A 72,089-nucleotide genomic window follows, 5' to 3' on the forward strand; every position below is an offset into this window, starting at 1 on the left:
CACGTGCAAGGCCACTAAAGCTGACTGGTTCCATGCCCTGGACATTGGGATACTTCAAGCTTGCTACAATTTTGATTAGAGATTCAGGTAATCTCTTTGTCTCTTTCCCTAGCAGAACCAGAGGAAAGGGTATATCATCCAGAATCATCACTGGATGGGTCGTGATGGCTTATAAGGCTAAAGGCTTGGTTCCTATGGAAGCAGTGACAACACACTCAGCAGTGTGCAGTCCTTGTGAGCTCCCTGTAGCAGGGTGCCAAGAATAATTTTAGGGAGACAATGTGGCCCTCAATTTAAACAGTTTTGGTTCACTGTGGTGGGAAACTAGCTTCTTTATCCTGTTAATTTGACTGAAACCTTATTTTTCTACAGCCCACCCTTGCTTTTTTTTGCTAGTGATTCCCGAATGTATGTTGCCATGGATTCAGTCAGGAAAATTGAAACTTTCCAATCAATTATTTACTGTTTTGTTCATTTCCTTATAGACTCCATGGCAGTATACTCCCAGTGACATGAGTAGGCTAGTTATGGAACACGGTCTCTATCTTTTGATGGGAATGGGGTAGGGGTGAGGGTACCCAAATGTATGCTGCCATTGAGTCTATCAGGAAAGGAAAATTGCAAAGCATTTGATAGGAAGTTTTCTGTTATACTACAACTTGAAAAAGTTAAATGTCTACTTTATTTAGTTATTTGTTTTAAAGAACTATCCTGAGCATTCTATAAAAAAAGGTGCATCTCTCATTGCAATCATTACCACCTCACCAGTGTTGCCCCCTACAGACTCACCAGCTCCTTCTAACCTGTACCTAAAAGTATACAGTAATGATGTAGAGAATAGTTATAATATTATTACATTTTTAATGCTTTTAAATAATGTGGATTTCTTTTAGTCATGGTTTTTAATGCATGAAGAGTTTGGACAATACATTAGTACAAGTTAAACATGAAGAGTTTGGACATTACATAAGCACAGTTAAACATATACACGCATCAATGGCCTAGGAACTCAGGCTTGTCATATATTATCAACTACTTTGTCACTGTACACATTAGTCTAGATTTAATTATTTAATGATCAATTATGACTGATTGATATTACAGAATAATTTATTTTTTAAGGATTTAAATTATTGCTAGGGAGAGATGTAGCTGTGCACTTGCATAACACTGTCCTATTATGAAGATACTTTCATGGACATGATTAAGAATGCTTACATCTACATTATTGTGTTGAAAATTATATCTGTTGGTATTGTATTTGTTGGTGTTGTTTTTTTGCTACGGTTTATGGCAGAGCAACAAAGCGTCCTGGACCTTTTGTACTTTAGGAGCTTTACCCTCCTATTACCTTTACGTTGTTGCCTGTGAGACAATTTGTCTTTGTCATAATAATAGTAAGTGATAATTAATAATGTGACAATCATATATGAGAGATGGAGCAGATGTTTTTATCCAGGGGATACCCATGGAGTAGACTATTAAGAAATAATTATCTCTTTAATTTATCCCTAATCCATCATATTATACACATAAAAGCTTTTCTTTTGTGTTCCAAGATAATCCCTATTAAGGTATATGCTATTTAAAAAAAACAAAAAAAAAAAAACAATGGTCGCTCTTAAGGAGTAAGTACCCCGGATCCCTTGATTTTGATTTTCACCATTACCCTTATGTAGAAGTAGCTGGACCAGATACAACAGGGCAGGGGTGTCAAACGCAATTTCATCAGGGGTTATATCAGCATTATGTTTGCCCTCAAAGGGCCAGATGTATTTGTAGGACTAGATTTCCAGAGCACCCCACCTCCCCTTAAATTAGATGTCAAGAGCCCCCACCATCAGAATGTCAAGAGTCCCCCACCCTCCCTTACAGTGCATCCCCTTACCTTCTGCTACTGCAAAGCTGGGAAGCAGAAAGTGCAGGGTCTGGAGGAGGACCAGAGGAGGGCTGGAGTCTGCTGAATGTTGATATTAGGGGAGGAGGAGACTAGGGGGTGCTTTGGCTTCACAGAGAGGCACTGAATCTGTAGGAGGAATTCAGCTGTTAGGACCTGGGCTTGAACGTGGGACCTCTGGTGTGTCTGGTGGTGACTCTGCTTGCTGAGCCGCCTGGAATGCTGTACAGCTCCTTGGATAGTTCCTTGAATGATCTTGTCTTGAATCTTGTTTGCCTTGAACCTTGAACCCTTTGCTCCTCCCATGAACTTCCTGATTTAAGCCATGTCCCTGCACTTCCTGGTTGCCAGAACATTGTGCCTTCACCAGACAATATCTTGCTCCTGTCTCTCTTGCTGCCAACCGTATCTTTGAAACTATTTGTTACCGACATTTATCTTGTCCGCAGACTACGCGTCTGCTAAATCCCAACCTGCAACTATTTGTTACCCCGATTCGTTCCCCCGATTACGCTTCTGCTTGATCCCTACCTGTTATATCTGCTTCCGGACCCCGGCTTGCTCACCTCTTGGTGGGGCTATCCAGTTAGTGCTTAGACCCTGCACCTTAGGTGAACCTGTGTCATCAGCCAGGGTGACCTGCGTGAATATCTGCTCTGCTGCTTTAGCTACTAGCCTCTGAGCCTCCAGACCGTGCGAGGCCCACATGAAATGGCCTGAAGGGCCGGATTCGGCCCATGGGCCTTGTGTTTGACACATGTGCAATAGGGTAATTAGAGTGGATTACCAATAAGTTCAAACACCTATAACTACTTCCTTGGCAATTTAAAATAAAAGTTCCTTCTTGTGTTTACATTTTTATTCACTGATTAAGGGGACTTCTTGAACTCATCCAAATAAGGGATATACTGTAATACTAAAATCAATGGGTATTATACCTAACAACTTTTATATGTAATATATATATCCTGAAATTCCAGTGTATGGAGATGACACAAATTGCAAAAGAAAGAAAGAATTGCGCCAGCACAAATAATCAAAATCTACTAGGGTGTTGGAAGGCAACATGGTCCGATGTAATTTTTCTGGATATTCTACATATCTGTTTCCTATTCCCAAAGATCAGCCAGGCTGCCATGGTTTTAAAGGAGAAAAATATTCACACTCTCTGTAGAACTGACATATGACCCCCAAGTTGGGATGTAATCAATTAAGCCTCTAAATTTACATGACACTTCCGGCTCCAATCTGTCTATGAGAATGCTTGATTAACCACTCTGCAAACAAGCTTCAAAGAGAGCTGTGACTGCCAAAATAATTGGTGACAAAGATCAAAGACCAACAAGCTACTGGAAAAGATATAGGCAATACTGCCCCCAGAGGCCAATTACGACAGGGCGGTCAGTAATATAAACTGTTGGAATGCCCCAGGAACACTCTGATTCGTCCAAAACTGAGTTGGGCTGGCAATGAAAGGGGGTTTGAATGAGGTTTGACTGAGGTAAAAAGGGCTGTTTTAAACAGAGAGCTCTCTTTTAACATCTGGAGACCAGCCATTGAGTCTATTCTAGAGGATGTGATAAGTATCTTTGATGATTGTTGTTATATGTTGTAGATATCTGCTGTTTAGTATTTTCCTATTTTCTTGGGAAATAACAATGTAATGCAATGTAATGTAACATTGTTTACTAAGCAGATGTTTTTATCTGACTCTTATAGACTAGCTAATTATAGGAATATACAAATAAATACATATATGCAATAGTTATAGTTTATATTAATAATATTGCCTAATTTACTTCACAGGGTTAGGCAGACTCAACTACTTTTACTACTTTAAACCTAGGAACAATTTCTTGGATGCCATATACACCTGGCCAATAAAACTTTGGTATGTTACTTTGACAGAAAATCTTCCCCTGACACTATCTCATACTTTTTTTATATTTACTGTATCTGCCGACACAACAGGTTAAACTGGTTACATTTTTTCAAACAAGGTTTCTCAAATGATAAATGACACTGATCCTGGTGGCTGGCAAAATTATTTGGACATATTTGATACCCTTCCATTGTTAGTCCTGGCACCTAGGGTCATATTTATAAAGCAGTGCATGAGCAAATGATTAATTTTATGTCTGGTGTTCTTTCATTTACCTATTGGGTCACTCCACTGTTGGTAAAATGTTTGCCTGCTTGTTCATTGGACCAGTATTGTTTGTGACACCCCAGAAAATGTGTTTATTCAATGGAAAATCTAGGTCTCGGTAATATTTGTTATATTTATAATACGGCAACTGCTATAGCTACGAGAGTCATTCCTCTGTTTGGAAATTGGAGAACATTTTCATGTAAATGAAAAGGAGTATTTAAAAAAAAATCTGTTTACAGATATTTCCACGTTGCACTCATTTAGCCTGGATTTTCTTGCTCTTAAAGTGGAATTAAAGCTTAACACAAATTATTCTTAAAAATGTCCCTTCTTTCCGTCTCCTACCTATCATGCCTACCCTGTGTAAAAAAGGTCTTTATACTTACCTTTTTTTAAGTTCTCTCTGGTCACTTGAGCTCACAGTTCTGGTTCCCACTGTGTCAGTGTGTGGCAAGTGCAGGGGAGAGGAGGGAGTGATGACAATGGCTGAGCCATAGGAGCCTTTGGGTGATATCAACGCTCCCAGAATTCCTAGCCGTTGCTGAGTGCTACAGCTGGAGATCATGTGACCAGATCAGACTGAGTTATATATACAGATGTAGTTTACACATGGTAGGTAGGATAGGTAGGAGGAAGGGGGAGAAAACATTTGTAAGAATAATGAGTGTTAGACTTAAATTCCACTTTAAATTTGATGCTTAATCTGCATATATTTTTCTTTCTTTGATCACCCTTCCCATCCACATGCTACTAATTATTTTTAAACAAAACCTTTCTGTTTTCATTATATTGGAGCAGATAAGCCGTCACTCTGCTGTCTCCCACCAGCCCATGTACAACTGGCTCCTAGTGCTGCCCCTCCCACTCACAGAACTGCTGTACAGGGGATCAGGGAGGGAATGAAATCAAGATACATTCAGGTACTACACTAAATTATAAAACATTTAGTTATTTTTTTATTGAATACATAAGTACATTTAGTTAAAGTTTGTTTTTCAAACACTTTTTAGCCAAGAGGTAGATACATTTTTCAATTTTATCTTGCGTTAGCAAAGTGATGGCCAGGCAGGAGTGGGGAAATTGTGCTAATTTCTTTCCTGCGACCCATGGTTGCTTCATGTATGGCCGGCCCTACTCAGCTTGTCTTATCAGCTTATGCAGAGATAAGATATCCATCCACTTCCTAAAACTCTTGGTGACTCTATGTGTGAGATCTCAACCCAATATGCCCTAGCCCTGTTCCTATCTTGGAGTTTTGTGTGCTCCAATGCAGCTCATCCTGTTCATTCTCCTCCATTTGCAGAGACCCTTCGTAAACAAACAGCATCATGAAGGCCAAGGAACACACCAAAAAGGACAGGCATAAAGTTGTGGAGACGTTTAAAGCGGGATTTGGTTATAAAAAAATATCCCAAGCTTTGAACAGCTCACAGAGTACTGTTCAATAAATCATCCGAAAATGGAAAGAGTATGGCACAACTGCAAACCTACCAAGACATGGCCGTCCCCCTAAACTTACAGGCCAGGCAAGAAGAGCATTAATCAGAGAAGCAGCCAAGAGGCCCATGGTAACTCTGGAGGAGCTGCAGAGATCCACAGCTTAGGTGGGAGAACCTGTCCACAGGACAACTATTAGTCGTGCACTCCACAAATGTTGCCTTTATGGAATAGTGGCAAGAAGAAAGCCATTGTTTAAAAAAGCCATAAAAAGTCACATTTGCAGTTTGTGAGAAACCATGTGGAGGACACAGCAAACATGTGGAAGAAGGTGCTCTGGTCAGATGAGACCAAAATTGAGCTTTTTGGCCTAAAAGCAAACATTATGTGTGGTGAAAATCTAACCCTGCACATCATCCTGAACACACCATCCCACAGTGAAACATGGTGGAGGCAGCATCATGTTGTGGGATGCTTTTCTTCAGCAGGGACAGGCCAAATACAGGGCAATCTTAAAAGAAAACCTGTTAGAGTATGCGAAAGACTTGAGACTGTGGAGGAGGTTCATCATCCAGCAGGACAACGACCCCAAACATACAGCCAAAGCTACAATGGAATGGTTTAGCATATTCATGTTTTAGAATGGCCCAGTCAAAGTCCAGACCTAAATCCAATTGAGAATCTGTGGAAAGACTTGAAAATTGCTGTTCAAAGACACTCTCCATCCAATCTGACAGAGCTTGAGCTTTTTTGCAAAGAAGAATGGGCAAAAATGTCACTCTCTAGATGTACAAAGCTGGTACAGACATCCCAAAAAAGACTTGCAGCTGTAATTGCAGCAAAAGATGGTTCTACAAAGTATTGACTGAATACAAATTCACACCACACTTTTCACATATTTATTTGTAAAAAAAAAACATGTATCATTTTCCTTCCACTTCACAATTGTGTGCTGCTTTGTGTTGGTCTATCACATAAAATCCCAATAAAATACATAAAGTTTTTGATTGTAATATGAAAAAAGGTGGAAAATGTCAAGGGGTATAAATAGTTTTTCAAGGCACTGTACTTTATTTAATTTCACCAAATAAAATGTGTTTAGTGGCTTTAAATTGTTACTTCCTCAGTTCAAGTTGATACCATTTGTGTAGAAATTGTGGCAATGATGTCATCTAGGTGCTATTTCTGTTGCAGAGATTTATTGTTATAAATGAAACAGTTCTTGATTTTATTGTTGAAAAAAACATTGTGCCGCTCTTCCAGTTGACCCTGTTGTTTTGTTTAAAGACTACAACATAACACACCGGTAGGAGGTGGCAGCCCATGACTCCAAAGACAGAACACAGGATGGCTACTATTTGCACAGCGTAGAGGTACGCACCCGTGGAGTTCACGTAGACAGGGATGAAGACAATCCACACAAACATGTAAACAAGCATGCTGAATGTGACACTTCGAGCCTCATTGTATCTCTCTGGCAATTGTCTCCCCTTGTAAGCAAGAAGGAAGCAAACCAAGGCAAGCAACCAAGTGTAGCCCAACATGATGCCAAAGGCTACATAAGATCCTTCATCACAATACTGGGTGATCAGCTGAGGTATGGTGTTATCGGATTTAGAAGAGGGACCTTTCAGAATGAGCCACACTACACAAATACCAACCTGAACACCAGTTAATACAGCTACAACAATGATCGAGCGCTGACAAGTGAAGTTACCTATCCATTTGCTCTTTTTGGCTGACTCAAATGCCATGAAGATCAAAACTGATTTAATTAGTATGCAGTTGACAGCAATGGTGGAACTGATGCCATACAGCGGCTGTCTAATCTGGCAGAGTAGGTGATTTGGTTTTCCAATGAAAAGCCCAATGCTGACAGAGCTGATAATTAGAGAAACAATCAGGAGGTAGGCATAGAGGCCGCCTGCTGCTTTTACAGTGGTATTGTTGGCATTTTTAACAAAAAGGAATCCTATCAGGAGCAGGACTGCAATTCCCAAGGAAGTAAAAGTCACCAATGTTATGGCGAATGGGTCCCTCCACTTTAGATATTGAATCGTCCTATTTTCACACCGTGAGCTTCCATTGGCTGACCACTGATGATAAGGACACGTTAAGCATTGAACCATGTCTGGAAAACAAATAATACAAATATTTGTAATGTGTAGTTCAAAATGAATCATGAGAAAAGTGAAATGTAGAGAAATTATAGATGTGTGGCAATGTAGTAATAAAATGCCACATGTTCCCACCTAATCCTATTTACGGTAAACCCCAACCATTCCAACCCAATTTTCCCCTTCTGCTACCTGTGGCATGAGCTGTGCAGAACACAAAACTGTCACTTTGCATATTGAAAGGAATTGTATGAACTGATTTTCCACAAGAGGGAGATCTGACAGTTCAGACATGAGTCAGAAAACTTCCATTATACCTACCCGGCATGGGGGAATAAGTGTCATTCGCACATGCAATGCATTCATAGCAGCAGGTGATAATTGAATGTTTCTTGTAATATCCAGGCTTACATGTTGCTGTACAGTTAGAAAAGGGGACCTGCAGGATAAAAAAAAATCCAATCGTTAAAAACTTAAGAATAACATGATACATTTGTGCTAAAACTGCACAGCATATGGACATCATTAGACCCTGGCACCTGTGATATATGACACATGTATCTTGCTTGTGCCCTGGGTCTAACAACACCTAGTCAGAATGAAGACAGTAATTGGGGAAGTGATCTCCTGTCCAATGGCACCTTAGGTGTTCCAGCCCTAATGTCACTTTGCAGAGCTGACAGCCAGTGGCTTGAGCACAGTAGAACCTCTCACAGTGATCTGTTTAGCTGAACTCCCACCAATGAGCAATATAATGGTCACTCTTTTCAAAGCTAATGCTAAACATACTCCTGACCACTGCACTCTCCATGCTGTGCTGTAAATTACATACTGCTGACCATTACACCAGGTAAGCTGAGCTGTACAATATGTAGCACCCTGCTCCCAATGACTGGGGCGCTCTTCTAGATTTGTTGCATTCCATTGAAATTAGCCTCTATTCTGGCTATGGTTGTGCTTGATAGGATTTTCCCCTGTTGCCTGTAGGTGACGTTACCACCTCAGGCCCATGTTGAAACACAAGCGAACCATGGTGTATCGGCTTAAAGGCTCTTTTAATGTAAGGCTGGAAGTTCGGAACTTAAATCCTGTGGCAGAGGATCCCTAACTATCCATCTTCCGCTCTCAGACGGTCTGTGGCAGAGACTGTTCTCATACTGTTCGTGTGTCATTCCGGCTGCTAGGCCATGTGAGAGGGGTCTATCCGGGTGAGCAATACCCACTCAATAGAGAGTGGTGAATACGGGAACTTTAGATACTTTTTGTGCATTCTGTACCGTGTAACTGAACCTTCCCCTTCTCTTTATACTCTCCACCTTCTTCACAAGTTTTATGAAACAAAAATAAAACCTAACAGTTGAAGGTTTTACATCTTGTGTGGACATTGCAATTTCTATAGAATTTTTTCCCCTGACATCGAATGTAGAGTTAACGTGCAAAACCCAAATCTAAATCAGCAGCTCCTACGGGGTAGTGCTACAAATACATTCTCCTGACTGATCCACTCCATATGCTGTGCAGTTCATTACATACTTCTTCCCGCAGCACTCTGTAAGCTGTGATTTACATTGTGTATTACTGACTACTCATTGTGTTTAGTGATGAGCATTGGGTTCGGTTTGGCAGGGATTCGCTGGACTTCAAAGAAGTTCGGATGCTGAACCCCACAAAAATCAATAGGAGCCCAATCTATCAAATATGAATGTCAATTTTCTAGGCTAAAAGGCAAGGGGATGATAAAAAAATAGCACTGGGGTGGGCACTATCATGGGGAACATGTATCATTGTGAAAAAAATAAAATAAAAAAATTCCATGCAGCCTGGAGCAATAATTTTTTAGCACTGACATTAACCCCTTGCCGACCGCCTAACACACATATACGTCGGCAGAATGGCTTGTGTGGGCAAAGCAACATACCCGTATGTTGCTTTGAAAATCCCACTGTGTGGGCGTGCACCCAAAGCGAGCTCCTTGACCGCGCTCGCGGGACCCATGGACTTGAAGTCTGCCGGTGTCCCGCGATCGTGTCACGTAGCGGCAGAATGGGGAGATGCCTTTGTAAGCAAGGCATTTCACTGCTCTGCCTAGTGACAGGACACTGATCTACTGCTCCCTGTGATTGGGAACAGTGATCAATGTCGTGTGATTGGTAGCCCAGCCCCCACACAGTTAGAATCACTCCCTAGGACACACTTAACCCCTTCCTTGCCCCCTAGTGGTTAACCCCTTCCCTGCCAGTGTCATTTACACAGTAATCAGTGCATTTTGTATAGCACTGTTCGCTGTATAAATGACAATGGTCCCAAAATAGTGTCAAAAGTGTCTGATGTGTCCGCCATAATGTCGCAGTCACAATAAAACTCGCTGATCGGTGCCATTACTAATAAAAAAAAAAATAATAAAAATGCCATAAAACTATCCCCTATTTTGTAGACGCTCTGACTTTTTGGGCAAACCAATCTATATACGCTTATTGCGATTTTTTACAAAAAATATGTGGAAGAATACATATCAGCCTAAACTGAGAAAGAAATTATTTTTTTATCTATTTTTTGGGGATATTTATTACAGCAAAAAGTAAAAAATATAGCTTTTTTTTTTAATTGACGCTCTTTTTTTTGTTTATAGCACAAAAAATAAAAACCGCAGAGGTGATCAAATACCACCAAAAGAAAGCTCTATTTGTGGGAAAAAAGGACTTTAATTGTGTTTGGGTACCAGATTGAATGACCGCACAATTGTCAGTTAAAGCGTTGCGGTGTCGAATCGCAAAAAGTGCTCTGGTCAGGAAGGGGGTAAATTCTTTCGAGGCTGAAGTGGTTAACAAATAAAAAAAAGAGTTTTACGTTGACAAAAAAAAAAAAATGAGCCCCCCCTAAAAATACATAACAGACTTTTAATATAAGCAATCCACTGGCTGGCCAGAAGAGGGGATTTCAACAGAGGGGTGGTGTCTTGCCCTGGCAAAGCACCTTGTTCCCATGTTGACGAGGACAAGGGCCTCTTCCCCACAACCCTTATCCAGTGGTTGTGGGGGTCTGCAGTTGGAGGGATTATCATAATCCAGAAGCCCCTTTAATAATAATGGTGCCCCCACACACTGCACCTAACCCTATGTGGATGAGTAGGGGTACATAGTAGCCCTACTTATTCACGAAAAAAAGTTGTAGCCTAGAAATAAACACACATTTGACGAGTACTTTATTTAAAAACAATTGTTGTAAATCCATTGTCAATCACACTGCACACCGCATGCTACCAATCCCCGACGGTAACACTACCGGAATGACAGGATCCAAAGCTGTCATTGGCTATATAAAGGCAGTGCTTTTGATAGTGATGCCATCATTGCCCAAATGTAGATAAATGAGATGGTGATTTCAGTGGTTGGTAAAGATGCAGCAGCTGCTACTTTCTTAGCAGGCATTCACAATCGGATGCTGTCATGTTCTTCCATGCCAAGCATCCTAAGGGCCAGTTCACACCAGACGCAGTTCTGTACAGTTTCGTGTGCATTTTTTCTGCACTAAAAATGCATGCACAGTGTTTTCCATATATTCCAATGGTTCTAGTTGGCTCTAGTTCACACCATGCAGTGAGTTTACGGTCAGTTTCTGCATGGTGTGAACTAGAGCCAACTAGAGCCATTGGAATACATGGAAAACACTGTGCATGCATTTTTAGTGCAGAAAAAATGCACATGAAACTGTACGGAACTGCATCTGGTGTGAACTGGCCCTAAATGTTTGTCATTCAGATGAACATCTGAGCAGTCAGTGTTTGGTCCTAACTAATGTTTGGACCAAACACTAGGCTCATCCCTAATTGTTTTTTTTTTTTGTTTTTTTTTTTTTTTTTTGCCACTTCAGACTTCACCACAGCGAGAGACTTGTTCATGATTTTATTCATAATTCCGTCTCTACATCAGGTTTAGCATCATTTGTGGTACATTTCTTTTGCAAATTTTTATACTTGTTATTTTTATTTTATTTATTTGTTTATTTTTATATTTTCATCTTTTTTTTTTTTTTTTTTTTTTTTTTTTTTTTTTTTTCTTTTTTCACCGTTTAGAACTCACTCTTTTATAGTGAGTACGGAATTTTTAAAAGGTTTTATCTGCGTGACAAAGAAATACCCAGCACCCCATCTCCCCCCTCCCCAACTAAATCCCCCCCCCCCCCCCCCTCCCTTGACCATCCCACGACTCCACTGTAAGAATTCCTTCCCTTAATTGAAAAATGCGTTCCTATTCCTCTCTCAGATTTTCTGCGAACCTCCAGGACTTTTTAAATTCCATCCAGGGTACCCATATATCCTTTTCCCCTACCTCGTGTTTATAGCTCCCGTATTTTAATTTCTCTCTCCTATAAGTATCCCTAATTGTTTTAAAACATTTCTGATGGATGGAAGTAATCCTAGGTAATTATAATTAAGTTCATATTTAGAGAACACTAGGACAAACTATTAGCTTCATGTCTATATTTTGTGTGCAGGAAAGTATAGGTAATAGTATTAGTAGAGTTTTTTGTTTTAAAAAATGATCCTTTCTCCTAAAGGTTTGTGTGTTTGCAAAAAATTTATTTGTGACTAAATAATTAGCGCATCATTTAAATCTACAAGGACCATGTCATATACAGTATTTGCATTGTATGCAGTGAATAAACGGTGCACATTCAATGGGTGGGGAAAACCCAGCAGGGGTTCAGACATGGGAAATCAGGAGCAAATAGTTCCTGGACATAGTTGGTCAGGTTAACATAAAACATACAGTATGCTCACAGAGTTCAATCAAAAATACCAACCAGATAAAGTCCCCTAGAAACCATCAGGTGATTTATACTGTATGTATAGCCAAAACAGTTTAGAGCTCTGTTGAGTTTTTTTTTGCTGTCTGTATCCCTGCTAGGTAGATTTACACTTTCTATTCGCCAAGGGAACCATCCAAGATAAAAAGTTAGAGGAAATCAGAAATTTTAGCATTCGCACCAGAACAAGAGAAGAGGGGAAATCCTACATGGTAGCCTCTTTGATAAGCCTGGTAGTTTGGTCTGACAATGCCAAAAAAAACCTAGGTACAAGTAGAGAAGAGCACGAAGAACCCCTATTTGGACTAAGCCATCAGGATTCCATGACACAAACTCTTTTTATTCTCTGATCAAAGGTGAAGGAAAAGGCAAAATGATAAGAACCTTCTTTACTATCTGCAAAACAAAAAATGTGGCTCTAGATACTGTTTTGGGAGAACTGAGGAGAACTTTAAGGAAAGATTAGACCTAGACCTTTCATCCCCTACCACCCATTAAAGTAATAGCCCAGAAAAATAAAACTGGACTATAATACAAATGGTCTGGGATTCCATAAAATATCAATTATACTGTAAGTGTATTTTTGAAAAATATACGTTACATACCGAGCTGTTGATATTGTTCCAAACAAGAAGACTTTGATTTATGTGTATATTTTGATTGACTGTGTTGTATTCTCCAATGCGAATCATTTCAACAGACATATTTTTAGTTTGCCAATTATACAAGTCATAGACATTTAGCACTTCACCAAATGTATTAAAGTGGAACGTTTCACCATTATAGGTAAAGTTGTTGTTCTTCAGTTCTTTGAGGAGCTGGAAAACAAAAATGACATGTGGAAAACAAAAATGACATGTGACATACCATTTTGATAATATAAACACTCATAGCCTACCTTATTAAGCACAGAAATTGACAAATAGCCAAACAGCAAATCATGTGGGTATGGTTTAACCACTTGAGAGCTGTGCTATAGACGAAAGACGTCTACAGCGCGGCTCTCAACTGCCGCGTGGACGATCGTGGACGCCTTCCTGTTCTGAGGGCGCGCAGCGGGGAAAAGCTGTGCCCCCGGTGACACGTGGTGCCGATGCGCGTGCCTGGCGGCCGCGATGTCCGGCAGTTACTCGCGATCGGCAGTTATAGAGGCAGGACGTGGAGCTCTGTGTGTAAACACAGAGCTCCACGTCCTGTCAGGGAGAGAGGAGACCGATGCTGTGTCCCTTGTACATAGGGACACAGATCAGTCACCTCCCCCAGTCAGTCCCCTCCCCCCACAGTAAGAATCACTCCCAGGGAACACATTTACCCCCTTGATCAACCCCTAGTGTTAACCCCTTCCCTGCCAGTCACATTTATACAGTAATCAGTGCATATTTATAGCACTGTTCGCTGTATAAATGTGAATGGTTCCAAAATAGTGTCAAAAGTGTCCAATATGTCCGCCGCAATATCGCAGGCCTGACAAAAATCGCAGATCGCCGCCATTACTAGTAAAAAACAAAAATAATAATTAAAAGTCCATGTCCCCACCGAAAAGATTTCCCATCACTTGTCCTGAGGGGCCAACAAGAAATCGGGGGAAATCGCTCAACTGCTACACAGACTGTTTTCGCTGAAGCTGGGTTTTCAAAAATGTTGACGTGTATGGTTGGATGCTAATGTCTAATGTGGTGGTTGCTGTAACTCAGATGTAAGGAATAAAATCAACACTGAAGGAGAATGTGGCCAGTTCACTTCACACCAAGATTTATGGATAATCAACAATCTTCTGTCCTAAAACGTGTTTTCATTTAAAGCACGTCTGCATTTGTTGTCAGTTGGTGGACCTTCCTATGATCCCAAGCATCTCCTGTAACCCATGAAAGGGCTTGGGGTGAAGCACAAGACCACCTCATTTAACCTCCCTGGCGGTATGATTCTGTCTGGAATTACGTACCAAAAGCGGTACATTTATTTTGCAAGGAAATTGGCGTTTTATACTGTAGGCCTGTAATTTTTAGAAATAACTCACTTAAATCTGACCAAGCAAGAGTCTTGTAGGCATCCCGGGTATGATTTTTTTTTTTAAAACAAAATTATAAATTATAATATAATAAATAATTATAAATAATTATAACAAATAATAATATAATTATAATAAAAATTATTCAATAATGTAATCAACTCAAAATCACTGAAATTTGCAGTTGCAGAATTGTCGCTGTCATTATTTTATTTTTTTTATGACGAATTTCCCCGCAAATCGCTATCGCACATTTCTGCAAGTGATTATAATTTATTATCGCTGTTTTCTAGCTGATCTAAAACCATTTTTGACATAAAGGGACACTTTTGGACAATCTACAGTTTTTAGGCAGAAATGACATTTTTTATTATATAAAAGTACATGTAGGACACTGGGCAGACCACTAGGGACAAGGGGTGTGTGTTTTTTTTACATACAGTACTGTAATCTATAAGATTACAGTATACTGTATGTAATGTGTTTGTTTACTTTTTTGAATTTGGCGCCGTTCTCCGCTCCCGTGCGTCGTAACGTCGCAGGGAACGGAGATCGGCGTCACACGGGGACTGTGAATCGAGCGAGGAGGTCCCGCTCGCTCACACAGCGGGTGGCATCGCTGGATCCAGGGACAAGGTGAGTAAACCAAGCCTGTGGATCCAGCGAAAGGTAAGCCCGTCCAGCCCGAGCGTGACTCGGGTTTGCCGATCCTAACATGTAAAACCAACCCCGAGTCACGCTCGTGTTTACCGTCAGGGGGGTTAATAAAAACAAAAAATAGGAATTTGTTGTGTGCAGAAGGAGAGTGGGAGTAGGGAAACCATTTTCTATGCTGGTAGGTGCATAGCTCCCAACTGTCCCTGATTTGAAACTAATGCCGCGTACACATGATCGGTTCGTCTGATGAAAACGGTCTGATGGACTGTTTTCATCAGACGAACCGATCGTTTGTGGGCCCCATCGATTTTTTATCCATCGGTGAAAAAACTAGGAACTTGTTATAGAATTATCTGATGGTTAAAAAAACGATAGAAAAAAACGATCGTCTGTGGGTACGTCCATCGTTTAAAAATGCACGCATTCTCAGAATCAAGTCGACGCATGCTCGGAAGCATTGAACTTCATTTTTCTCAGCACGTCGTGTTTTACGTCACCATGTTCTGAAACAATCGTTTTTTTAATCGATGGTGTGTAGGCACGACTGATAAAAGTCAGCTTCATTGGATATCTGATCGTGTGTACATAGCATAAGTCCCTCTGTATCAGGGCTGGCTTCTGCTTCTTACGGGCAGCTCTTTTCTTTCAGTGCTCAGAGCTGCTCAGCTGTTGGTTAATTACCAGCCACTCATTGTTTCCACAGTGACTCACCTGGTTACCATTAACCTGCCTCATTAGTCCAGCCTACAGCCAGCCCATTTTTCTATTTAACCTCTTAACCACTGGGCACTTAAACCCCCTTCCTAACCAGGTCAATTTTCAGCTTTCGGTGCTCTCACAATTTGAATGACAACATTGTACCCATATGAAAGTTTTGTCCTTTTTTTCACACAAATAGAGCTTTCTTTTGGTGGTATTCAATCACAGTTGGGTTTTTTATTTTTTGCGCAATAAAAGAAAAAAAACTGAAAATTCTGTTAAAAAAAAAGATTTTTTCTCGTTTCCATTATAAAATTTTGCAAATTAGTATTTTACTGACGGCCTATTTCAGTACTGACGGCCTATCTCATTTCTTGAGACCCTAACATGCCAGAAAAGTACACATACCCCCCAAATGTCCCCTTTTTGGAAAGAAGACATTCCAAGGTATTTAGAAAGAGGCATGGTGAGTTTTTTTAAGTTGTCATTTTTTTCCCACAATTGTTGATAAAATCAAGATTTTATTTCTTTTTTTTTTCACAAAATTGTCATATTAGCAGGTTATTTCTCACACACAGTATATGCATACCACAAAGTATACCCCAAAACACATTCTGCTTTTCCTCCCGAGTATGGCGATACCACATGTGTGAGACTTTTACACAGCGTGGCCACATACAGAGGCCCAACATGCAAGGAGCACCTTTAGGCGTTCTGGAGCACCCAGGCCAATTCTGACATTTCTCTCCTACATGTAAAAATCATAATTTATTTGCTAGAAAATGACATAGAACCCCAAAACATTATATATGCTTTTTTAGCAAGGACCCTAGAGAATACAATGGCGGTCATTACAACTTTTTATCTTTTACTGTATTTGCGCAGCAATTTTTCGAACGCGTTTAAAAAACAAACAGTTTTGTGCTTAAAAAAAAACAAAAAAAAAACCAGTAAAGTTAGCCCAATGTTTTTTCATAATATGAAAGATGAAGTTACGCCAAGTAAATAGATACCCAACATGTTACCCTTCAAAATTGCACATGTGGCGCCATGTGGAATGGCGCCAAACTTCGCTACTTAAAAATCCCCATAGGCGACGCTTTAAATATTTTTACTGGTAACATGTTACGGAGGAGGTCTAGGGCCAAAATTATTGCTCTTGCTCCAACGTTCGCAGCGATACCTCACATGTGTAGCTTGAGCACCATTTCATATGTCGGTGGGAATTACGTTTGCATTCGCTTCTGCATGTGAGCACACGGGGACAGGGGCACTTTAAAAAAAAATGTATTGTTCATTTTACTTTATTTATTTTAGTTTGACACTTTTTTCCCCAAAAATACATTTTTTGATCACTTCTATTCCTATTACAAGGAATGTAAACATCCCTTGTAATAGGAATATAGCATGACAGGTCCTCTTTACAGTGAGATGTGGGGTCAATAAGACCCCACATCTCACCTCTAGGCTGGGAAGCCTGAAATAAAAAAAATAAAAAATTATCCTGGCTTTGATCGTAGCGGTAAGTTGGTAGAAGCACCGGGGGGTGGCGGGAGGGGGGCACGTATTGCAGAGTATTGCAGGGTATTGCGGAGTACTGCAGGGTATTACGGAGTATTGCAGGGTATTGCGGAGCATTGTGGGGTATTGCACAGGGTATTTGCAGAGTATTGCGAAAGGTATTGCAGAGTATTGCACAGGGTATTGCGGTGTATTGCACCGGGTATTGCAGAGTATTGCAGAGGGTATTACGGAGTATTGCACAGGGTATTGCAGAGTGTTGCAGAGTATTGCACAGGGTATTGTGGAGTATTGCACAGGGTATTGCGGAGTATTGCACAAGGTATTGTGGAGTTTTGCACAGGGTATTGCGGAGTATTGCACAGGGTATTGCAGAGTATTGCACAAGGTATATCGGAGTATTGCAGAGGGTATTGCAGTGTATTGCACAAGGTATTGCAGAGTATTGCGAAGGGTATTGCAGAGTATTGCACAGGGTATTGCAGTGTATTGCACAAGGTATTGCAGAGTATTGCACAGGGTATTGCAGAGTATTGCACAGGGTAATGCACCGGGTATTGCAGAGTATTGCACAGGGTATTGCAGAGGGTATTGCAGAGTATTGCACAGGGTATTGCAGAGGGTATTGCAGAGTATTGCACAGGGATAGCTGAGCATGGAGGGATGGATGGCTGGATCTGTGACTGCAACCGATTGGTACAGAGAGGGGAGGGAGGAACCGGCGTCATCACATGACGCCGGTTTGTTTACAAGTGATCGCTTCGTCATTTGACGGAGCGATCACGTGGTAAACAACCACTATCAGCGAAAATTTGCTGCGATCCGTAACCAAAATGAGGGACAAATGAGGAGGAAATAGAGACAAAATGTCAGGAACCATAAACTAGGCAGTGACAAATGCAGTTAAAATCACACCTTTAATGAAATAAAGAAACGTAGTCTACAACAGAAGCCAGGAAGAAGACCCGGCGGTCACGGATGATTCCATAGACGTCCTCCCAGAATAACTCGACCACGCTGTAGACGTATTTTGTCTATAGCGCGGTTGTCAAGTTGTTAAGCAGCTTAGAGCATTTTCCCCTCACCTGGTCAATAATCTCAAGTGTGTTTCTGTATATGACTTGGCCTGGCAGACTTCTCTTCTGCTACCTGGGTTCCTAATTTTGCTCATCACTTCGCTGACTCCTGGCTTCCTGATCCTGGCTTCTGTTGTAGACGTAGTCTACTGAAGAAAACAGAGGCTATTTTCTCTATTTCATTAAAGGTGTGATTTTAACTGCATTTGTCTCTGCCTGGTTTATGGTTCCTGACATTTTGTCTCTATTTCCTCCTCATTTGTCCCTCATTTTGGTCTGATCTATATAGTTGTATATAAAATGCACTTTTTTATCTTTCAATAAGTGTTTCCAAGTGCTAAACCATTCATCTAATTTCTAAATGGCTGTATTTGAAAATATAAAAAGCCAGTATAAAGGAATAGTAGTAGTGAAAAAAGCACTTGTCGGTTTAACTAATATTTTTGTTGTTGTTATAATTCTCTTTTAAGGAGGTGTGTCCTATGCCTTCATACTTTTGCTAATAGCTGTCTCTTGTTACCATCTCAAAAAAGTTGGGAGGTATGTAGGTGGCAGTTTATAAATATATACACACAATAACTACTTTTTTAAAGAGACATAGTCACTTTGTCCACTATGGGCAATAGCCCGCATAGCGTAAAAGAGAAGTAAAGGAGATTTTTTTCCTGATTAACACTTACCTAGGTGGATGCAGTATCTGTCCCCCGGCGCCTTTACGCTAAAAACCGAGCGATTAAACATCGCCGATTGCTTGGTTTTTACAGTTCCGGGAGCAGAGAGCTGCAGTCACTGCTCTCTGCTCATCTCCCTCCTTGGTCATTGGAGCGCTGAGCTGTGGAGGGGGCTCATTGAGATGGATGTCAGTCCAGACACCTGGCGGATCCAGACTCCCATTGTCAGGATGACGTAGTGCCTGGACTGACATTGGTGACATCAGCAGAGAGAAGACTTCAGTCCGCTCTCTGCCCAAAACAGGTCACAGGAGTGCAAAACTAATTGCACTCCTGTGATTCATATGAGAAGTACAACCAAACAAGCTTTTTCTATACATCTTCTTTAACTCCCCAGGCTTGTATATTTAGCCTGAAAAGAAGAAACAAACAGAACAGGCGCCACTTAGTAAAACTGCAGACTTTTAATGAAAGAATTCACATTAAGCACTCACATGTAGGTATGGAAGTACAGGCATACGGATGTGGTCCTGTCATCAGTCAAAGCTATCCACGTTTGTCCCCTGTCTTCTTACACTATGCTGTTGTAGTGTAGGAGGAAGCAGCTACTCGTGAGCTCCGGTGTTGCCTGGTTGAGGTACACGCACTCTGGGACACTGTGTTGTGGTGGGGGAAGATGAGGTCACTACGGAGGACCAGACAGCAACGCGTTTCCGTGCTGAAGCCGTGGCTAGATAGTCCATCTAGCCACGGCTTCAGCACGGAAACGCGTTGCTGTCTGGCCCTCCGTAGTGACGTCATCTTCCCCCACCACAACACAGTGTCCCAGAGTGCGTTCCAGCCCTCTCCTTGAGCACCGTGTACCTCAACCAGGCAACGCCGGAGCTCACGAGTAGCTGCTTCCTCCTACACTACAACAGCATAGTGTAAGAAGACAGGGGACAAACGTGGATGGCTTTGACTGATCACAGGACCACATCCGTATGCCTGTACTTCCATACCTACATGTGAGTGCTTAATGTGAATTCTTTCATTAAAAGTCTGCAGTTTTACTAAGTGGCGCCTGTTCTGTTTGTTTCTTCTTTTCATGTTTTTGGAGCATTGCTTCAGCTCCCAACGCAAGGCTGCCTGGTATCATAGACTGCTTCTCACAAAAAAGCTTGCATAGCTTATAGGACTTATACTCTGGATGATTTATATATTTGTTTCCTGTATGCGCCATAATTGTTATTATAATTATTTTTAGTATATTTAGCCAGCCACACACCCTATCCATCTTTCCACTACATCATTCCAGTCTGTCTAAGGTTTGGTGTCAACCCAGTGTTGACAGCAGATAGACATCTGGAACCCTCCCATGACAGTGTTCAGGTCTGCTGATTGACCCAGCTGTGGACACATAGAGGAAGTTCCATGCTCCCCCATACCACCACTATCTGAAGCTGATGTGTATGCCATTATGTAATTCAGACCCATGATTTCGAAAGTTGCCAACTATGCTGCCAGCTAAAATAAATAAATAAATAAATAAATAAATATAATTTTAAAAAGCACAATTTTTGCTGGAACATGCACATGAGAGGGTCAAAATGTTATGTACAGAATACACCCATTGCTAGAACAAGGTCCTCTGGCACCCAAGGCAAAGATTGGGTCTCATGGCTGGAATGAATTTTGTTTGCATGTACAATGGCAAGGTGCAGGTCCACTGATCCTATGATTGCCATATTTTGGTCCACAAAAGATTGAATGAGATTGGGAGGATTGATTTAGTTATAATGAGTATAGTAAAACAGAGCCAGGTTTACCATAAAGTGATACTAAAATCTCAGTTTTTTTATAAATTACAAACATACTTACCTGCTCTGTGCAGTGGTTTACACAGAGCAGCCCAGATCCTCCTCTTCTGTGGTCCCTTTTCGGCGCTCCTGGCCCCTCCCTCCTGCTGAGTTCCCCCCACAGCAAACAGCCGCAGCTTCCTGTGTCCATTCATACACAAAGCCACAGCCTGGCCCCCTCTCTTTTTTCATTGGCTCACTGAATTTGATTGACAGCAGCGGGAGCCAATGGCACTTCGCTGCTATCTCAGCGAATGAGGAGGGAGAGCCCCAGGCAGCCTAGTCTTACGTGCAACATTGCTGGATCGAGATGGGGCTCAGGTAAGTATTAGGAGGGTTGAGGGGGGCTGCTGCACACAGAGGGATTTTCAATCTTAATGCATAGATAAAAAAACTTCTGCCTTTACAACCACTTTAATAATATAACCAAATCATATCCTTCAATCTTCAATGGTTGGTTGTAACTCGATAAAGGTTTTTTGTTGATAAAGAAATACTTCTAATACCAAGCACAGCTAAGTTATTTACCAATTCAAGTATATCAAAGGGCAAAACTTTTTCTACGTTTTTGGTTGGCAGAGATTAGAACTCCAGATTTGTAATGTTTTCTGTGTCTTAGGATAAGCAGGATCCCCTAGGTTATGCTTGATTTACCAACCTCACGTGGTGAGACTTGGAGATCTTTGTCACAAGTTCCATTTCTGCAGACTCTATTCTTCAGTGCTTGCGCTATAGCTGTAACAGCCAGGGATGTGGAATATACTGTACCAGATTCTATATTCTGTACCAAATAATCGTCATTTTGTAAAGAGATATCCTCCATCGTACAGGCTAAGGGAGACTTGTCTACCTCTAATTTAGGAACAGGGCAATTTTTTGAAGTTGAGTTCAAACACTTTAGATATTCCTTATACTCTTCTGTACATCCAAATCGCAGTGTTTTATATTCATACAGAAATTCATTTGTTGTTCCATCTCCAGAGGGGTAAAGATTTCTAAGATAGTCTTCTAGTCCAGGAACTAAACCACCTGAAAATGTGAATCCAAATATTGTGCCCACATTTTCAATACCTTCCACACTAGCTATTAGATTGGAGTTGATCCAACCATCACTTGCAATCCAAGTTCTAGATATATTCTGATGGATTGCTTCTGTTAATAGCTCAACTACAACAGGGCCTTTGGCAAAGACAATTACCACATTTGTTGTACTGTTTTTGAGATCATTGATAACATTTTTTAAGTGATTCTTCATGGATGGATAATTCTCAAAGGGTAAAACTGTCCTCAAAAAGGCTGGACATATTCCATTTTCTTGGAAGTGGGAGTTCAGTGAATTAAGAGCAGGACGCCCGTAATCATCATCGCTCGCAATTATTCCAATCCAGTTCCATTTGAATGTTTTGATCAGATCCACAATTGCTTTGGTTTGATAGTAGTCTCGAGGAACAGTACGAAGAAAAGATGGAAACTTAATTTCATCACTTAGAACTTCAGCCGATGATGCGCCACTTATCTGTAAGAAAAGGAAGGAAATAATATTTTTTTTTAGTTTTAAATAGTTTAGGAAATGGTTAAAATTCTCTGTCCACTTTTTTTCCACCTGTGTCCATTGGGAAGATTTCCTCTCCTTTCTTGACCTGTAAACACAACATGGAGTGTAAAGGAAATCTCAATTGGTGAAATGAAGCTGGATTTCTAAAAAATGGTTGCTGGATTGGAAGGGTTCCATAGAAATTGAGGTGGTCGCCATCTTACCGTTTCTCTTCCCTCTTCCTCTTATGTGCACCTCCACCCCTCCTTTACAGATAACACCCACAATGTGCACAGAGCCCCCAGAAACTAGAGAACTAACTGTATTCTGCTGTCTGCACTGGGGTGGAGGTGGACAGAGAGCTGAAGAATTTCAAGGTCTGCCTTGCCTCAACTCTGCTTGTCTCTGCAAAGGTAGAAGGGGGGGGGGGGTGAATGGTGGTATATGCAGTGGCTAGCTGGCAGAAAGGTGCAGTGGGGTGAAATGTAGGGAAAATGGGAGATAGGAAGGTTAGAAGTCAATGGTGCCGGGGATTTCAGTTGTAGGGATTCTGGGTGATGAGTAACAAGATGGTGTGAGGGTACAGAGTGCCAGGGATACTAGGTTCTTTATAGGTCCAAATACAAAAGCTGTCTGCAGGGAGGCTTTTCTTACTGAACATCACTGGATATGGTTTTAGCTCCTGGACTGAATAAACCACTATTTTAAAGTGATTGTAAAGGATTTTTTTATTAAATAAAAATAACAAAGATGTCTTACCTGCTCTGTGCAAATGGTTTTGCACAGAGCAGCCCCGATCCTCCTTTTCTCGGGTCCCCCGCCAGCGCCCTTGGCCCCTCCCCCTATCCGAGTGCTCCCACAGCAAGCTGCTTGTTGTGAGAGGACTCGTGTGTGCTCACTCCCGAACCAGCTCTCTGTGTCCATAAGACACAGAGAGCGCATTTCAGTTCGGCTCCCCGCTCCCTGTTCCCACCTCACTGGCTGTGATTGACAACAGCAGGAGCCAATGGCTGTTGTTGCGGCATCTCAGCCAATCAGGAGGTAATAGAATAAGAAAAAATACCTTCAGCCTTTACAACCACTTTAAGATAAATGCAAGGGGGTTTACCTAGCATGGAGAAGGAGGTAATTGGGATTATATCATTTGGAAGTATTGTTAGCCTTTGGTCCTCTTCGACCCTTTGTGTTTCTTTTCTAAATGTTGCAGTACCATTCATATAGAATGGTGTTACAGTGTACTAGTATAGTCATTATCCACAGACCCACACTGCAGTGCACCACAATGAACATGCCTTGTGTTGTGGTGCACTGCATTAAACAAGGTAGAAAATCAGTTTTGTTTCATTAACTGGCTGCCTTAATGTAGAGCACTACAATGGAGAAGCATTGTATGAAAGGGGCTTAAAATAATTTTATCTGCACTTCTGGCAAAGTGATGTGTGGACTGGAGGAGGGGGATTCCCAAAATGTGTGTGCTTTCCATATTTTTTAAAGCCTGACTCCAGGCAAACAAAACTGCCACTACCCTCTGTCTGATCACTGGAATAAAAACAAAAAACCTTATGTAAATACCTTTTTTTACTAACCTAAACCCTTTTGGGGTCATAATCTTGACTATATTCATCATTGAAACTTTGTACTTGGTCATAATTTTCATCATTATTATAACCATTGCTTTCAATATCATCACACCCATCCATGCACTGGGTGCCTTTTGTGACAAGCAGAAGTATACAATTACCTGTGGTATGAAGTAACTGCTCAATATTCTTCCTATGGCGATGGAAGTCTCGGAAAACACCTCCCCTACAACAGCTTTAATGGCAGGTATAATCTCTGTGCCATTGCATTGCGTTGAGTTGTTTATAGAAAAGATCTCTGGCAGTAGCTTCAGCGTTAACTGAACAGCTTTGAGGGGGTCAGAACACGAGTCATAGATCTCGTAGCCCAGTTTGATTCCTTCCAAAAGAGTGGAATTGTTGATTTTCTCAATTGTATAGATCATGGACAAGACATCAACCATGGTTCCCAACTGCAACCTGATATGAACAGAGGAAAAATGAACGTCAGGATTGGTTAGATCTAGAAATCAGTGATAAGTCTACCTAAGGTATCAAATATATGTGAATAACATGTGAACTTTTTTTATAAGCACTAAAGAACTTCAGTATTGCAAGGTAGCAGTGCTGCCTGTTAAGGTGCACGTGGCTTTCATTCATTCCTTTAAAATAGTAGTATGTCTTGATTTGTGTTTATGATATGCAATGCATCACTGCTGTATGTGCAACAGTTATCTGTTGCATCAACCCTGTCTTCCAAAACATAAAAAAAAAAAAAGTAATAACATAAAGAAACAGTCTTGGGTTTATATTATATAAGAAATATAGATTTTGTATTTAAATTAATAATAGAAGGTACAGAGGTATGTTAGGGGAATAAGAGTTGCCGACACGTGTAGTAGAGTACATAGATGTGCTGGGGGTGCTGAGGCTTGCTGGGGTGTACAGAGTTATGCTGGGGATATGGAGGATGCATACATGTTGTAATATTTGTGGTGGAGCAACTGTTAGTGGTGCAACTGTAATATTTGTAATGGAGAAACTGTAATATTTGTAGTGGAGCAACTGTAATATTTGTGGAGTCTACTTTTAAATTTGTGGTGGAACAACTATAATATTTGTAGCGCAGACTGCAAACGGCACTTTCACCTGTGTAGAAAAAAATGCCTGCTCTGTGTAGTGATCTCATAAATGTGTCCAATAAATGTAGTGATATAGATGTATAGTATGATGACTATAAATTACTTTGTTTCGCAGCAACACAGGTTCTCCAGAGAACGCAATTTTAATTAACTTCCAATACAAACAAAGTCCAAAGTCCACAGATGATACAAAAATCCAACAGAGTATATAATTCCTAGACATGTCCCATATTTCTCAGAGTGGCAAGACTGAATGCCAGCTTGACTGCCTCAAAAGCTGGCCTCACACTGGAGGGAGTGGTTCTTCCAGGTCAACCAACTGTTTCCCTGAATGAAAACCCCCAAGTCTAATTACCATCAATAAATACTTCCTTATGTATGTAAGCAATTTACCCTTTGAGGCAGGCCATACCTCACACACTCAGGTAGTTTTGGATATATTAACACATCAAAGGGTCCTCAGCTGTTCCTTTGATCTGTGTTTGATCACTAACCCCTTTGGTCAGCAAACACCATTTGATGAGTAACCTTGAATGCCTGTATGTCACACATAAATACCATGCCATACACATAACACAATATTTTAAATACCTACACATCTATATTAATATTACAACACACTGGCCCTGCAGCCCACTTTTAAGGCAGGCTAAGCTTACATTTTTACAGTGACCATATTTTATGGGTACAATAATGTTTTTGTTTTATATACCCATGCTCCCTTAAGCCCCTCCCACTGTTAACACAAATTGGCCAAACCCACTGTTCACCGCAGCACGCTACACGTGTCTCATTACTACTCTCCTTGGGGCACCCAAAGATGTCCCAGGTTTTTTTACAATCCTATTGGGTTCCTATAGTTTCAAGCCTGAACTCACACAAAGATTAGGAGGGGCGTTGCTGGGAAGGAAGAAGAGCGCACAAAAGCACGCCTTAATAAAGATAAACTTCTTGGCTCACTTCTTATTTCCCAGTGGTGCCGCTCTTAATCCACTATGGATGTGAAGCTTGAAATCGAACCTCACGCCTCGCAACAGTTACGTGGTGATCTGGCCAGTAACATACCTCCTGTATTAGAATGCCTACTTTCTGGATGAAGGAGCATAGAGGGCACATTTAGACAGCAGCATTTTCAGTTCGTGGGGAGGGGAGTATTAGATGTATTAGCAGATTTAGATACACAAACAAATTGAAGCTGAACTCCAGCTAATCCTTTATAGACAATTAAAGCAAACAGTTTTTTTTTCTATTGGGATAAAGGTTTTACATAAATAAATAAAAGTTGACCATTGTAAGCACCCTTGTCAGTAGTAAATGGTTTGTCCCTGCACTATAACTGCTACATCTGAAAACCGCATGTTCCGCTGGAAAAAATCAGTCTTAAGCCCTGTACACGCGATCGGTCCATCCGGTGAGTACAGTCTGATGGACCGTTTTCATCGGTTAACTGATGAAGCTGACTGATGGTCAGTCGTGCCTGAACCATCGGTTAAAAAAACGATCGTGTCAGAACACCGTCACGTAAAACACAATGACGTGCTGAAAAAAACGTAGTTCAATGCTTCCAAGCATGTGTCGACTTGATTCTGAGCATGCGTGGATTTTTATCCGATGGACGTGCCTACAAATGATAATTTTTTTTAGGTTCATCGGTTAAAAAAACGATCGTGTCAGAACGCGGTCACGTAAAACACAACGACGTGCTGAAAAAAACATAGTTCAATGCTTCCAAGCATGTGTCGACTTGATTCTGAGCATGCGTGGATTTTTATCCGATGGACGTGCCTACAAACGATCATTTTTTTTTCTATCGGTTAGGTATCCATCGGTTAAATTTAAAACAAGATTGCTTTTTTTTAACCTATGGATAAATAACCGATGGGGCCCACACACAATCGGTTTGGTACGATGAAAACGGTCCATCAAACCGTTCTCATCGGTTTAACTGAACTGAGCCTTACTGACTGAATCACCCACTGAAAATAGAAGAAAGAAAGTCTAAAAAAGAAAATGAATGCAGCCATCACACCTAAGAATTGGTACGCTTTAATATAAGAAACATTGGCTTTCAGGTTTATTACCTGTTTAAGTGCCCAAAACACCATATGTTAAATGCTTAATTTTTAAGTAAATATCTTGTATAAATAACTGAAAAAAAATATTTAAAGCGTGAGTTTACAAATGTGTAAAATAGAATTTCCAAATCCTCGCTACTTTGAATAGACATTTAAAAGCATTCTAGTGTTTACTGTCGGTGCTTGTGCCAGATGAGTGCACAATATCATTGGACAGGACAGATCACGGACAAAATGCACAGAGCCAATTAGAGTGGATCTGTGCATTGTGATTGCTATGATGGCCAATCACAGAGATAAAAAAAGTTAAAACTGCCTGTATTTACAATTTAGATCTCTCCCCTTCTTCTCACAATAGAGTAAGGGGAGAAAGGAGTTCAAGCTGAGTGAAGGAAGGGAAGAGGAAGGCAGAATAAAAAAAATTTCAAAGTGTCAGGATGCTAATCAGATGAAGGGTTTGATTGCGATTAAATAAAACATAATTGCCTATAATAGACATGGCCATGCTTATTTACACAAAAATGTGTACAGGCGTGTCGGAACAGCATCAGCACACACCTGTGCCTGCCTTGGTGAGGACTGGCACCAAAAAGCCTTTATAAGGATGACAGTTATGTCCCTGAATTGCTAGTTGATCTTCAGCTCCCTATACTCCTTGTTCCCGTGTATTCTGTGTTCTTGGATTTCCTGCTACCAACCCGGCTTGCCTCTGGACCCGTCTACTGTCTGATCACTGATCTGACCTCAGCTTGCTCTTGTTCTGCCTTTGTTGACTACCTGTGAACGACCCTGGCTTGTTCTTGACCACGCTTCCACCTCCCCTTTTACCAGATCTGCTGTGTATGACCTTGGCTCTGTTCCTGACTATATTTTATCAGTAATGCTCTGCCAGTCTGACCTGCTTGCCTACCATTGTTGCCACCTTGATGGATGGGTAAGTAGATGTGTGCGAAACACCTGTAAATTCCCAGGCTAAATGAATGACTTTGAATAAAGATAAATTATAAATTATCAAATAAATAAATAAATAGGTATGTGAACACTACCTCTAAAGGTTACTGCTTTCAAAGTGAATGTGGCTTTAAAGTGGTTCTAAACCCTCCTGAAAAAAAAAACACCCTTCAAGATAAATGCATAATGAGCTAGCTCATTATGAATTACTTACCTGAGATAAAGGCATAATGAGCTAGCTCATTATGAATTACTTACCCAAAAACGAAGCCCCCGCAGCCATCCACGTCTCCCCCTTCGGCGGCGACATCTATCCCGGAGGTTATTTCCGGGTATCGCGGTTCCGGCTCCGGTGATGACGTCAGAGAGAGAGAGAGACTTGTATAGCGCAACACATGCGAACTGAATCGCCTCTGGGCATGCACCCAAGCTGCTGGGAATGGCACAGTACAACTGAAGCATCGGCACATACATGCCGTTGCTTCAGTTGGCTTAAGTGCGCATGTGCCGCATGACGTTGGCACATGCAAATACAGAGATATCACCTAAACCATGCAGGTTTAGGAGATATCCAGTGCAGCTACAGGTAAGCCTAATTATAGGCTTGCCTGTAGTTTAAAGTGGCTGTAAAGGGTTTACAACCACTTTATATATGTAATCAGAGTAAGAGTGCTACCTCGTGCTATGCTAATACATCATTACCACAAACAAAGAACCATAATAAAAATACCATGACCATAATCAATATAAATAATAATAAGAATAAAGTCCATGAAAATTCAAAATAAAATTTGTGAACTTCAGAAAACTTTGCAGTACAACTTTAAATTATTCACCTGTGCAATATAAAGTGCCAAGTGCTGGGAAGATCATCTGTGCAATCTGTGCTCCCCTCTGTGTGCCCTCTCACTCACCAGAAACCCAGGACAGAAGTCATAAATGCTTGAGAGGGTGGCTGGACTCTGTAGTCCCACGTGCTGTGTCTCCAACTGCAGCGTGCATTGCCCTCAATGAACCATCAGAGATCCAGGATTCCCATAGGAAAGCACACAAATGCTTAGAGTACGGCTGGGCTCTGTAGTCCCACGTGCTGTGTCTCCAACTGCAGCATACTCTGTCCTCAGCGAACCATCAGGGATAGGTAAGTATGGCAAAGAGAGCGATATAGCGTAATTCCGTTATGTTTATTACACAAAACCCAAAAATATCCACTCACATATAAAAACTTTAAAAACAGTGTTAAACCCGGAACTGGAAGTGACCAATGGCTTGCGTCTCAACGGCCGGAAATGACGTCACCACCCGTGGTCACCTGACATGTTTTGTCCCGCCCAGGAGACGTTTCCAAAGGATGTGGGACTACAGAGCCCAACCACCCTCTCAAGTATTTAGGACTTCTGTATGGGAGTCCTGATGCCATGGTTATAAGTACAGATGTCCCCTTTCACACTAACCAGTTACCTGCTCTCTCCTCTACTCACGCTGTGACAGCGCAAGGAAAGGAATGCTGATAATAAGTGTGCTTACATTGGGACAAGCTGTAATTGGACACAGCTGATCATGTGGTAAAGAGCCGCTGTGATTGGCTCTTTACCATGATCTGTAATCAACTGTGTCCAAAGGATACAGCGATCCCAGAACGTGTCAGATATGCGCCGCGGGGGTGCAATTATGGGAGGAAGTCATATGACGCAAACAGGGAATTTTTCTTCTTCGCTAATTTGCACTGATGAGGCTGCACTGATGGCCACTAATAGGCAGCACTGATTGGCACTGATAAGCTGCACTGATAGACACTGCAGAGGCGGCAGTGATGGGTACTGATGGGCATTGATGAGGTGGCACTACTGAGTCTGCACTGATATGCGGCACTGATGGTCACTGATGAGCACTGATAGGGGGCACTGAAGGGCACTAATTGGCAGCACTGATGGGCACTGATTGACAGCAATTGATGGGCACTGATTTGCACCACTGATTGGGGTTGCACTGATGGTCAGTGCCCTGATTATCAGTGCAGATGTCCCTTTTCACACTAGCCGGTTAACGGCTCTCTCCTCTCCTGACACTGTGACAGCATGAGGAAAAGAATGCTGATAACAAGCATGTGTGTTTATATCATGATTAGCTGTGATTGGACACAGCTGATCACATGGTAAAGAGATGCCGTGATTGGCTCTTTACCCTGATCTGTGATCTGCTGTGTCCGATCACAGAGCGCACCAGGTGCATGCCGCAGCGGTCGCAAACACAGGAGGAAATCGTATGATGTCCTCCAGAAACTGGGCGATTGCACTGTTGCTGTCATTTTGCTATAGCATGACCGGAAAGTGGTTAAGGAGGAACTATTCTGAAGGGGGAACTAATACCTAATTACAAATTTCCCCTTAACATACTATAAGGCCTCGTACACACGACCGAGGAACTCGTCGTAAATGAAACATCATTTTCCTCGACGAGTTCCTTGTTAGGTTTGTCGAGAATCTTGACAAGCTTTCTTTGCGTACACACTGTCAAGACAAAATATCGTCATTCTCAAACGCGGTGACGTACAACACGTACAACGGCACTATAAGGGGGAAGTTTGATTCCACTGGCGCCACCCTTGGGGCTGCTTTTGCTAATCTCATGTTACTGTGTGTTAAGTAAAAGTTTGGTGAGAGACGATTTGCGCTTTTCAGTCTGTTACAGCGTGATGAATGTGCTATCTCCATTACAAACCCTACTTTTCCCGAAGGCACGTTCCCATCTCATACTTTATTCTGAGCATGCGTGGGTTTCTAAGCCTTCACACAAGCGTGTTTCTCGTCATAAACGAACCCGACTAGAAACATGACGAGGAAATTGAGACTCCCGACGAGGAAAAAGAGAACTTGTTCTCTTTTTTTCTCGTTGAGTTCCACGACAGTTTTCTCAACGAAAAACATACACACGACCGTTTTCCTCTGCAAAAAAGCTCTGCCACCAAGTTTCTTGATGGATTCTGTCGAGGAAACGGTCGTGTGTACGAGGCCTAACAGGAACAGACCCATCTAGTGGCAGACAAGTTCACTGCATCTGCCAACACCATGCAGTTGGTGTTAGGGTGTCAGAATACAATAGCCAGCAGGGGAAGATCTTCATCCACTGTATTTTCCACCTTAGTGTCTTCCTTGCCTTGAGGTGACCCTTGAGCCCCAGATTTAGGTCTACTTTTAGTTGACAAGCGGCCATAGCCGCTTCATCGCAAATTTTCTGTATCTCTCTCCTGAATGTTTGCTCCAACCTGTTCCGGGGTTTTCCAAGAGACCAGTACAACCCCCTCCACCGATGCTCTGTGCACCTGCATCTAGGCCCCCAAGTAAGATGGCCCTCATGCTCAGGAATATAAATGGACCCCTGGGCTATCTCATGTGGTCGCCCAGTGGATAGCTAATACCACTAATAGTTATTTGTTTGTTTTACTCACTGTACTAGACCCCTGCGCGGGTGAACGTTTGTCAGGATGTTATTCTTTTTACAATAAAATTATTGTACCACAAATAAAATGCTGCTATCTTTTGTCTGTTATGGTGCAGCAGCCCATTTTTACAGTTCCTAACAGTCACATTCTAATATCCTGTGGAAATTCTTCCCAGAAGTGTGTGTGTTGGGAGGGGGTAACTCCAAAATAATATCTATTGTCTGTGTAAACAGCTAAAAATAAATCTTGTAGAGTATTTTTCTATCTAAATCTTATCTGATTAGAGTCAAGATTTTTTCCAACCTCCCCCCTAAAATAACTTCACTTGATTAGAACATAATCCAAGCCATTTTAAAATTGGGGCAATATTTTTTATATTATACTGTACATAATATATATAGTACCAACAGTTTGCATAGCAGTGTTACAAAATGGAGGGAGGCAGTGCAGTTATAATACAATTGTATTGGATAATTATTCTACAGGATCAGAGGTCCCTGCTAGTAAGAGCTCACAGTGTAAAAGGGGGTTTCAAGTGATACAAAAGGTAATAACTATTATAAATGAGCTGATGGATAAAATAAATGTACAGTTTATTAGCTAGAGGCAGGATAGACCTCAAAGGGATTGCCTACAGGCATAGAGAGTAGGATATAGTTTTACAGATTTGTGTAAGGAGTTTGAGGAGGCTCTGAAGAAGTCCCGGAGAAGTATAGACATGTGCAGTTAGCTGCACACACCTGTAGGTGGCCTAGTGCTAATATTACATGGGAAGGGAAGTCCCATAAGGGAATTGGTCCCTCACAGTGCCTTGAAAGAGAAAGGTAGTCTGAATGGACATCAAACTCTGGAGAGACTTTGGCAGCCATCTTGGGTGAAGGGAACCTTTTAAATAAGGAACCCCAAGTCATATAGGCAGCTGTAATTGGTGCGGAGACCAGGAAAGACTGCAGAAACATCCTCTGCTTATTTAAAGATTGAACCCTAATGGCGTGTACAAACGATCAGAATTTCCGACAAGAAAACCGTGGATTTTTTTTCCGACGGAATGTTGGCTTAAACTTGTGTTGCATACACGCGATCACACAAATGTTGTCGGAAATTCGGAACGTCAAGAACGCGGTCACGTACAACACAACGACTAGTTAAGAAAAATGAAGTTCAATGATTCCGAGCATGTGTAGGATTTTTGTGTGTCGAAATTTCAAACAGACGATCGGAATTTCCGACAAGAACTTTTCCCATCAGAAAATTCGAGAACCAGCTCTCAAATTTTTGCAGTCGGAAATTCCGACAGAAAATGTCCAATTGGGCCTACACACGGTCGGAATTTCCGACCAAAGGAACTTTTCTTGTCGGAAATTCCGATCGTGTGTACGCGGCATATCTCTGATAATATCAAAATGTGAGTATGGCCTCAGATAGGTCTGATTAATAATAAAATAATCTAGTATCATCATCCATGAAAGATTGTGGAGAATTGGACCAGGTGAGCATAGGGTGGTAGCTGCTAGTACTAATTATACCCATGAATGGCCACCTAGAAGGAACAGGTTGATTGGACTTTCAAGGTACTGGTAACAAAACACAGGAATAATATAAAATAACTTATTATACATCAGACTATACAAAACTATATAAAATCATTTGAGCCGAACCCCACAATCAGGGAAAGGGTAGAGGAGGACAGGGGAAGGGGGAGGGGAGAGGGAAAAGAGGAGGGAGGAAGGGAAGGGGGAGGGAAAAGGGGGGAAAAGGAATGAAAAAAAGAGAGAGAAAGGAAGGAAAGGGGGAAAGGGAAGGGGGGTGTTTGAAAGGGGGAGGGATGGGGGGTGAGGGAAAGGGGGGGGGTGGAAGGAAGGAGGGTAACCATAGCTGCTATGACACATTTAATTTTAAATAGGACAAATGATAAAATAAAATGAATGCTTTTTTTTCTACAGTAACAATATTTTTGTAAACTACTCCTGAACTAAATAGAAACAAGTGCATTTTTTAGTTTTGCTATAATTTGCATGAGTTGCATGAAAAATACAATACATTTGCAAGAGAATATCACTAAAAGAAAACCTTGCTTGCCCTAAAAAAAAGATAAATGTTTTACTTTGTTATCTTAAGTGATGACAGTTATTGCTGAATCGTTAAGCCCATAGCAAAAATGTTAAATTTGCACAGGTCCATAAGGGGTGTACAGGTTTGAAAGCTGAATTAGTTAAACCTAAAATTTAGCCTAACACTTAACCCTGTCAATCCCTCCACCATCTCTCCTAACCTCAGATTCAATTCTTTATCTATGACTGATAAACAAAACCCCTGTTTTTAACGTAAACTGTTATGCCGCATACACACGGTCGGAATTTCCGACAACAAATGTTCGATGTGAGCTTGTTGTCGGAAAATCCGACCGTGTGTATGCTCCATCGGACATTTGCTGTCGGAATTGTACGCGGCATCAGACAGGATAATTTGGTTTGTTGCAGGCCGGGTGGTAACTTGAGCACATATACACATTTTTGTTTTACAAATAAACATTTAATACATGATAAAGGATTTCCAGAGAAATATTGGTTAGCTAAAGAGAGAACACAACAGATGTTTCCTTTATGAAGGCTGGCCTTTTCTACCACAAACAAAGCTGTTCAATATGGGAAGGACCACTGCCTTGACACCTTCACTGGTGTGTATAATTTTCAGGCTACGTTATTGCTCTCTGTAAACAGCAAGCTTATTACAACAAATGAGCAAAGAAAATTGTAAAAAGGTTCCTAAAATGTCACCTGCTAGCTAGATAGAATAAAATTCATGTGCAATAAGTCTCATTTTGTTGGCAAAAAAATATTTTACTAGCCCTAACCATAAAGTTTAAATTCATGAAAAATGAATTAAAATGTGCAAAGAATTTTTAAACCTTTGAATATCAGAATTATAGCACAGAAGTCCCATCAAAGTCAGTGGATCCATCCTTTGCTCATTTGTCATAATAAACCTTCTGGCAGCCCTGTCTGATGAGATGATGGAATAAAAAATAAATAAATTAATCAAATTGTATTAAAATCCTAACATGAACACACGATCGTTTTTCGGCATTAAAAAAACAACATTTTAAAAAAATGTAATTTAAAACAATCGTGTGTGGGCTTCACATAATTTTTCTGAAAAACGACAAAAAAAAAATTCGAACATGCTGCATTTTTTAACAACGTTTTAAACTATGTCTTTTTTTTGGGTGGTAAAAAATGATCGTGGGCTAAAATGACGTAAAAAAACCCACGCATGCTCAGAAGCAAGTTCTGGTAAAACTACCGTTCGTAATGGAGTAAGCACATTCATCACGCTGTAACAGACAGAAAAGCGCGAATCGTCTTTTACTAACACAAAATCAGCTAAAGCAGCCCAAAGGGTGGCGTCATCCGCATGGAACTTCCCCTTTATAATGCCGTTGTACGTGTTGTACTTTACTGCGATTTGCTAGAGCATTTTTTTAAAACGACTGTGTGTGGGCAACGTCGCTTTAATGATGAAGTTGGAAAAAAAACATTGTTTTTTCTACATGCTGAAAAACGTCGTTTTTTACATGCCGAAAATCGACCGTGTGTACGCGGCATTAGAACGGTGGGCCTGGCAGTCAAGCTAAGGGTAAAAAGGCAAAAACTGAAGTAAATAAAGCAGAAATATATTTTACTATTGCTGATGTTTATGTAGTAAAAAAGAGAAAGTATGTGAAATAAACAGAGAGATTTACTTAATTATATTTAATTTCAATTTCCTTAGCACTTACCCTCTACAGGTAAATTCATCTAGATAAGGACGATCTAATAAGTTATAAACTCCATTGTGAATGGGAAAGATCCCTCCAAGCATTATGTCTCCAGTTTTTCGTGCCACAGCATGTTCATGGGAACGACAGGAAAGTGCAATTTCAAAGAGAGAAAAAAGGGTGATAACTGGAAATATATAGCGATGCATTTTTGCTGCAGATCAACTTTCTTACTCTCTGTACTATGAAGAATGAGGCCATGCTGCTTGTTTGCTTACATGATATAAGACAGCCCTGGAATTTCTCCATAATGGAGTCTAACGAACACATAATTAATAATTACGTAACAATAAACTCGTTATGTTAATGATTTAGCTTAGCTCTTGTCCATCAAGTTCATACTTTTCTTAAGTTCATTCAATTTGTTTCCAGAGCTAAAGAGAGTTAAGACAAATCTCATTGGGTATGTGGAGCCAGTGTTGCTTTACTGTGTCAAAAAGAATCCTAACCCTATAAAAAAAGTTTGTCAAACTTGGATCAAAATATTCCAAGACTATCTATATGTGGCTATAATGTTTGCTGTAAAAAAAAAAAAAAAAAGTTACTATATCACACAATGGCCTTATAGAGTACACACAATTGGAAATTCCGACATGAAAAGTCCGATGTGAGCTTTCGGTCAGAAATTCCAACCATGTGTAGGCTCCATCAGACTTTTCCTATCGGAATTTACACCAAAAAAAATTTGAGAGTTGGCTCTCAAATTTTCCTACGGAAAAAATTCCAATCGGAAATTCTGATCGTCTGCAGCAATTCCGACACATGCTCAGAAACAATTCGACGCATGCTCGGAAGCATTGAACTTCATTTACTCGGCTCGTTGTAGTGTTTTCGGCTTCTGCCGACAGCGGGCTTTAGCCTGCTTTCTGAGGAAAACGGTTCACAGGAGTGCATAACGAACTGCACTCCTGTGATCCACAGGACTTTTCCTTTAAAGTGAATGTTTGGTGGATGTCACTCACTGTTTTTAAATTATACACTTTACTGTAAAGAATTCCTTTCTATACTATACAATCATCTTTCTTTTATATACAACTAAATCTCCCATATCCAGTATAGAGTTCTTGGCAAAAAAAGTTAAAAAGCCAAACGTTTCTACTGACTTTAGATATTCTTTTTTTTAAAGGACAGTTGTATTGCCTCTAAGGAAACTATTATCAGCATAATCAACATTTACTGTTATTTAAAAGGTCAGTTTATCTAAGAGTGAGATCGCATTAGAAGATGGAGCCTAGGGAAATGAGTCAATCCATGGATTTTTATACCTCTGGGATATTCAAACGGTGAGATCTCTCTGCCATGATTGATCCTGTCTATGTTGGAGTTTTGGATGTTAATGTCCATCTTTTTATGTTCCATCTCTTTCATTTATTTTCCCTTTTAATAAAACCCCCCAGAAAATGCAGTATACATGGTTAGAACCCCTGATATTATACAGAGCAGGTGTGATGACCCAAACATAGAAAGAAATATCAATGTTATTGAGTTCACTTTTTAAAGCTGAACTCAAGGAAAGTGTTTGTGGAAATTTTATGAAGATGTTTTTAATATGTAGTGTCGCCCAGTGTTAGTACTCCCGCAGCCTGCTGTAAAGAGGTGACTGGGGCAGACTGACGCTGGTTGAGTCCTGTCTGGTAATGGGAAACTTCCTGGGGTTGGAGAGAAGGGTTTTCAGAGTGGGGATATGTCCGCCAGCGAAAGGGCCCCTGTGAATTAGCACAGACATTCATCTGGAGGGGATATGTACGCTCTGCAAGGACATTATAAGTTATAGGCGGATGTACACTCTTGTCTCTGCTGTGTCTGATCAGCACGTGTCGGGATTCGTAGCGTACACCTGCAGATAGCATCCCATCCCCAGGAACGGTAGTATAATCCAGGTATGCATTGTTCTCTGGAATAACCCTAAATAAGGATGTTTTAAAGCCATACGGCTTCTTTAATAAAAACATACATACACGCTTTCCCTGCCCAGACACGTCCATAAGACTTTAGCCATTATTCATTGGTTGTTTGTATTAACTAATCCTGTTGGAAGGATTTCCTGTTAGTTAATTTCCTGTGTTGAGGTCACATCCTATGATGTCACTTCCCATGGAGAAAGTGATTGGCTGCTGGAGCCATCTCTTCCTGTTTGTGAATGCTTTTGTGATGTACGAATAAAAAAGCCAAGCAGACTGGTCACTGGGCAGTAATGCTGACGGAGCTGAGACGTAAGCTATGGTGATGTCTGTTTACTGTAGACAGGTTAATTGGTTGTGTGCTCTGCTTACAGCCTTATCTCCATGACAAAAGCACCAATGCACATATGTAGCATAAATATGCCTTAATATTTTACTTAGCAAACCTAAACACATTCCCTGTGTTTGGTTTCCTATATTCACTGTTATTGGTTGGCAACAATCATTTATAAAGTGGCAAATGTGTTTTCAGCAAATGTTTTGTCCTGTTAGGCTACTTTCACACTGGGACAGGGGGCGTTAGCGGTAATAATGGCGCTTTTAACCCCTGCTAGCGGCCGAATAAAGGGTTATAAGCACCCGCAAAAGCGTTTCGGCAGCGGGCTCACACACTGAGGGTTTGTGTGCTACATGCTGGGTGCTTGGTGTGCTCTTGTACCTTTAAAGGAGGGGTGGCTTCCCTTCAGTTCTCCTGCCCCTGTCTATCCATTAAAATGCATGTGCCTCCACTGTGGGGACGCTCATTGTTTAGTGTTAGAACCACAGATTACAGGGTGCCTTGGCGCGGCTCTGTGGCTCAGGCATTCGTTTGCAAATGCGTGAGGACCGAACCCCTGTTTTTAACGCATACTGTAGACAGGTGAATTGGTTTTCTGCAAGCTGGTCGGTAAGTAGGCTTGGTTTTTCCCTGGGCATTCCCCAGGTTTTTTGTTGTTATCTGCTTTAGCCTTCCAATGCTACTTACTGTTATGGCCAGCTATAGATAGGGGCAGTGGACATGTTTATGCTTCACCTGTGGTGTTTATATTGGTCCATCAGTGCACCAACACCTTTGCAGCCATTGTGCTACATGCTGGGTGCTTGGTGTGCTCTTGTACCTTTAAAGGAGGGGTGGCTTCCCTTCAGTTAACCTGCCCCTATCTATCCATTAAAATGCATGTGCCTCCACTGTGGGGACGCTCATTGTTTAGTGTTAGGACCACAGATTACAGGGTGCCTTGGCGCGGCTCTGTGGCTCACGCATGCGTTTGCAAATGCGTGCGGACCGAACCCCTGTTTTTAACGCATACTGTAGACAGGTTAATTGGTTTTCTGCAAGCTGGTCGGTAAGTAGGCTTGGTTTTTCCCTGGGCATTCCCCAGGTTTTTTGTTGTTATCTGCTTTAGCCTTCCAATGCTACTTACTGTTATGGCCAGCTATAGATAGGGGCAGTGGACATGTTTATGCTTCACCTGTGGTGTTTATATTGGTCCATCAGTGCACCAACACCTTTGCAGCCATTGTGCTACATGCTGGGTGCTTGGTGTGCTCTTGTACCTTTAAAGGAGGGGTGGCTTCCCTTCAGTTAACCTGCCCCTGTCTATCCATTAAAATGCATGTGCCTCCACTGTGGGGACGCTCATTGTTTAGTGTTAGGACCACAGATTACAGGGTGCCTTGGCGCGGCTCTGTGGCTCACGCATGCGTTTGCAAATGCGTGCGGACCGAACCCCTGTTTTTATCGCATACTGTAGACAGGTTAATTGGTTTTCTGCAAGCTGGTCGGTAAGTAGGCTTGGTTTTTCCCTGGGCATTCCCCAGGTTTTTTGTTGTTATCTGCTTTAGCCTTCCAATGCTACTTACTGTTATGGCCAGCTATAGATAGGGGCAGTGGACATGTTTATGCTTCACCTGTGGTGTTTATATTGGTCCATCAGTGCACCAACACCTTTGCAGCTATTGTTCTACATGCTGGGTGCTTGGTGTGCTCTTGTACCTTTAAAGGAGGGGTGGATTCCCTTCAGTTCACCTGCCCCTGTCTATCCATTAAAATGCATGTGCCTCCACTGTGGGGACGCTCATTGTTTAGTGTTAGGACCACAGATTACAGGGTGCCTTGGCGCGGCTCTGTGGCTCACGCATGCGTTTGCAAATGCGTGTGGACCGAACCCCTGTTTTTAACGCATACTGTAGACAGGTTAATTGGTTTTCTGCAAGCTGGTCGGTAAGTAGGCTTGGTTTTTCCCTGGGCATTCCCCAGGTTTTTTGTTGTTATCTGCTTTAGACTTCCAATGCTACTTACTGTTATGGCCAGCTATAGATAGGGGCAGTGGACATGTTTATGCTTCACCTGTGGTGTTTATATTGGTCCATCAGTGCACCAACACCTTTGCAGCCATTGTGCTACATGCTGGGTGCTTGGTGTGCTCTTGTACCTTTAAAGGAGGGGTGGCTTCCCTTCAGTTCACCTGCCCCTGTCTATCCATTAAAATGCATGTGCCTCCACTGTGGGGACGCTCATTGTTTAGTGTTAGGACCACAGATTACAGGGTGCCTTGGCGCGGCTCTGTGGCTCACGCATGCGTTTGCAAATGCATGCGGACTGAACCCCTGTTTTTAACGCATACTGTAGACAGGTTAATTGGTTTTCTGCAAGCTGGTCGGTAAGTAGGCTTGGTTTTTCCCTGGGCATTCCCCAGGTTTTTTATTGTTATCTGCTTTAGCCTTCCAATGTTACTTACTGTTATGGCCAGCTATAGATAGGGGCAGTGGACATGTTTATGCTTCACCTGTGGTGTTTATATTGGTCCATCAGTGCACCAACACCTTTGCAGCCATTGTGCTACATGCTGGGTGCTTGGTGTGCTCTTGTACCTTTAAAGGAGCGGTGGCTTCCCTTCAGTTCACCTGCCCCTGTCTATCCATTAAAATGCATGTGCCTCCACTGTGGGGACGCTCATTGTTTAGTGTTAGGACCACAGATTACAGGGTGCCTTGGCGCGCTCTGTGGCTCACGCATGCGTTTGCAAATGCGTGCGGACCGAACCCCTGTTTTTAACGCATACTGTAGACAGGTTAATTGGTTTCCTGCAAGCTGGTCGGTAAGTAGGCTTGGTTTTTCCCTGGGCATTCCCCAGGTTTTTTGTTGTTATCTACTTTAGCCTTCCAATGCTACTTACTGTTATGGCCAGCTATAGATAGGGGCAGTGGACATGTTTATGCTTCACCTGTGGTGTTTATATTGGTCCATCAGTGCACCAACACCTTTGCAGCCATTGTGCTACATGCAGGGTGCTTGGTGTGCTCTTGTACCTTTAACGGAGAGGGGTGGCTTCCCTTCAGTTCACCTGCCCCTGTCTATCCATTAAAATGCATGTGCCTCCACTGTGGGGACGCTCATTGTTTAGTGTTAGGACCACAGATTACAGGGTGCCTTGGCGCGGCTCTGTGGCTCACGCATGCGTTTGCAAATGCGTGCGGACCGAACCCCTGTTTTTAACGCATACTGTAGACAGGTTAATTGGTTTTCTGCAAGCTGGTCGGTAAGTAGGCTTGGTTTTTCCCTGGGCATTCCCCAGGTTTTTTGTTGTCACACACTGAGGCTGCAGGGGAGCACCAGTGTGAAAGACGCCCTGGTGTGAAAGGGGTCTTAGGGTTAGTTATTTTTTGTGAATAGGAGTAAAGGCCCTGAGATCCATAGGGTTGGTTCTGGGTTCTGTGGCCTTCCACAAATTCCAACAGTTTTGTTGCATAAAAAAAAAAAAAAAAATCTGATTCAGTTTCATCACCTCTTTATCAAATTATCACCATTCGACTTTCTGACATGAATAATGAATGAGGTACTTCTTAGAAGTATCTAGTGTTTGCTGTAAATGTATGTACTTGTATATAAGAATATACAGATGTTGGCACCACTCACAGGATGCAAACAACTATGATAGCACATTCCTAAAGTCATCTATATAAAATACCTGTAACGGCACCCCAAATGGGACAGGGGTTAAAGCCGTTTAAGATATTCCATTCCTGAACACAAGGCAGCTACCTACACTCCACAATCAGGTGAACGCGACCCATAGGAATAATACAAGACACAGATCTGTATGAAGTTCAAGCAGGTCTGACAATCTTTATTTAGAAAGCAGGCTCTTATATACACAAAAGGGGGCAGATCCACAAAGAAAGTACGCCGGCGTATCTATTGATACGCCGGCGTACTTTCAAATTTCCCGCATCGTATCTTTGTTTTGAATCCTCAAAACAAGATACAACGGCATCTGGGTTAGATCCGACAGGCGTACGTCTTCGTACGCCTTCGGATCTTAGATGCAATTCTGTGGCGTCCGCTGGGTGGCGTTCCCGTCGTAATCCGCGTTGAGTATGCAAATTAGCTATTTCCGACGATCCACGAACATACGAGCGTCCGTCGCATTCTTTTACGTCGTTTCCGTTCATTTTTTTTCGGCGTATAGTTAAAGCTGCTATCTGGTGGTGTACGCAATGTTAAGTATGGCCGTCGTTCCTGCGTCGAATTTGAATTTTTTTATTTTGTTTGTGTAAGTCGCCCGTGAATGGGGCTGGACACCATTTACGTTCACGTCAAAACCAATGACGTCCTTGCGACGTCATTTGGAGCAATGCACCGTGGGAGTTTTGACGGACGGGCATGCGCAGTTCGTTCGGCGCGGGGACGCGCTTCATTTAAATGAAACACGCCCCCAACTCGCCGCATTTGAATTCCGCGCCCTTACGCCGTGAGAGATACACTATGCCGGTGTAACTTATGGTGCAAATTTTTTCTGGATTCAAAGATTTGCCAAGTAAGTTACAGCGGCGTAGCGTATCTCACATACGCTGCGCCCATGCAAATGTATGTGGATCTGCCCCAAAGAATACTGCAGTAACCAAATGATCAATGACCCAACTCCGCCCACAACATCACACAATGTTTACCTAATGAGCCCCAATACACATCCTTCTCAATACATCTTTTAACAGACATCCTGACTCCGTCTCCTGACCTAATTTACTCCTTCACACAATACAGGGTCAATTAGCACAAGCCACAATGAAAGATCCTTAGAAGCCATCCTAGATTCAATTACATCACAACAGACAGACAGGTGGGCTGCAGTCCAAGACATATTCTGCATGTCCATTAATTTCTGGCTCATGCTTTCTAAGAGCTTCTGGATTCCACGGGCCCTCCCGTTACAGTACCATTAGACATTTCTAACTCAGCCAGTAGACATAATGATCAAACCGAACTCCACATAGTTATTAAAGCTAAGGAAGCTATCCACTGTAGATCTTGGTGGAGTTTCAGAAAAGTATACATCTTTTATCTATGTTGTACAAAAAAGCTGGCTCAATTGATGTGGGTTTCATACCTCTCACATAACAGATAAATAAATGAAAACAAATGAATGTGCAGAGCTCACCTTTCTATATGTCTACTATAGTATCTTAATTTAGAAACAAATACACTGCATATTATCACCATACATTCAAACAATAAACAAATATACATCATAAATATAATATATCTTGTCACATAGAAACAATCAATAACATCAAAAACAGTGCGTAGAGAAAAAACTGCTTATGGTGACTCCTAAAAATGGTTGTGATGAAAACCAATATTGCGATAACAGGCAAAAAAAAAAAATAGACAATGTGTCAGCAACTTGTGTATTTGTAAAACAAATATTCCAATTGGAGTGACAAATTCCTCTTCTCTAAGGACCATGCCCATTACCGTTAGAAATTCAACACCTCCACATGTGGTGATACAACCACAAGCTTACCCTCATGCATGGACCTCTTAACCACTTGCTTACTGGGCACTTTTCCAATTTTCAGCTTTCAGCGTTGTCGCACTTTGGATGACAATTGCGCGGTCATACAACACTGTACCCAAATGATGAATGAATTATTTTTTATCATTTTTTCCCCACAAATAGAGCTTTCTTTTGGTGGTATTTGATCACCTCTGTGGTTTTTATTTTTTATAAAAAAAAATAAACGGGCAATTAAAAATACCCTGCAATACTCTTCAATACCCCGCAATACTCTGCAATACCCCGCGATACTCTGCAATACCCTGCAATACGCCCCCCTCCTGCTTCTACCGACTCAATGCTACGATCGAAGCCAGGATTGTTTTTTTTTTTTCAGGCTTCCCAGACTAGAGGTGAGATATGGGGTCTTATTGACCCCATATCTCACTGTAAAGAGGACCTGTCATGCCATATTCCTATTACAAGGGATGCTTACATTCCCTGTAATAGGAATAAAAGTGATCAAAATGTTTTATTTTTTGCGGAAAAACGTGTCAAACTAAAATTAAGTAAAGTAAAGTGAACAATAAAATATATATATTTTTTAAAGCGCCCCTGTCCCTGTGTGCTTGCATGCAGAAGCGAATGCACACGTAACTCCCGCCCACATATGAAAACGGTGTTCAAGCCACACATGTGAGGTATCGCTGCAAACGTTAGAGCGAGAGCAATAATTTTGGCCCTAGACCTCCTCTTTAACTAAAAACATATTACCAGTAAAAATATTTAAAATGTCGCCTATGGTTTTTTTTTAAGTAGCGAAGTTTGGCGCCTTTTAACAAGCGTGTGCAATTTTGAAGGGTGACATGTTGGGTATCTATTTACTCGGCGTAACGTCATCTTTCACATTATGAAAAAACATTGTGATAACTTTACTGATTTGTTTTTTTTTTAAGCACAAAACTGTTTTTTTTTTTGTGAAAAAGACGTTAGAAAAATTGCTGCGCAAATACACTGCGAGATAAAAAGTTGCAATGACCGCCATTGTATTCTCTAAGGTATTTGCTAAAAAAAACATGTATAATGTTTTGGAGTTCTATGTAATATTCTAGCAAATAAATGATGATTTTTACATGTAGGAGAGAAATGTCAGAATTGGCCTGGGTTCTCCAGAACGCCTAAAGGTGCTCCCTGAATGTTGGGCCTCTGTATGTGGCCACGCTGTGTAAAAATCTCACACATGTGGTATCGCCATACCCGGGAGGAATAGCAGAATGTGTAATTTGTGGTAGGCATATGCTGTGTGTGAGAAAAAAAACTGCTAATATGAAAATTTTGTGAAAAATAAAAAATAAAAGAAAAAAAATCTTGATTTTGTAAAGAATTGTGGGAAAAAATTACAACTTCAAAAAACTCACAATTCCTCTTTCTAAATACATTGGAATGTCTTCTTTCCAAAAAGGGGTCATTTGGGGGGTATTGTACTTTTCTGGCATGTTAGGGTCTCAAGAAATGAGATAAGCCGTCAGTACTTCAGGTGTGATACATTTTCAGATATTGGCACCATAGCTTGTGGACTAAAACTTTCACAAAGACCAAATAATATACACAAATGTGTACTTATTTTTACCAAAGATATGTAGCAGTATACATTTTGGCCTAAATTTATGAAGAAAAAATACTAATTTGCGAAATTTTATAACAGAAACAAAGAAAAATTCATTTTTTTTACTGAATTTTCAGTCTTTTTTCTGTTATAGCACAACAAATAAAAAACCCAACGGTGATTAACTACCACCAAAAGAAAGCTCTATTTGTGTGGGAAAAAAAGGACAACAATTTAATTTGGGTACAATGTTGTATGACTGAGTAATTGTCATTCAAATTGTGAGCACCGAAAGCTGAAAATTGGTCTGGTTATTAAGGGGGTTTAAGTGCCCAGTGGTCAAGTGGTTAAAGGGGTTGTAAAGGAAAAAAAATCCCTAAATAGCTTCCTTTATCCAAGTGCAGTCCTCCTTCACTTACCTCATCCTTTGATTTTGCTTTTAAATCTCCTTACTTCTTTTGAGAAATCTTCACTTCCTGTTCTTCTGTCTGTAACTCAACACCGTAATGTGAGGCTTTCTCTCTGGTGTGGAGAAAGCCTCTTGAGGGGGCAAGAAAGAGGGTCAGGATGCTTTCTACTTTGCAGATAGAGACAGGAGCTGTGTGTTAGTGGGCTTCCTGACTATCCTGCTCGCCCCCTCAAGAGGCTTTCTCCACACCAGGGAGAAAGCCTTGCATTACTGTGTAGAGTTACAGACAGAAGACCAGGAAGTGAGGATTTCTCAGAAGAAATAAGGACATTTAAAAGCAAAATCGAAGGATGAGGTAAGTGAAGGAGGACTGCACTAAGGTAAAGGAAGCTATTTAGGGGAAAAAAATTACCTTTACAACCCCTTTAAGGGGTTTTTGCTTTTTCTATCAGAGACTGTCAGCAGTCTGAAGTTGTACATAGCGAGGAAGAGGAGATCAATCAGAGTTGTACCTAGGGAGGAAGTTGTCCCTGGTTTTGTTGCTATCATGTTTGGCATCCCATAATTCCCATTCCCCATTCCCCATTCAAGTTATTACCCCTAATAAAACAAAAGAAAGTTCAAAGGCTGTTCCTTGTGTCTAAAGAAAGTGTGGAGAATACTTGATGGCTGTGCAGGAGTGGGAACCCCAATCGCCAGCAACTCCTTCGGTAGTGGTGTATTTTGGCTTTGTGCTGCCCTAGGCAAGACTAAATTTGGCTAGGGTCTAATGAGGAAGATACAGCCCTTCACAGTGAACAGCTGCGGCTTCCTCATCAGACCTTGAAACATGATTCGTCCAAGTGCTGCATACAGCATCTCACGAACATGAGTACACCCCTCACATTTTCGTAAATATTTTATTATATATCTTTTCATGTGACAACACTGAAGAAATTAGACTTTGCTACAATGTAAACTAGTGAGTGTGCAGCTCTTATAACAGTGTACATTTGTCGTCCCCTCAAAATAACTTAACACACAGCCATTAATGTCTAAACCTCTGGAAACAAAACTGAGTACACCCCTAAGTGAAAATGTCCAAATTGGGCCCAATTAGCCATTTTCCCTCCCCAATGTCATGTGACTTGTTAGTTTTACAAGGTCTCAGGTGTGAACAGTGAGCAGGTGTGTTAAATTTGGTGTTATCGCTCTCACCCTCTTATACTGGTCGCTATAAGTTCAACATGGCACCCCATGGCAAATAACTCTCTGAGGATCCAAAAAAAAGAATTGTTGCTCTACATAAAGATGGCCTAAGCTATAAGAAGATTGCCAAGACCCTGAAAGTGAGCTGCAGCACGGTGGCCAAGATCATACAGCGGTTTAACAGGACAGGTTCCACTCAAAACAGGCCTCGCCATGGTCGACCAAAGAAGTTGAGTGCACGTGCTCAGCATCATATCCAGAGGTTGTCTTTGGGAAATAGACATATGAGTGCTGAGAGCATTGCTGCAGAGGTTGAAGGGGTGGAGGGTCAGCCTGTCAATGCAAAGATAAGTGTGTCTTGCATACAGTAAAGCGTGGTGATGGGCGTGTCATGGTCTGGGGTTGTATGAGTGCTGCCGCCACTGGGGAGCCACAGTTCATTGGGGGAACCATGAATGTCAACATTTACTGTGACATACTGAAGCAGAGGATGATCCCCTCCCTTCAGAGACTGGGCTGCAGGGCAGTATTCCAACATGATAATGACCCCCAAACACACATCCAACGTGATGTTGAAAGTGTGGCCAATATTTATCAGAATAAAATGCTTTCATTTAAAAATTGATGTTAAAAAGTGTAAGCCGCATACACATGATCGGAATTTCCGACAACAAATGTTCTATGTGAGCTTTTGGTCGAAAATTCCAACCGTGTGTATGCTCCATCGGACATTTGCTGTTGGAATTTCCGAAAACAAATGTTTGAGAGCTGTTTCTCTATTTTTCCGATAGCAAAAGTTCCTGTAGGAAATTCCGATCGTCTGTATGCAATTCTGACGCACAAAAATCCTATGCATGCTCGGAATCAATTAGACACATACTTGGAATCATTGAACTTAATTTTTCTCAGCTCGTCATAGTGTTGTATGTCACCGCGTTCTTGACGTTTGGAATTTCAGACATTTGTGTGACCGTGTGTATACAAGACAAGTTTGAGCCAACATTCCGCCGGAAAAATGTTGTCGGTATAAGACTAGGTTTAACTGTAAATATACAGTGCCTTGCGAAAGTATTTGGCCCCCTTGAACTTTGCAACCTTTTGCCACATTTCAGGCTTCAAACATAAAGATATAAAACTGTAATTTTTTTTTAAGAAACAACAACAAGTGGGACACAATCATGAAGTGGAACGAAATTTATTGGATATTTCAAACTTTTTTAACAAATAAAAAACTGAAAAATTGGGCGTGCAAAATTATTCAGCCCCCTTAAATTAATACTTTGTAGCGCCACCTTTTGCTGCGATTACAGCTGTAAGTCGCTTGGGGTATGTCTCTATCAGTTTTGCACATCGAGAGACTGAAATGTTTGCCCATTCCTCCTTGCAATACAGCTCGAGCTCAGTGAGGTTGGATGGAGAGCGTTTGTGAACAGCAGTTTTCAGTTCTTTCCACAGATTCTCGATTGGGTTCAGGTCTGGACTTTGACTTGGCCATTCTAACACCTGGATATGTTTATTTGTGAACCATTCCATTGTAGATTTTGCTTTATGTTTTGGATCATTGTCTTGTTGGAAGACAAATCTCCGTCCCAGTCTCAGGTCTTTTGCAGACACCATCATGTTTTCTTCCAGAATGGTCCTGTATTTGGCTCCACCCATCTTCCCATCAATTTTAACCATCTTCCCTGTCCCTGCTGAAGAAAAGCAGGCCCAAACCATGATGCTGCCACCACCATGTTTGACAGTGGGGATGGTGTGTTCAGGGTGATGAGCTGTGTTGCTTTTATGCCAAACATAACATTTTGCATCTGACGTTTCATCTGACCAGAGCACCTTCTTCCACATGTTTGGTGTGTCTCCCAGGTGGCTTGTGGCAAACTTTAAACAACACTTTTTATGGATATCTTTAAGAAATGGCTTTCTTCTTGCCACTCTTCCATAAAGGCCAGATTTGTGCAGTATACGACTGATTGTTGTCCTATGGACAGAGTCTCCCGACTCAGCTGTAGATCTCTGCAGTTCATCCAGAGTGATCATGGGCCTCTTGGCTGCATCTTTGATCAGTCTTCTCCTTGTATGAGCTGAAAGTTTAGAGGGACGGCCAGGTCTTTGTAGATTTGCAGTGGTCTGATACTCCTTCCATTTCAATATTATCGCTTGCACAGTGCTCCTTGGGATGTTTAAAGCTTGGGAAATCTTTTTGTATCCAAATCCGGCTTTAAACTTCTCCACAACAGTATCTAGGACCTGCCTGGTGTGTTCCTTGTTCTTCATGATGCTCTCTGCACTTTATACGGACCTCTGAGACTATCACAGTGCAGGTGCATTTATACGGAGACTTGATTACACACAGGTGGATTCTATGTATCATCATTAGTCATTTAGGTCAACATTGGATCATTCAGAGATCCTCACTGAACTTCTGGAGAGAGTTTGCTGCACTGAAAGTAAAGGGGCTGAATACTTTTGCACGCCCAATTTTTCAGTTTTTATTTTTTTTTAAAAAGTTTGAAATATCCAATAAATTTCGTTCCACTTCATGATTGTGTCCCACTTGTTGTTGATTCTTCAAAAAAAATTACAGTTTTATATCTTTATGTTTGAAGCCTGAAATGTGGCAAAAGGTCGCAAAGTTCGAGGGGCCCAAATACTTTCGCAAGGCACTATATATATATATATATATACAGTATATTTGTAAATCTTGTTCTTTATTAAAAAAGTTTTAGTACAGTGAACAACAAGAAACACATAACTCAGTACACTTAATGCCATCAATCGCCAATGGGAGATTGGATCTAGTAGGGAGGCATTAACCACTTCCTGACGGGCACATGTAAATATATGTCGGCAGGTTGGCAGCCCTGTGCAAATCGACGTACAGGTACCTCAACTCCTTTAAGAGCCTTAGCAGGCAAGCGCGCGCAGCCAGTGGCATGCCCGCTGCATGGCTAGGGACCTGATGCGCGTGGCTGGCATTCGCGATGACCACCAGCCACCCGTGATCGCGGGCATGAGAGATAGAACGGGAATCTGTGTGTGTAAACAGACAAATCCTAACTCTGTCAGGAGAGGAGAGACAGCTCATGCGCTCCAATTAGTTAGGAACAGCAATATGTCTCCTCGTCTAGTCACTCCCAACCCCCCCCCAGTTAGAACACACACGAGGGAACACATTTAACCCCTTGATCACCCTCTAGTGTAAACCCCTTCCCTGCCAGTGACATTTATACAGTAATCAGTGGCTATTTTTAGCTCAGATCGCTGTATAAATGTCAATGGTCCCGAAAAAGTGTCAAAAGTGTCAACCTATGTCTCAATCCTGATAAAAATTGCAGATTGCCGCCATTATTAGTAAAAAAAAAAAAATGCCATAAATCTATCCCTTATTTTGTAGACACTATAACTTTTGTGCAAACCAATTAATATACACTTATTGTGATTTTTTTAAACAAAAATACGTAGAAGAATATATATCGGCTTAAACTGATGAAGAAATTCATTTTTTTTTTTTTATGACTTTTTTTGGGTTTATAGCGTAAAATATAAAAACTGCAGAGGTGATAAAATCTCTATTTGTGGGGAAAAAGGACGTTAACTTTGTTTGGGTACCATGTTGCATGACCTCGCAATTGTCAGTTAAAGCAACGTAGTGCCGTATTGGAAAAAATGGCCTGGTCATTAAAGGGGCAAATCCTGAAGTGGTTAAATAAACAGTCTATGAAGTGAGTATAGAAAAATGAGTAAAGGTTTTGTCATAGGAAAAGATACTAATGGGGGAAAATAAATGTACCATAGCTATACTTTTATTTAAACATTTCTACAGCTTATTTATCATGCTAATGTACCGTAAATTATAGATATAAATATTTTTAACCGGGGCTCCCTGAAACCTTGGATTTTTTTGAAATATTTTTTTTTTTTTTTTGAAAAGCCTATGGCGTGTGAACACACCCAAAAAACTCCACCCGGTGCAGAAAAAATGTGCACACACATAAAGAGTGTTCACAAAAACGTGCAGACGGGTGCAACGTCAAGTGGTCCTCCTGTGAAGATGGACCCATAACCCTGATCCCCCGGGGCGTTAGGCTCCAGACGGGGACTGAGGTACTGTGGTCCGAGCAACCGAAGCCGACACGGACCCAACTTCCTCGGAGGGACTGCCGAAACAGAACCCTCCCAGTACTAGGTGGGGCTCCCCCGAAGGGAGACCCCATGAGAGCAGGCGAACTAAGCCAGAAGGCCATGTCCACCCACTCCCAAGACGTTCAGGGCTGGCCCGAGGACCCGCACCCTACTAATCACACAGTGACAAAACGTGCACAACAAAAAAAGACAAAAAAGTGACAAACACAGGCTTAAATAAAATAAAGTGGGGGAAGGGATAGTGGAGAGGAGAGTGAAAGAAGTGGCCATTGTGGTGAAACAATGACCAGGCCCTCCGGCCAGGAATAAAAAAATTCCTCCGGTCCTAGCCAAAAGGCCCGGCCCAGGAGGCAGGTGCTAAAAAAAGCGTGTATCTGGTGCAGTGACCGTGGTATCCTTCAATCAATGTGTCCCTCACACACAGTGATCTTCAGATACCCCTGGACTGCCACTCCAGGGGCACATGCACCATAGGCTTTTCGTTCCATATCCGACCCCCCGACCGGCCAGTGCAGCCCTCCACCCCTGTCAGCTAGAAAGCCCTTCAAGGTTTTCTTGGGGAGAACTGCCGCTCCAGTTAGCAGCCTCCACCAATACTAGCCCCTCCAGACCCTCCGTCAACCCAGCGGATTTGCATGGCTCTGCCCTGTCCTACCACAGGGCATTACCAGCTCCTCCAACCGGATCGCCGACAGAGATAGCACTTACACCAGCCAGCCAGAAGGCCAGACTAGAACTCGGCAAAAAGACCAAGACCAAGCACAGCACCCATCCTCACCAGGAGCACCCTTCCAGATGGCTCAGACTCAACCATGGGCCGGCCCCCAGTATTCTGTCGGGCAGCACGGCGTAGTCCCTGCTGAAACCATCCTTCCAGGTGCAATGACGTCATTGGATTGCATCCACCCTCCCCATGTAGGAGGTGCTTCAGCTCCGCTGACAACTGATAAGGACAGATACCACACCCAGTCCCAGCCAAAAGGCCGAGAAGCGGCAGGGAAGACAACCACGATCAGCACGGCCTAGATTTTTTTGAAATATGAAAAGCTTATACTTACCTACTCACTTTCCTCTTCTTCTGGCAATCTGGTGCTGTCAGCTCCTCTCTCTTTCAAGTGCCTCCAGGTTATGCATGTGCACTCCCATTGGGTCCCAAGCCAGGCTGTGTACATCCCCAGAAACACACACAGCTCCGGTAGGCCATGCCTCGCTCTCTCTTCACAGGAGATTCACTAACGCAAGCAGAAGCCTATGACTCTCCTGTGAAAGCAGGAGGGGAGCGGTACTGGAGCCAGATACAGTGCTGAGGTTGTGGACAGGTAGGGGGGAGCCTAGCAGCAAAAGGGTCGCTGGTTTAAATCCCAACCACGACACTACCTGCCTGGAGGAGTTTGCATGTTCTCCCTGGTGCCTGCATAGGTTTCCTCCGGTTTCCTCCCACTCTCCAAGACATGCTGGTAGGTTAATTGTATGTTAAATGTAAGTTAGGAACCTTAGATTGTAAGCTCCTTGAGGGCAGGGACTGATGTGAATGTACAATGTATATGTAAAGAGCTTTGTAAATTGACAGCGATATATAAGTACCATAAATAACTAGACCTTAGACACATTACAGCTAAAGGTTCGTTCAAAGGAGCATTCACATTTTGCCTATAAGCCTAAAGCAGCCATTATCCAAACATGATGGTTCTTTACCAAAGCCATGCTTTTTTTGGGTATATAAATAATGCAAATTAATTGGAGAGGTAGAAACTTTGTGCACAAAATGATCAAGAAAGAATCAAAATGGATTTTACCTTGATCTTTAAGGATTAGCTCAAGGTTCAGAAGTTCAGATCAAATTTTGGCTGCAGAAGCCAAACATCAATCATAATAGCAATATTACTTCCACTAATAAACATGGCAGCTTCCCGCTGTAAATTGTTGTGAAAGAGGAAGTAAACCCCTTTTGAAAAAAAAAAAAAACACCCTGCAAGGCAAAGGCAAGGCAAAGGCATAATGAGCTAGTATGCATAGCATACTAGCTCATTATGAAGTACTTACCTGAGATCGAAGCCCCCGCAGTGGTGCTCAGTCACCTCTTCCGTCTGCGCCATTTCTCCACGAGTCACTTCCGCATATCGCGGCTCTGGCACCGAGACTGGCAGGAGCCTCGATGACGTCACTCCCGCGCATGCGCGTTGGTGCTGCCGCCTTTAGTAATGGCACACTGTCGCTCAGTGCGACTGCGTGTCGTTGTCTACGGCGCATGCGTCGTAGACATCTGTGCCTTTCTTTTGTAAAAATCTCCTAAACCGTGTAGGATTAGGAGATATTTGTTGCACCTACAGGTAAGCCTTAATCTAGGCCTACCTGTAGGTTAAAGTGGTCTGTAAGGGTTTACAACCACTTTAAATACACCAGCCATTGCAGGTACCGCCGAGAACTTAACAATAAGTGATTTGCCATAAGCATGGGTTTATGAGAGGACGTTTCTGCCAGACCAATCTGCTAACTTTCTACGAAGTAGTGAGCAGCCATCTAAATAGGGGGAGTCCTGTGGATGTGGTGTATCTGGACTCTGCAAAAGCATTTGATACGGTCCCCTATAAATGCTTAATTTACAAGCTGAGGTCTGCAGGCTTGGAATATAAGGTTTGTGCTTGGGTAAAAAACTGGTTACAAGGACCTGTACAAAGGGTAGTGATAAATAACATGTACTCAGACTGGTCTGGAGTGTTGAGTGGGGTACGCCAAGGTTCTGTCTTGGGACCAATTCTTTTCAACATATTCATAAATTAGATATGTAGCGGCCTGCTCCCGTTGGGCTGGCGGTGCTTTAAATTTAGGGGAAAGTCTGATAGTTAGTTCACTCAGACATGTATGATTTTGAGCAAATTCGGCCTCTGTTCCAGCTAGGGTTGCCACCTCATCCCTTTAAAACCGAACACATATTAATTACACAGGTTCTGTGGCTAATTAAGGTGGTAATTAGACTCATTTGGTGCCTTACCTGCATTAAATTAGCCTCAGAACCTGTGTAATTCATATGTGTTCTGTTTTAAAGGGATGAGGTGGAAACCCTAGTTCCAGCCATCGCTGTGCTGTGAGTGACCACTATTGTTCGCCTGGTGTGCCGTTACAACTCCAGGCCAAGGGTGGCAGCAGCTAGGTCAAGGTGATTTGGGTGTTCCCCCTAGGCAGCCAATCAGTGGGGGTTAATCATCCGGCTGTGCATGCTGGGGAGGGGTACTTAAGAGACAGACGTTATTGGACAGGGGTCTTCCATCCTGGTCTGTTGTCCCACCACCCCGTGTGTGGCCCTCCTGGCCGGGGGTGCGTGTTCCTGTAATACTGGCTCCGGATCACGTTGGTCCGGGGTTGTGATTTGTTGAGTAGGCCCAGTAAGCAGATTGGGTCTACGTTTTCAAGGGTGATCCTGTGCTGTCCGTCCTGGAGGGAGGAAGCCGCTTGATGAAGGACCTATCTTGGAGAGGACCAAGCACGAGGCTGGTATCTCAGGAGAGGCCTTGAACTTCATCGAAGGATGCACCATTTACTGAAAGGCTTGATGGTGATCGCCTGTCAGTTCTAAGTTCTGCAAGAAGTTAATCTGGAGAGATCCGGATGCTGAATCCTGTGCTACGAGGATTTTGGATTGAAAGTGTCTTCATCTGTGGGAAGGTCTGTGGCAGAGACTGTACCATATTCCGTGCGCCATTCCGGCTGCTAGGCTAGTGAGAGAAACCTATCCGGGTGCGCAATATCCGATCTGGCTAGAGTGGCGACTCAATTTGTGTTGCTGGAAGCATGAGTGTTTTTTTCTGATTGAAATACTGCACCTGAACCTATTAACCTGTTACCCTTCTACCTCTTCAATCACTTGTTTTATTTCTTTACCAAGTTCAGCAAATAAATCTTAAAAAATAAAGTGTAAAGTGTGGACATTGAACTTTCTCAACTCTCATCCATTACCCTGGACGGCGAGGAAATAGAGGTTAACATGCCGCTTGAAAATAACCAGCAGCTCCTTCGGGGGTAGTGCTACATATAGATTATGGGATAACTAGTTCAGTCTTAGTTTTTGCAGATGACACAAAGATAAGCAGAGTAATAAACTCGCATCAGGACACACATTTAGCAGAAAGACCTAAATATAATAAAGGAGTAGGCAGACAAATGGCAAATGAGTTTTAATGTAAAAAAAAAAATTCAAATTTTACTAGATGGAGAACAGCTGGGAGAATCAAGGATGGAGAAGGATCTAGGGCAGTGATGGCGAACCTTTTTGAGCCCGAGTGCCCAAACCGCGACTCAAAACCAACTTATTTCTTTCAAAGTGCCAACATAGAATTAAACCTGCCAGCGTCTCTGTACAGAGGATGGGACTGATCATCCCTCTTAATTCACCCCAAAAGGACCAAAAATGTAAATTTCAGCCAAATTTGTTCAGAATGTAGGTTTGAGAATTACATTAGGTTACTGCACAATGAAAACATACTGCACAATGAAAACATACTGCACAATGAGAAATGACTGCACACTGAAAAATGACTGCATAATGAAAACATACTGCACACTGAAAAATTACTGCATATTGAAAACATACTGCACACTGAAAAATGACTGCACACTGAAAAAATGACTGCATAATGAAAACATACTGCACACTGAAAAATGACTGCACACTGAAAAATGACTGCATAATGAAAACATACTGCACACTGAAAAATGACTGCACAATGAAAACATACTGCACAATGAGAAATGACTGCACACTGAAAAATTACTGCATAATGTAAACATACTGCACAATGAAAACATACTGCACAATGAAAACATACTGCACACTGAAAAATGACTGCACACTAAAAAAATGACTGCATAATGAAAACATACTGCACAATGAAAAATTACTGCACAATGAAAAATGTCTGGTCACCCTAATCTAGGGGGGCTAATAGATGACAGATTGAGCAACTCCATGCAGTGCCAAGCTGCAGCTACCAAAGCAGGCAGAATATTAGCATGCATAAAAAAAGGATGTACTCCAGGGACAAAACTATAATTCTGCCAATTTGTAAAACTCTGGTTAAGCCTCATCTGGAGTTTTCCATCCAGTTCTGGTCACCAATCCTCTGAAGGGATGTGCTGGAGCTGAAGAGAATTCAAAGAAGGGTAACTAAACTAATAAGGGGGCTGGAGGAACTCAATTATGAGGAACAGCTGCAAACACTAAATTTATTCTCGCTGGGGATGAGATGCTTGAGAGGGGGCATGATAGTGATCTACAAATATCTCAATGTGGATCCCAGGAAAGGAAATAAACTATTCAGTCCTAGGGAGTGTAAAAAGACACATGGGTACACAATGAGACTGGAGGAGAAGCCAGCATCTACAAATACTGCAGCTGCTGACTTTTAATATATGGACACTTACCTGTCCTGGGCACCCACGATGTTGGCAGCCGAAGCCAATCTGTTGCTCGGTTCTCAGCTGCTGCCGTCGCCATCCTTGGCAAGGGAATTAGGAAGTGATGCCTTACGGCTTCCGTACTGTGCATGCGCGAGTCGTGCTGCGCGTCCTCACTGGTTCCTGCTGTCTTCTGGGAACTGTGTGGTTCCCAGAAGACAGCGTGCAGGACAGAATAGGTGCAGGAAGTGGTGTAGGTCACCGGGATCACTGAGGCGGCCTATGCCAGAAAGTGGGAGCAAATACCTGTATTACACAGGTATCTGCTCCCTCCTCCCCCCTGAAAGGTGCCAAATGTGACACTGGAGGGATGAGGATTCCAAAAAGTGGAAGTTCCATTTTTGGGTGGAACTCCACTTTAAACTGCGTAGGGGGGTTCTTCACTGTTAGGGCAATAAGGATGTGGAACTCTCTCCCACAACTGGTAATGGCTGTGGGGAGTATGGATATTTTTAAAGGACTCTAAAGCCTTGTACACACGATTGGATTTCCATCGGAACAAACACCCGGTTTACTTGGCAAGCACCAGCAAGAAAACTGCTGGCAGAGCTTTCTTGCCTAGTATACCCTGCGTGTGTACGAGGCTTTCAGGTTTCTCGTCAAGAAAACTGGCTAAAATCTTGACGAGAAAAATAGAGAACCTGCTCTCTATTTTCTCTTTGTGATTCTCGGCAGTGTTTTCCTGCCGAGAAACCCGAGAGTGTGTATACTTACCTGTCGCCGTGGAAACCCGTGCATGCTCGAAATTACTTTGATGCATGCGTGGTAGCTTCCTAGGCATAGGTAGGGTGCAGCAAGATGGCGGCGACAGCATCGAATGTGACGAGCGCATGCTCGTCGTACACGATGGCGTCACCGCGTTCTTGCCATTCAAAAGAACTGCGGTTCTTTTGAATGGAGTGTCTGTACACTCGGACGGCAAGAGATTCTAGCCAAGAATCTCATCAGGAAAAACAATGTTTTTTTCCTGACGAGATTCTGGCTTGTGTGTACAGGGCTTCACTCTTCGGGCCCCGGCTACTACTGGGTAGGGGGTGGAGGAATATCTCTCCGCAAGGGAAGGCAAGGAAATAAGCAGGCAGGTGAATGGCCGGGACTTGAGCCAAGGCAGAAGAACATGCGAGCGAAGCTGGATGGGCATGCACCCGAAACTGAAGAAATATTCCCTCCGCCCCGACCAGCACATGATCATCAGAAAGGGGCACAGATAATGGAAAGAAATATACCCCCCTAAGCTAGTAGAAGCAGCGGAGCAGGGGTGTGTAATTCAGATTTTTTTTGCCTGCCAGTGTTCAAATCCAATCCGGGGACAAAACCAGGGAAAGACTTGGTCCGGGCACAGTGTCCTCAATCTGGGGACAGGGTCCGGAAACCGGGGATGTATGGTGACCCTATACTACTCACCGATTGCTAAGTTCCTTCACAATACTCATCTGTTAATTAACAGTAAGCATTAAAATTCTTAATTACTATAAAGCTATTCTGATCTGTTCACTGTGATGGACTGATCTGTATTTGTCTATTGGAGGAAAAAATTGTTGAAATTGAAATCTGACAAGTGGGTAAGGTGATCATTGTATATGGTTAGGCATATTTAAAGGCTGTTCTCTGATCTGACAGCTACAAAAAAAGTCATCCCTATATCAATCTGTGCACAATAACTAACAAAGGAAAAACAAAATCTAATAACAAATTAAATTTGTTTTAATTAAGCCAATATGACAGTCATCAAGTCTGAACCATCATTCATACCACTGGAAGGTGGAGTACCAGCAACTGCAAGCATTGAAAAACCAGCACAGCAGCATTGTGTTTTGCAATCAGCTGAGAGATTTGGAATTCATCTGACCTCTGGAAGTGAATTATTCATTTAAATGATTCCATTACTAAAAGAAGCCTCCCATCACATATCTGATAGGAGACAAGAATGTACACATGTCTGTAAATAAAAATTCCTCCATAAATTGATTTGTTTATGCACAATGTATTTACATTTTCAGTGTCCCTGTGAATGTCCATTTGTTACTGGATGTTTGATTTCTTTTTTGCCTCACTGAAAACTTAGGTTTACACTGTTTTGGTTTGGTAACACTGTATATTGCACTTTATGTTCATTGGGGTTCTATTTGTGCCATTCAACAACAAATCTTGGAAAACCAACTGTGTTGCAGGGTACCACAATGTACAGTAACAAGTTATTGGTGTTGTGTTGCAAAAAACAGTGCATGTATCTTTCTTAAAGTGGTTTTGGTGGATTAGAAAGCTCATTCAAATATATAGGCTACCTTAGGCCCCTTTCACATGAGAGATGGACAGAAATGGACAGTCTGACCCACTTATACCATCCATTCTTCTCTATGGAGCACCGGAATATAAATGGTCTTGTTTCCATTTACACCCGGGTACCTCTGGATCTGATCGGATACGGGAAAAGAATAGAAAGGGATCCATTCTCTTATGGCTGGCTGGATCAGATTGGGGGGCAGCTGGGTGTAAAAACGTACAGCCGGTATATTTATATCGGGCTGCACATAGAGCAGAGCGGGCTGTGTCCATGTCCATTCTGCATAAGCAGATTGGGCCTGGAACTGTCATCCGCCCACCCCACTCAGCAGGGGATCTGTGGGCGGATCCCCTGCTGAGCAAAAAAATTATCGAGGCCATGTGAAAGGGGCCTAAATGTACTTTAAGTAAATTGGTGACATAAACCACCACAACAGTACAAATCCAGCCTTATGCCCTGTACACACGATCACTTTTTGTGATGAAATAAAATTACATTTTTAAAAATGTCATTTAAAATGATCGTGTGTGGGCAAAATGTCATTTTATGTCTTCTGAAAAATAAAAAATAAATATTCGAACATGCTTGAATTTTGTATGTCATTTTTTAAAATGTCATTTTTTGTGTCATAAAAAATGATCGTGTGTGGGCAAAAATGACGTTTTAAACCCGCACATGCCCAGAAGCAAGTTTTGAGACGGGAGGTAAAACTACCATTCATAATGGAGTAAGCACATTCATTACGCTGTAACAGACAAAAAAGCACGAATCGTCTTTTACTAACAAGTAACCAGCTAAAAGCAGCCTCAAGGCGAATAGAACTTCCCCTTTAGAATGCCGTCACTTTGTTCATCATTTTTCAAAAACGATGGTGTGTGGGCAACATCATTTTTAATGATGAAGTTGGAAAAATGTCATTTTTTTTCATGATAAAAAATGACATTTTTTTTCATCACAAAAAGTGATCGTGTGTACGGGGCATTAGAGTTGAACTCCATCTTTTGATATACAGTACTTTACATAGTTTGTTTGGGCCACCTTGGCAAAAAAAACGATGTCCATGACTAACATTTGAGGCCACTGGATGTGTGGTATAAACTGTATGTAGCTGAGACTACATACAGCATACTGCACTGTGTTCCAGGTACCAGCCAAGACCTTCATGTCTCATATCCAGAACACAGTGCAGTTGGGTTTATCACAGCGGTGCTCAGCCATTCCGAGAAAGCAATGTATTTTAGCAATGAATGCAAAGCTTGGCACGCTAATGTGTGGATGCTCAGCATCCTGGTGTCCATGAGACGGCTAGCATCGGTTGCCAGGCCTGAATTCAAAGCCAGGGTAGAATGGCTGGGCATGGCTAACGCATTTCTCAAAGCTGTGAGCGCCGTCATTTAGTCAATTGGCATGACAATAGGAACGCCCACTCCCGCGGGATTCCCTACCCGGAAGCCGCGGTGAATTCCACGGCTAAACGATATCTACGGGAAAAAATAAATAAAGGTCAGTGTCATTTTATATGCAGCACGGTGCTGGATGTAGTGTTAGAATTTTTTTTTAGGGTGAACCTTCACTTTAAGGATAATCTCTCTCTTAGCATAGTATAGCAAGTAAAAAATTATCAATTTGGTGTACCTAGGCCTCTGGTCATCATCATGGACACCTAGTAGCAGCAACTCTGGAGTAACCGGAAGGGCCAGTTGAAGATGTACATTTTTATGGTCAATTACCTCTTCCCAGCAGATGATCACTCTCGGACAGGACCAATACATGTGCATATAAGTGCCAACACTACCCCCTCCCCCCACAACGAGTCCCGGGATCTTTGAGGATATATATTATGTAGTCTCTGGGGTGTGTAATAAACCCTATGTAAGAATTAAATTTGGATAAGCCTAAGGGAAGTGATCAACAGTTTGGCACTGTCTCCCAAGCAGTCCTCCCAGTCCTCCCTGTCAAGGTCGGGTACGTCAGCATCACATCTATCCCATAGGCATTTCATCTTGGGAGAGTCTACACTAAGCAAGTCAAAGTATAGGGCAGATAAAGGTTAGGGAGTCTTGGTCCAGTAGCTCCTCTATAAGATCCATTTAAGGATTAGGTGGAGTAGGAAACTGAGCATGTATCGCATGACACAGCTGAAAGTGTCTAAAGATCATCCAACCTGGCAAATGGAATCTGGCGCTAAGTTCTGCAAAAGGAAGTAAAATTCCCACTACCAAAATGTCACGCAAAGTCTTTATCCCATACCTAGCCCAAAGTTGTGGGTCAGGGATGGAACAAAGACGTGGAAGGTTGGGATTGCCCCATAGCGAGGTAACAGGAAACCACCTGCCAGGTTGATGGAATCGTCTCCTGGCCACTGACCAAACCTTAAGAGTAGTCCTGGTGGGATGTGGCAGGTCAGGGTACACCTGTTGTCCACGATAAACCAGGTTGCCCACCTACCCAAGGGATCCTAGTACAGCAGCCTCAAGACATACCGTCGCGTTCGCCCGGGATTGCATAAACCACCACTGAACAGTGACTAGGATAGCGACCCAGAAGTATACACTAAGATCTGGTAGCGCCAGTCCAGCACAACGCACCAAGAGAATTAGTGTTGATCTTACCAATCTGGGATAGACACCCCCACCAAATGAAATCTCCCATACATTGCTCCATGACCTAAAAAAATAAAATGGGCCTCCAGGTTGAGCAATTGCAAAAGACATACAGAAATTTAGGGAGGAAGATCATTTTGAGGAGATTAATGTGTCCCAAAGACGCCCACATCGCACACTTCTTCCGAAGTTGGGACAGCAGCGGGAGTACATTAAGGTCAGAAAACCTAGCTGGATTCCTCCTAACCTGGATGCCCAAGTATCTAATCTGTTCAACCCACATCAACTGGGTAGTCGGGGATCAAGAGGAAATATGGTGGATTTTTTTTTTTTTTTTTAAAAGCCTATGGCGTGTGAACACACCCAAAAAACTCCACCCGGTGCAGAAAAAATGTGCACACACATAAAGAGTGTTCACAAAAACGTGCAGACGGGTGCAACGTCAAGTGGTCCTCCTGTGAAGAGGGACCCAAACCCTGATCCCCCGGGGCGTTAGGCTCCAGACGGGGACTGAGGTACTGTGGTCCGAGCAACCGAAGCCGACACGGACCCAACTTCCTCGGAGGGACTGCCGAAACAGAACCCTCCCAGTACTAGGTGGGGCTCCCCCGAAGGGAGACCCCATGAGAGCAGGCGAACTAAGCCAGAAGGCCATGTCCACCCACTCCCAAGACGTTCAGGGCTGGCCCGAGGACCCGCACACTACTAATCACACAGTGTCACAAAACGTGCACAACAAAAAAAGACAAAAAAAGTGACAAACACAGGCTTAAATAAAATAAAGTGGGGGAAGGGATAGTGGAGAGGAGAGTGAAAGAAGTGGCCATTGTGGTGAAACAATGACCAGGCCCTCCGGCCAGGAATAAAAAATTCCTCCGGTCCTAGCCAAAAGGCCCGGCCCAGGAGGCAGGTGCTAAAAAAAGCGTGTATCTGGTGCAGTGACCATGGTATCTTAAATCAATGTGTCCCTCACACACAGTGATCTTCAGATACCCCTGGACTGCCACTCCAGGGGCACGTGCACCATAGGCTTTTCGTTCCATATCCGACCCCGATATGGTGGATTTATGCCAGTTGATACGTACCCCTGAGAAGTGACCAAATTCATTGAATATGTCCAGGGCTACACTAAGAGAGAGACATGCCTCTTGCAAGTAGAGGAGAGCGTCGTCCCCATATAAAGATAACTTCTTCTCCAAAGACCCAACCGATAAACCCTTGACCAAGTCAGAGTCACTAATAGGAATTATCAGAGGCACCAGGGATAGGGCAAAGAGGGAAGGAGACAAGAGACATGCCTGTCTGGTTCCCCGCTGTAACGGAAAGGACCCAAAAATAATATTATTGGTACATATCCTAGCTCTAAGGGAACTGTACATCTTCAGCTACTGAAGAAATTTGGGTCCGAATCCAAATCTACCCATCACCTCCCAAAGAAAATCCCATTCCACCGAATTGAACACCTTTTCGGCGTCTAAAGACGCTATGAACCTTTGTCCGCAATTATCATGGGGAATAGAGAGATTCAGAAAGAGGAGTTTGATATCGGTGCCCTTCCAGGCATGAACCCAGTTTGATCAACATGAATGACTTGCTCCAATGCTCCTGATAAGCGATTGGCCAAAATCTTAGCCAGCATTTTTGCATCCACATTGAGGAGACATATTGGGGGGTATGAGGAGGAGTCTTCAGGGTTCTTCTCCGACTTAGGCACCAGTACCACCACCGCCTCTGACATAGAATCGGGCAGGGCCCCCAATAGAACAAAACTGTTTAAATAAGGAAGTAAGCCTTGGAGCAAGCAGATCCAAATGCTGTGTGAAAAACTCAGTAGGAAATCAATGTGCCCCCGTGGTCTTTCCTGGTTTAAGTTGAGTCATAACCAGCTGGACCTCCTCCAAAGAAATATCCTGTTCAAGGTTAGTCCTATTGGTCAGGTCAAGTCTATCAAAGGTAATCCTATCCAGATACATGTGTAAGTCAGGTGCAGTATAGGTCACACAGGAAGAATATAAATGTTAATAGTAACTAAGAAATCTGATATTTATGTCAAATGTCAGAGGGGGGACCTAATGCCGCGTACACACAATAATTTTTCGGCATAAAAAAAAACGATGTTTTTCAGCATGTAGAAAAAAACACGTTTTCCAACTTCATCATTAAAACTACGTTGCCCAAACACCATCGCTTTAAAAAAATGCTCTAGCAAAGCGCGGTGACGTACAACACGTACGACGGCACTATAAAGGGGAAGTTCCATTCGCCTCTGGGCTGCTTTAGCTGATTCCGTGTTAGTAAAAGATGAGCATGCGTGGGTTTTTAACGTCGTTTTAGCCCACACACGATTATTTTTTAAAACCCGAAAAACGACATAGTTTAATACGTCGTTAAAAAATGCAGCATGTTCGAAAAAAAAATTGTAGTTTTTCAGAACCCGAAAAATGATGTGAAACCCACACACGATCATTTTAAATGACATTTTTTAAAAACAATGTTTTTTTAATGCCGAAAAATGATTGTATGTACGCGGCATAAGTATTTCCACTGTGACATCTTTAACCCCACTAATTAGCAAGCCACGCTAACAACTTACCATTCCTATTGCCATGCTCAAATATTCTCTGCGCTGTATCTAACATTGACTTTTGGGTCATGTCTGCCCGGAGCAAGGATAGCTTCTGTAGGGCAAACTGCCAAGCCCCATATGCCGCAGAGTTGGGATCAGCAACATAGGAGGTCTCTTTTATACCCACCTCCTGTTCTAACTCATCTAGTGACTGGGCAGAGGCCCTACGCGCTGGTGCAATGAGGGAGGTGTAAGCACCACGAGACCAGGCCATAGAGGCATCCCAGGTGATTACCGGGTTAGTAGAGTCAGCATTATCAATCCAGTACTGGCACATCCCTCCTAAATACTCTTCTGGACAGCACAATCCTCTATCCAGTATATGGACAGCCTCCACAGCCGCTCCTTTCACCCTGTTCCTTAGTGCAATCCTCATCGGGGCATTGTCTGAGACCCCCCTGGGAAGGATGGTGACCTTAGACACTCTATTAGGCATGGTTCGGGTAGCAATAATTAAGTCAAGGTGTGAGAATGTCCAACAGGATGCTGAATGACACGTGAACTCCCAAAGAGTAGGATTAAAGTGTCACCAGGCATCCACCAGAGCGAACGCTCCCATCCACTGGAGCCAAGCCAGGATACCACCGGGATGCAGAAGAGAGCCTGTCCAGATCTGGAGCAGGGGTCATATTTAAATCACCTAGGAAGAGTACATCACTCACTCCATAAGGCAACACAGTTTGCATAATAGTACCAAGTAAAGAAGTATCAGCCAAAGATGGTAGGTAAAGGCCCACTAGTACCAGGGGAATATCCTCTAGTAATGCGTGGAACACTATAAAATGACCCTCAAGATCCGTTTTGAGGTCTTAAAGCTGAAAGGGAAGAGATCTGTGCACCAGTATACTGACCCTCCCTGGAGTATCCAGAGTGCGTGGCATGATAATGCGAGCCAACCCATGCCTGCTCCAGACCTAGAATGTGAGATCCCACAAGATGTGTCTCTTGTAAAATAACAATCTGGTTGTATTTTTGTAGGTATTTATACACCAAGTACATTCCAGGAAATTACGGATACAGTTGACATAAGGATAGTGCCACATAACTGAAATTTAGCATGTATACATGTAAGTCCGCACTCCAACACCCAAGGTAGCCCAGTCAGTGGTACTTGATGGGGGGAGGGGTGGAAGCGGTGGTACTTGAATTGGTTTTGCAGCGGTGGTACTTGGGGGGTCGGCAGCAGTGGTACTTGAGGGGGTGGCAGCGGTGGTGCCATCTCCCATCACCACCTCTTACTGATCCCATCCCCCCCACCACTGATCTCATCTCTATCCCCCATCACCTCTGTTGTAGAAGTAATGGGGGATAGGGATGGCATCAGTAAGAAGCAGAGGTGGTTGGGATTGATTGCACTGCAATTTGTCACTTACTACAGACGATCAGGCATTTCCCCCCCATGACAGGACCAGGATAAAGGGGAACTCTGCACCAAATTTCAAACAAGAAACCGGCGTGGGCCCCCCTCCAGGGGTATATTAGGCTCTTCGGCTTGGTCTGGACCGTGAGGGGTTAAACCCACGCCGAAAAACAGCGTGGGGTCCCCCAGATCCAGACCAAACCCTTATCCCAGGCACGCAGTCTGGCCCGGACAGGAATGGGGGTGGAGACGAGCGAGCACCCCCCCTCCTGAGCCGTACCAGACCGCATGCCCTTGACATGGGGGAGTGTGTGCTTTGAGGGAGGGGGGCACTGCCCCCCACCCCAAAGCACTCTTGTCCCCATGTCGATAGGGACAAGAGCCTCTTCCCGACAACCCTAGCCGTTGGTTGTCGGGGTATGCGGGCGGGGGGCTTATCAGAATCTGAGAGCCCCTTTAATAAGGGGGCCCCCAGATGCCGCCCCCACCCTATGTGAATGAGTATGGGGTACATCGTACCCCTACCCATTCACCTGGGGGAAAAGTGTAAAGTTAAAAAAACACACCACACACATTTTTAAAATAATTTTATTAGTCAGCTCCGGGGCCCCCCTTTCTTCTTTAAGCTCTTTCACAAGGGGGGTGTCTTCTCTCCCGATCTTCCGCCGGGGCCCTGGGCTTCGCCGATTTCTGCCGGGTGCCATCCCTCGGTCTTATCCGGTGCCTTCCACCGGGGCCCCCCAACCCATTTAAGCTCTTTTACATTAGGGGGGCATACGGACTTCGGCGACTTCTGCCGGGGGATGGCACCTATCCCCCGGTCTTTCCGGTGCCTTCCGCCAGGGCTCCGGTCTTGTTCCTTGTCTTCTGCCGGGGGTGCGCCAAATCCCCGGCCTTTTCTCTGCTGTCTTGGCGTTCCCTCTTCTGCCTGTCTCCCCCGCGGAGCCAGGGCTTTCTTTCCGCTTTCTTCTCTGTTCCCTCTTCTGCCTGTCTCCCCCGCGGAGCCAGGGCTTTCTTTCCGCTTTCTTCTCTGTTCCCTCTTCTGCCTGTATCCTCCGGGAGCCCAGGGCTTGTCTCCGCTGTCTTCTCCCTTCTCTTCCATTCGATATTGACACGACGAGGTCCGGCGCTGAAATGCCGTCTGAGCGGTGGGCATTGACATGTCAAGCGTTGACCCCCATGTCAAGCGTTGACTTATATAGGGCAATGCCACCATGTGACCTCAACCCATGTGACATCACATTCCTATCATGCCCAGGGAATGTGATGTCACATGGGTTGAGGTCACATGGTGGCATTGCCCTATATAAGTCAACGCCCACCGCTCAGACGGCATTTCAGCGCCGGACCTCGTCGTGTCAACATCGAATGGAAGAGAAGGGAGAAGACAGCGGAGACAAGCCCTGGGCTCCCGGAGGAGACAGGCAGATGAGGGAACAGACAAGAAAGCGGAAAGAAAGCCCTGGCTCCGCGGGGGAGACAGGCAGAAGAGGGAACAGAGAAGAAAGCGGAAAGAAAGCCCTGGCTCCGGATGCCCCCCCCTAATGAAAAAAAGCTTAAATGGGTAGGGGGGCCCACCGGCGAAAGGCACCGGATAAGACCGGGGTGGGATGGCTCCCTCCCCCGGCAGAAATCGGCGAAGCCCAGGGCCCCGGCAGAAGATCGGGAGAGAAGACACCCCCCTTGTGAAAGAGCTAAAAGAATAAAGGGGGGGCCCCGGAGCTGACTAATAAATTATTTTAAAAATGTGTGTGGTGTGTTTTTTTTACTTTACACTTTTCCCCCAGGTGAATGGGTAGGGGTACGATGTACCCCATACTCATTCACATAGGGTGGGGGGCTGGCATCTGGGGGGCGCTCGCAGATTCCGATAACCCCCCGCCCGCATACCCCGACAACCAACGGCTAGGGTTGTCGGGAAGAGGCTCTTGTCCCTATCAACATGGGGACAAGAGTGCTTTGGGGTGGGGGGGCAGTGCCCCCCTTCCCCAAAGCACACACTCCCCCATGTTGAGGGCATGCGGTCTGGTACGGCTCAGGAGGGGGGGGCGCTCGCTCGTCCCCACCCCCATTCCTGTCCGGCCAGACTGCGTGCTTGGGATGAGGGCTTGGTCTGGATCTGGGGGGAACCCCGCGCTGTTTTTCGGCGCGGGTTTAACCCCTTACGTTCCAGACCAAGCCTAAAAGCCTGGTATGCACCTGAAGGGGAACTTGCGCCGGTTTTTGCTTTGAAATTTGGCGCGGAGTTCCCCTTCATTGTCAGCGCAGGCTGAAAACAGGTCAGAGATTCCCATGCGCCGCGTCACGCACAGGAATTACAGCTACGCCGCTTGGTATTTACCAGGATTTTCTCGGCGTACTGACAAGGCGCACGGGAATCCCTGAAATTTCTCTGTACGCATGCCCAGTATGCAAATGAACCTCCCGAGGTTCAGGCGTACTGTGTAAGCGTACAGGGATCGGTTCCCTAAAATCACTTTCACTTTCAATTCGGTCCGCAACACACATTCAAACACATGTCACCACACTTCCCCCCCTAATAAACTCCCGCCCAAATCCCCGCTATTTACATTTCAATATGCCATGCGCCAGGTCTATAGTAGTGCTCAATGCGCCCTCTCCTGGGCGCACTGAGCACTTTAGTAAATAAAGGAATACGCTGCACTGACAGCGTATTTCTTTAGTAAATGTCAAAAACACTTTTACTCTTGCCTGTGCGCCGTGAGTCATGGCGCACAGGCTTGGTAAATCAGCCCCATAGTGTTACTGAATCAAAGATCCCAACAAAATATGCTCTGTGACTTATTTTGTCCCTGCTTGCCAATTTATATGATGTTGATAGCTTTTGTTTTTTGTTTTATGATGAGTTTTTGGCTGTATTGACTCTTCTGCTTTCAATGCTCAATTATTACATCTACACAATGGATACTTTCTGGCAAAAAAGACCTATTACAAATTTATTTTGGGATCAAAATCAATCATATTTGGTTGTTGCTGCTTTATGTAAACCAAGCAATTATGTAAAAGTAACATAAATGAGCATGCAATCTATGTGATGCCAGAATGTGGTGTCACTGCCACTCTCCCCAAAGGCTTTAACATTCTGGAATTCCATTAACAGATTTAAGGCATCCCCTAAACATGTTATTTTAAGGAATGTGCGTTTCCCATCCTGGGGGGCGTGCAAAGCTGCGATTGTCACTGCGCCCTGTTCCTAGGACATGGCGTGACCCCGATCTCGGTAAAGGGCCAATGACGCAGCTCTTTAACCATGTGATCGCCTGTACCCAATCACAGCCAGTCACATGTAAATGCAGAAGTACTGTTTAACAGCTCTCGTCGCCTCACACTCACAGAGTGTGTGGCGAAGAGAGCCGATCAGCGGCATCTCCTCGCAGGGAAGACCAGGACAGGTAATCAGTAGTGATGTACAGAACTGTTCGCCGGCGAATAGTTTGCAGCGATTTTCGCTTGTTCGCGTTCGCCGCCGCGGGCGAACATATGCAATGTTCGATCCGCCTCCTATTAATTAACATTGACAAAACTTTGACCCTCTACCTCACAGTCAGCAGACACATTCCAGCCAATCAGCAGCATACCCTCCCTCCCTGACCCTTCCACCTCTAGAGCAGCATCCATTTTAGATTCATTCTGAACTTGCATTCTTAGTGAGAGGAGGGACAGTGTTGCTGCTGCAGATTTCATAGGGAAAGCGCTAGCTAGGGCATTGTACTCCAGTCCTGAAAGACTCATGTGATCTCTGCTGTTAGAACAGCACCCCAAACAGCCCTTGTTAGGGCTAATCAATCAGTCTGCTTTTTTTTTGTTTCTCTGTAATCTGTGCTGCGTGGTTTACAGAGAGAGAGAGAGAGAGAGAGAGTGAGAGAGTATTTTTTTGGAGTCAGATAGAGCAGGCAGGCTAGTCAGTTAATGTTACAGTGTCTAGAGGATATATATACATCACCAGGAGTTGTACATATATTTATACACTGTATAGTTTAGTTAGATTAGAGGTGCAGGGTGCTGTGTAATATTAAGGGGTCCAGTGGTGCAGGGTGCTATGTGAAGGGGCCCAGAGCTGTGGGGTGCTGTGTAATGTAAAGGGCCCAGTGGTGCAAGCTGCTGTGTAATATAAAGGGGCCCAGTGGTGCAAGCTGCTGTGTAATATAAAGGGGTCCAGTGGTGCTGGGTGCTATGTAGAGGGGCCCAGAGCTGTGGGGTGCTGTGTAATGTAAGGGGCCAGGCTCACAGGGTAAACTCTGCCCACCTACCTGCCAGTGCCACATCTCATCTATATTGTGTTGGCACAGTTGATAAGATATAAAAACAAAACTCACTGCAATACTAAATAGTAGTCTTTTGTGTGCCAGGGTATCTTTGCCTCACAGGGTAAACTCTGCCCACCTGCCTGCCAGTGCCACATCTCATCTATATTGTGTTGGCACAGTTGATAAGATCTAAAAACAAAATTCACTGCAATACTAAATAGTAGTCTTTTGTCTGCCAGGGTGTCTTTGCCTCAAAGGGTAAACTCTTCCCACCTGCCTGCCAGTGCCACATCTCATCTATATTGTGTTGGCACAGTTGATAAGATATAAAAACAAAATTCACTGCAATACTAAATAGTAGTCTTTTGTCTGCCAGGGTGTCTTTGCCTCACAGGTAAACTCTGCCCACCTGCCTGCCAGTGCCACATCTCATCTATATTGTGTTGGCACAGTTGATAAGATATAAAAACAAAATTCACTGCAATACTAAATAGTAGTCTTTTGTCGGCCAGGGTGTCTTTACCTCACAGGGTAAACTCTGCCCACCTGCCTGCCAGTGCCACATCTCATCTATATTGTGTTGGCACAGTTGATAAGATCTAAAAACAAAATTCACTGCAATACTAAATAGTAGTCTTTTGTCTGCCAGGGTGTCTTTGCCTCACAGGGTAAACTCTGCCCACCTGCCTGCCAGTGCCACATCTCATCTATATTGTGTTGGCACAGTAGCTTGCACGCATAGTACAACTAAACTAATCTAAAAAAAATGACAGGCAGAGGCAGGCCACCCCGCAGGGGCCGTCGTGGTCGTGGTGCTGTGATTCCCTTTTGCCTTAGAATAATGCCTAGTGTTCAGAGGCCACGTACCCTGAACTCGAAAAGTTCTGAGGACATAGTTGACTGGCTAACACAGGACACCCAATCTTCTACAGCTTCCGCTCGAAACCTTGACGCACCATCCTCCTCCCACTCAGCTTCAGGCACCTCTCAAGTTACCACTCGCCCGCCTGCCGCCACCACCAACACTAGCATCACAGCTGCTTCACTTGATCTGTCAGAGGAGTTATTTACACGTCAGTTGGAAGAAATGAGTGATGCGCAACCATTATTGCCAGAGGATGTAGATAAAAGGGATATGACTCAGTCAGGCAGCATTACACACATAGACGTATGGTGTGATGATGATGTACCCGCTGCTGCTTCCTTTGCTGAGTTGTCAGATACAAGTGAAGCAGTTGATGATGACGATGTGTCCGGGGATGTCACGTGGGTGCCCGCTCGAAGAGAAGAAGAACAGGGGGAAAGTTCAGATGGGGAGACAGAGAGGAGGAGGAGACAAGTTGGAAGCAGGGGGAGGTCATCGCAAGGATCTAGTGGCACAGTCAGACAGCATGTATCAGCACCCGGGGTCAGCCAGACAGCACGCCAATCAACGCATGCTGTTCCACCACCAGAATGCCGTCATTGCAAAGCTCAGCAGTGTGTCATTTTTTTTGTGTGTCTGCCTCTGATAACAGTGATGCCATTTGCAACCTGTGCCAAAAGAAACTGAGTCGTGGGAAATCCAAAACCCACCTAGGTACAACTGCTTTGCGAAGGCACATGATCGCACATCACAAACGCCTATGGGATCAACACATGATGACGAGTACAAGCAGCACACAAGCTCAAAGCCACCATCCTCCTCCTGGTGCAGCATCTTCAGTCACGTCAACCACTGTTGTCCTCCTTGCCCCCTCTCAACTATCCGCCACTCCATCTCTGCTTATCTGCCCACAGTCAGGTGTCTGTCAAGGACATGTTTGAGCATAAGAAGTCAATGTTACAGAGTCACCCCCTTGCCCGCCGTTTGACAGCTGGCTTGTCGGAAATCTTAGCCCGCCAGCTTTTACCATACAAGCTGGTGGAGTCTGAGGCCTTCAAAAAATGTTTAGCTATTGGGACACCGCAGTGGAAGTTACCCGGCCAAAATTTCTTTTCACAAAAGGCAATCCCCAACCTGTACTCTATTGTGCAAAAGGAAGTCATGGCATCCCTGGCACACAGTGTTGGGGCAAGGGTCCATCTGACCACTGATACCTGGTCTGCAAAGCACGGTCAGGGCAGGTATATCACCTACACTGCGCATTGGGTAAACCTGCTGACGGCTGCCAAGCATGTAATGCGTGGCTCTGCAGAGGAGTTGGTGACACTTCCACGACTTGCAGGCGGTTCTGCTGCCACCTCCTCTACTCCTCCTACTCCATCCTCTTCGATAACCTCCTTGGCTGAGTCCTCTTCTGCTGCTGCGTCTTGCTCCACATCAACTGCACCCCCCAGCTCCCCAGGGGCAATTCCACATCACGGATACTCCTAATGTTCGACCGCCTGCTCCAACAAGAAAAATCCGTCAACGAGTATTTGTATGACCGGGGTGCTAGGACAGCCTCTGCGCAGCTGGGAAATTTTTGGCCACGTTACTGGACGCTCGTGCGCAATGCCTGGAGGCTCATGCGTCCTTTTGAGGAGGTGACAAACCTAATCAGTCGCACTGAAGGCAGCATCAGCGACATCATCCCATTTGTTTTCTTCCTGGAACGTGCCCTGCGAAGAGTGCTGGATCAGGCCGTAGATGAGCGTGAAGAGGAAGAGGAAGAGTTGTGGTCACCATCACCACCAGAAACAGCCTTCTCAGCATCACTTGCTGGACCTGCAGAAACGCTGGAAGAGGAGTGTGAGGAAAAGGAGTCAGAGGAGGAATGTGGCTTTGAGGAGGAGGAAGACCAACCACAGCAGGCATCCCAGGGTGCTCGTTGTCACCTATCTGGTACCCGTGGTGTTGTACGTGGCTGGGAGGAAGAACAGACCTTCAGTGAGATCAGTGAGGACGAGGAACGGGACATGAGTAGCTCGGCATCCAACCTTGTGCAAATGGGGGGCCAAATTCACAGAAGAGATACGCCGGAGTATCTACTGATACTCCAGCGTATTTTCAAATTTGCCGCGTCGTATCTTAATTTGTGATTCACAAACAAGGTACGACGGCTTTTGGC

General features: G+C 43.2%; 1 protein-coding gene across 1 annotated transcript; it reads right to left on the minus strand.

Moving 5' to 3' along the window:
• Positions 1-6,412: 6,412 nt before the first annotated feature.
• Positions 6,413-35,566, minus strand: LOC120936222 (G-protein coupled receptor family C group 6 member A-like). Its single transcript, XM_040348416.1, has 6 exons — positions 35,361-35,566; positions 24,155-24,452; positions 21,538-22,395; positions 13,015-13,227; positions 7,925-8,042; positions 6,413-7,617 (listed from the first exon to the last, which is right to left on the minus strand). The coding sequence occupies exons 1-6, from the start codon at positions 35,546-35,548 to the stop codon at positions 6,659-6,661; spliced, it is 2,634 nt and encodes an 877-aa protein (XP_040204350.1). The 5' UTR covers positions 35,549-35,566; the 3' UTR covers positions 6,413-6,658.
• Positions 35,567-72,089: the final 36,523 nt, after the last annotated feature.

Source organism: Rana temporaria, chromosome 4 (genome assembly GCF_905171775.1).
Source record: "Rana temporaria chromosome 4, aRanTem1.1, whole genome shotgun sequence".
Taxonomy (NCBI): domain Eukaryota; kingdom Metazoa; phylum Chordata; class Amphibia; order Anura; family Ranidae; genus Rana; species Rana temporaria.

Bases quoted from the DNA above. Each gene is read 5' to 3' on its own strand.
- LOC120936222 (XM_040348416.1), bottom strand. From the start codon at position 35,548: ATGCATCGCTATATATTTCCAGTTATCACCCTTTTTTCTCTCTTTGAA. The intron at 22,396-24,154 runs GTAATTGTATAC...CTTTTCTTACAG, and splicing joins GCAGTTACTTCATACCACAG to ATAAGTGGCGCATCATCGGC. The intron at 13,228-21,537 runs GTTGGTAAATCA...TTTGTTTTCCAG, and splicing joins TCCAAGTCTCACCACGTGAG to CTCCTCAAAGAACTGAAGAA.